At 46.0% G+C, this 70,089-nt stretch overlaps 4 protein-coding genes across 5 annotated transcripts in view; 2 read left to right on the top strand and 2 right to left on the bottom strand.

Moving 5' to 3' along the window:
• Positions 1-28,369: 28,369 nt before the first annotated feature.
• On the bottom strand, positions 28,370-43,359 carry LOC308173169 (RNA-binding protein 5-like). Its single transcript, XM_080548150.1, has 25 exons — positions 43,237-43,359; positions 42,536-42,582; positions 41,838-42,021; positions 41,522-41,668; positions 40,717-40,786; positions 40,144-40,217; positions 39,176-39,259; positions 38,860-38,920; positions 38,496-38,564; positions 37,603-37,763; positions 37,075-37,172; positions 36,719-36,806; positions 36,396-36,464; positions 36,146-36,218; positions 35,417-35,520; positions 35,135-35,264; positions 33,341-33,432; positions 32,842-33,018; positions 32,256-32,396; positions 31,815-31,904; positions 31,277-31,462; positions 30,704-30,778; positions 30,477-30,586; positions 30,014-30,143; positions 28,370-28,968 (listed from the first exon to the last, which is right to left on the bottom strand). Exons 2-25 carry the CDS (start codon positions 42,562-42,564, stop codon positions 28,843-28,845), a joined length of 2,568 nt encoding a protein of 855 aa, XP_080404276.1. The 5' UTR covers positions 42,565-42,582; positions 43,237-43,359; the 3' UTR covers positions 28,370-28,842.
• Positions 43,360-47,154: 3,795 nt separating this feature from the next.
• On the bottom strand, positions 47,155-48,855 carry LOC308173162 (putative protein BRICK1). Its single transcript, XM_080548144.1, has 3 exons — positions 48,729-48,855; positions 47,932-48,014; positions 47,155-47,848 (listed from the first exon to the last, which is right to left on the bottom strand). Exons 1-3 carry the CDS (start codon positions 48,844-48,846, stop codon positions 47,822-47,824), a joined length of 228 nt encoding a protein of 75 aa, XP_080404270.1. The 5' UTR covers positions 48,847-48,855; the 3' UTR covers positions 47,155-47,821.
• A 937-nt stretch (positions 48,856-49,792) lies between these two features.
• emc3 (ER membrane protein complex subunit 3) lies at positions 49,793-55,188 on the top strand. Of its 2 annotated transcripts, none has more exons than XM_080548273.1 (9): positions 49,793-49,928; positions 50,782-50,938; positions 51,038-51,095; positions 51,193-51,286; positions 51,914-52,018; positions 52,440-52,521; positions 52,724-52,803; positions 53,885-53,967; positions 54,625-55,188. In XM_080548273.1, the coding sequence occupies exons 2-9, from the start codon at positions 50,784-50,786 to the stop codon at positions 54,751-54,753; spliced, it is 786 nt and encodes a 261-aa protein (XP_080404399.1). In that variant the 5' UTR covers positions 49,793-49,928; positions 50,782-50,783; the 3' UTR covers positions 54,754-55,188. The 2 variants fall into 2 exon arrangements, with proteins under 2 accessions (XP_080404399.1, XP_080404400.1); XM_080548274.1 differs by lacking the exon at positions 49,793-49,928 and adding an exon at positions 50,615-50,692.
• Positions 55,189-57,715: 2,527 nt separating this feature from the next.
• The window catches only part of usp4 (ubiquitin specific peptidase 4 (proto-oncogene)), a 13,991-nt gene continuing 1,617 nt past the window's right edge, over positions 57,716-70,089 (top strand). Inside the window, exons 1-19 of the mRNA XM_080548410.1 lie at positions 57,716-57,896; positions 59,465-59,592; positions 59,795-59,925; positions 60,020-60,146; positions 60,251-60,396; positions 61,026-61,087; positions 61,272-61,418; positions 61,613-61,730; positions 61,993-62,166; positions 62,330-62,488; positions 62,852-63,076; positions 63,717-63,800; positions 64,064-64,158; positions 65,250-65,432; positions 65,819-66,099; positions 66,756-66,995; positions 67,194-67,264; positions 67,844-67,959; positions 68,281-68,430. Coding sequence (XP_080404536.1) covers positions 57,808-57,896; positions 59,465-59,592; positions 59,795-59,925; positions 60,020-60,146; positions 60,251-60,396; positions 61,026-61,087; positions 61,272-61,418; positions 61,613-61,730; positions 61,993-62,166; positions 62,330-62,488; positions 62,852-63,076; positions 63,717-63,800; positions 64,064-64,158; positions 65,250-65,432; positions 65,819-66,099; positions 66,756-66,995; positions 67,194-67,264; positions 67,844-67,959; positions 68,281-68,430 — 2,726 coding nt within the window. The 5' untranslated portion in view covers positions 57,716-57,807. The remainder of the gene's footprint in view (positions 57,897-59,464; positions 59,593-59,794; positions 59,926-60,019; positions 60,147-60,250; positions 60,397-61,025; positions 61,088-61,271; positions 61,419-61,612; positions 61,731-61,992; positions 62,167-62,329; positions 62,489-62,851; positions 63,077-63,716; positions 63,801-64,063; positions 64,159-65,249; positions 65,433-65,818; positions 66,100-66,755; positions 66,996-67,193; positions 67,265-67,843; positions 67,960-68,280; positions 68,431-70,089) is intronic.

Genomic DNA, 70,089 nt, shown 5'->3' with positions numbered 1-70,089 from the left:
TTTTTCACTCAGCAAGAATGCCTTGGCAGTCAGACAACTCCAAAACAGGGAATGTGGCGGAGTACAATACGCTGGACTATGTCATTGTTCTCCTGGGAGCGCTTAAGCTTCCCAGTGACTAGAAGACGAGATGAGCACGTGCTGTGAGAATAGAGGAGGTTGTAAGGCCGGTACGGTGTCAGAGAGGGACAGTGATCTCCTGGCGTACGACTGAGAAGCTTCCCATCAGGGTATCCATCAGCTATTCACAGACAACAAGGCTGCACCTGAAAACGACACCTCTCGACTTGATATAAGGATATGAGAGACTCTTAAGACCTCATAAGACGAGGTCCATTCACGTCAAGTCGAAGGAATGTCATCATATGCAGATTTGGGAGTCATCTTACACACCTCATATCCTCCACAAACTATTTATTATCATTTTTGCCATGCAATTAACTTGTCAGTCAATTGTTGGAATTTGGTATTTTATGCTGTAGGCACATAGGGTCAGTCATAGACGGCGACCCTGGAGCAATTAGGGGTTCAGTGCCTTGCTCAAGGACACCTTCGACACATGGCCAGCCTGAGCCAATTAACAGCAAAACAAAACAAAAAGGCCTGTTCTGTGCAAATTGACAGGAAGTGCGTCGTTAATGGAACGAGAATGACTCACCCACCTTTAGGGAGGTGTCCATGTTCTCTAGCGTAATTACACAGAGAGTGTTTCATTAAATTCTGCATGCTGTTGTTTTTTTAAAGGCCTCCATATAAATGACTATTAATAGATTTCAGGTTTCTTTTTTCCCCGGCTGTGCGAAGGGTGAGGCAACATGGAAAGGATGACAGAGAGAGGTAGTAGTGTTACTGAAAGGATGACAGAGAGAGAGAGGTAGTAGTGTTACTGCTCTGGAGAGGATGACAGAGAGAGAGAGGTAGTAGTGTTACTGCTCTGGAGAGCTGGAGGAGGAATGTGTTGGAGCTGAAGCTGATGAAGCTGCTGTTTTCTCCGAGCGGGGTGGGACGGGGGGTTCACGTGTGTTGGGTTTGTTCTTTGTGTTGAGACAGAAGGCTGTGTCCCTAGGGAAAAGGAGGTTGTTCAGTGAGGGTGGGCGGAGGAGGGAGGGAGGGTGGGGGGGAGCGGGGGGAAGTTCAGAATTACACAAGAGAACATGTCACATTGTTACACTGAGTGTGGGAGCATGTATCAATCAATGTCCGCCTCGGAGGCTGCTGTTTACCAAAGCCCTGATCCAGACCCTGATCCAGACCCTGATCCAGACCCTGATCCAGACCCTGATCCAGACCCTGATCCAGACCCTGATCCAGGAAGAAAAAAGACATCACCTCTATTTGTCACCCTCAACACGGAATGTGTGTGTGTGTGTGTGTGTGTGTGTGTGTGTGTGTGAGTGTGTGTGCGCTCGATGGAGGCTGGCTGCTCTGGCGGAGATATGTCACGCCACCAGGGGATGCATACACACACACACACACACACACAGAGGAGGGTTTATCACTGGACCACAGTCACGCCAAATCAGTGTTCTGACCCAGAACATCTCTCCTCTGATTACTTTTGTCTTAGTCTTAGTGTGTGTGTGTGTGTGTGTGTGTGTGTGTGTGTCTCCCACACCCTCACAGGCCCTGCGGCTTCCTTCGGTGTTAAGTGTAATCTCAGTGTGACTTGGTCTGCGGAGGCTCATCAACGTTATTAACCGACAGGAGATCTTTGACAGGTTTCCCGCCCTGGTGACTGTCAGGAACCTAACAGCCTGGATAACTAGGCATTTTTTATTCAAAATAGAAACGCAAAGGTCGGCCTTCTAGGGAAAAACCTATTATTCTGTCACTGTCTGAAATATTTCGTTTTCACAGTCTTGAATGAATGGACTTTATTGTCATTGCTACAGTACAGGTACCAAACAACGAAATTTAGGAGGGGTGGCTCCCCTGGTGTTAGGAAAGGGAAAAAAAAAATGCTGACAATATCGAACGAAACCACTTAATTTTTTAAAAGAATCCACAAGAAACCCGCCTCATCCTCATCTCTTTCTAGGATGGAACAGGGGCAGAATTCACAGCAGATTAAAAGATTACTTATATAGATTATACCACTGTTTCTGTGATGGCAGCTAATAGATCGAGGTCTCCCTTCTGTGTCTGTGTTTGTTGAGGTCTGAATCTCGTTGGGGTTTTTTGACAGCCTTTCAACAGAATGACTGGATGAGATTAGTGACGCTAAGCATCACACTCAGGCATGGAAATCAGGATAAACCTCAATCCACATCCACACACATTCCCACTCTGCTCATAAAAATAGACTCGTCAGAGTTTGAAGGACTCCTCCATCCCTCCTTCCTTGGCACACGTACACACACACGTGCAGATGAACGTAGCAGCCAGGCACCTGAAATAAACACGGCTGGTAAACGCTGTGGACGGGTTGAGCAACCATCTGTCTATGTTTCTGGTTCTTCACACACACACACACGCACACATACACACACACACACACACATGCAGACGCACACACACACACACAAACACGTGCACACATACGCACACGCACACACACACACACAGACTCCATATTGTACAAATAAGCAACTTGAGAGAGGCTTGGAAAGGCACCAGCTGCAACTGTAAAGAAAACACACACATTTCTCGACACTTACAAAGAATGTTCACACTAAGCCTATAGCGAGGTCTCCCCACCCTCTTACAGATGAAAGGGTTCTAGAAATGGGGATTTTGTCTGTCATGGAAACTCGCAGATGTGATTGCAACCTTTTCTCTATCCAACATAGGCCTAGGTCTCTTCGAAGTCTGGTTCCTTCGCAGTCTGGTTCCGGACCACTGCACTAAAGGCAGGTTGAAGAAGAATCTCTCAGCCCACCGGGACATTGTGCCTCCGACCGAGACACTCCTGTTGCTTTGACGTCTGTCCTCCTAGGTTACTGCTAATGCTCTGTGCTTGAATGACTCTCGTTTTCATCAACCACTCCCCGAGCTTCATCACTCTGTATTCTTACTCCTTTACACCCTGTCGCTCTCTCTCTCTCTCTCTCTCTCTCTCTCTCTCTCTCTCTCTCTCTCTCTCTCTCTCTCTCTCTCTCTCTCTCTCTCTCTCTCTCGGCTCACTCTCAGATCTTCTGTCCTCTTTTCATCTCTTCGATTTTTGCTCATTTTCTCATTACCTTGCTCCACCCCCCACCACACACACCACCTCTCTCTCTCTCTCTCTCTCTCTCTCTCTCTGAAATCACGAGGTTAATGCATAATCACGGACAGCATTTGACTCGTGAAATTATGTCACATGGGGATTGATTCTAGAAATATGGAAATAGCTCTATCTCTTTCTCTCCCCCCCCACTCTCTCTCTCTCTCCCTGACAGTGTGGGGGAGATTTCCAGGGTCCAGGGTCCCAGTCTGGTGCTAGTTGGATGTATGGGACATTAACTCACTAACTCGTCGATGCGTGTGTGTGTGTGTGTGTGTGTGTGTGTCGGGCTCAGATGCGCCTCATCTTTCTGAGCGTTGATTGAGCTGTTAGGATAGATACACATCAGAGATGAGGCAAGGCAACAGGTCCACACCCAGGAGTCTCTGCCAGACAAACATGTAAGTAAGTAAGTAAGTAGCGTTTCCATGAGGCAGCTTGATGTACAAGTACACCCCCTGGACATGTCGCTGGTATGTTGCAGGGTCTTACCCCCAATCCAACCCTTAATGCTGAGTGCCAAGCAGGGAGGCATCGGGTAGCATTTTTATAGTCTTTTGGTATGACTCTGCCGGGGATCGAACTCACAACCTCCCGATCTCAGGGCGGACACTCTAACCGCAAGGCCACTGAGCTGGTCAGACTGTGATGTAGCCTATCAGGACACACTGACTACTCTTGTGCGTCCTGCATAGAAAAGACACTATCACTAAATCACTAAACGGGCAGGCACCTCCAGTACTTAGCTGATCTCCTACGCTACCATACCCCATCCCGTGGCCCTAAGGTCAGCTGACCAGCTGCTGCTGGAGGTCCCTAGGACCAGGCTAAAAACCAGAGGGGATAGGGCCTTCGCAAAGGCAGCCCCTAGGCTCTGGAATAGTCTCCCCCCTCCACGTCAGATCTGCCCAGAGCGTCGAGGCTTTTAAAACATTAGCTAAGACATGCCTCTTCTCTGCACCTTGTTTTTGTTTTAGTGTATTTTTATTTGTCGTTTTCTTTTAGTGTTTTATCTGTTAAGCACTTTGGGGGCAGCTGTTTTGTCATTGTAAATGTGCTATATAAATAAACATGACTCGACTTGACATGACTCGACTATCGTACTCTTTTGAAGTGGATATAATCCTTCGTATCAAGTCTCCGGAGTTTATCGGACAACGTTTCTCTGAGGGGGGATTTACTGTTCCACGCTCCAAGCAGAACAATGGAACACTGTGGTTTGACCCACTCCAACCCTGTTGTTCCCTGACAATGTGACACATCACACTTGCCCGGACCTGAGGGACTCTGACATATGAACACCACCACAACAACGGCTTGGCACCAGGCCCTTTATCTGGAGCGACACAGCCTTCCAACACCAACCAGCCTCGGATCAGGCTCGCTGACACTCTCCCTGACCTGCTGGAGACAATGCTATATAACGCTATTGTATCCTAACACACAATAGGTGGATTAAGAAAGAAATGTGCCAAAGGATGTACGGTATGCCTCTGGACCCCTCTGCGGGGCTGGGGCATTCCCGGCAGCCGGACCAGATACAGCCCCGGCTGCTCTTCCTGCCTGGCGTGTGTGTGTGTCCACGTGGATTCGGGGAGTGCGGTTGGGGATTGAGCTCTAGCCTAATGCGGCGTGGGAGCCTGGGCGATCGGCGATGAGGGCGGTGAGGGGGATAGTGAGGGAGGTGAGGGTGAGGGAGGTGAGGGTGGTGAGGGTGGTGAGGAAGGTGAGGCTGAGGGGAGGTGAGGGAAGTGAGGAAGGTGAGGGTGGTGAGGGTGAGGGAGGTGAGGGTGAGGGAGGTGAGGGTGGTGAGGGAGGTGAGGGCGGGAGGCAGGAGGAGGAGGAGGAAACAGGAGGAGACAGGAGGAGGAGGAGGAGGAGGCAGGAGGAGGAGGGAGGAGGAGGCAGGAGGAGGAGGCAGGAGGAGGAGGAGGCAGGAGGAGGAGGAGGAGGCAGGAGGAGGAGGAGGAAGGAGGAGGAGGAGGCAGGAGAGGAGGAGGGCAGGAGGAGGGGGAGGAGGAGGTGGAGGAGGAGGAGGCAGGAGGAGGAGGAGGAGGAGGGGGAAGCAGGAGGAGGAGGGAGGAGGAGGAGGAGGAGGGGGAAGCAGGAGGAGGAGGAGGAGGAGGAGGAGGCAGGAGGAGGAGGCAGGAGGAGGAGGAGGAGGAGGAAGGAGGAAGGAGGAGGAGGCAGGAGGAGGAGGAGGAGGGGGAGGCAGGAGGAGGAGGGAGGAGGAGGAGGCAGGAGGAGGGAGGAGGAGGAGGAGGCAGGAGGAGGAGGCAGGAGGAGGAGGAGGAGGAGGAGGCAGGAGGCAGGAGGAGGAGGAGGGAGGAGGCAGGAGGAGGAGGGAGGGAGGAGGAGGGAGGCAGGAGGAGGAGGAGGAGGAGGCAGGAGGAGGAGGAGGAGGGAGGAGGCAGGAGGAGGAGGAGGAGGAGGAGGCAGGAGGAGGAGGCAGGAGGAGGAGGAGGCAGGAGGAGGCAGGAGGAGGAGGAGGAGGCAGGAGGAGGAGGAGGCAGGAGGAGGAGGAGGAGGCAGGAGGAGGAGGAGGAGGAGGCAGGAGGAGGAGGAGGCAGGAAGCAGGAGGAAGCAGGAGGAGGAGGAGGAGGAGGAGGCAGGAGGAGAGGAGGAGGAGGAGGCAGGAGGAGGAGGAGGGGGGGAGGAGGAGGAGGAGGAGGAGGAGGCAGGAGGAGGAGGCAGGAGGAGGAGGAGGGGGAGGAGGAGGAGGAGGAGGCAGGAGGAGGAGGAGGCAGGAGGAGGAGGAGGCAGGAGGAGGCAGGAGGAGGAGGAGGAGGAGGAGGCAGGAGGAGGAGGCAGGAGGAGGAGGCAGGAGGAGGAGTAGGAGGAGGAGGATGAGGAGGAGGGAGGAGGAGGAGGAGGAGGCAGGAGGAGGCAGGAGGAGGAGGAGGAGGAGGGAGGAGGGGGAGGAAGGAGGAGGAGGAGGAGGGAGGAGGGGGAGGAAGGAGGAGGAGGAGGAGGCAGGAGGAGGCAGGAGGAGGAGGAGGAGGCAGGAGGAGGAGGAGGCAGGAGGAGGAGGAGGAGGAGGCAGGAGGAGGAGGAGGAGGAGGAGGAGGAGGAGGAGGAGGAGGAGGCAGGAGGAGGAGGAGGAGGCAGGAGGAGGAGGAGGAGGAGGAGGAGGCAGGAGGAGGAGGAGGAGGCAGGAGGAGGAGGAGGAGGCAGGAGGAGGAGGAGGAGGAGGAGGAGGCATGGAGTGACGCAGGCCTTGCGTGAGAGCTTCAGCCTGGTGGTGACTCATCACACCGCCCGCGTCACGTACTCACGCTGAGACCAGACGCCCCACAGGTAGGAGAGGGAGAGACGGACAGACAGACAGACAAACGGGCAGACAGACAGACAGACACAGTGTAAAACAGGACCACAGACCCCCTGCATCCGTCAGTCTGTCTGTCTTAGGCAGCATGAGTCACTACTCCACAGAGAAAGGGAGGACACAGGAAACAGGAAGTACAGAGCAAGAGGAAGTACATAGTATGAGGATATTACATCATAGCCTAGAACACATGTGGTAGAGAGAGCACACATATCAGAGACAACAAAATACAGGTGGAGAGACAGAGAGAGGAGGGGGGGGGGGGGGCAACCGATTAGAGGTCGTTCACAGAATATTGACAGATGGTGGAGTAATACCAGAGATGCTGTTTCATTAAGGGGGATAAAGCCTCCACATGACTAGTGGGGACACCATTTACAAAGTCAGTAAACAGTAACATGAAATATGCTGAAGAGACGGACGCTCAGGTGACATACATACGGGTAGAGGGATTCAGCAGAGATGTGGGTCAGAAGGACAGTAGGTGTTCGTTCTACGTGTTTATTCGGACAACATTGTGACGGTCATAGAAGTGAGAATGCAGTCACCGATGACACCTGTTACTGCTCTACCTCCTTATCTTAACGTCAGTGATGACAAGGTCAAAGTGAACAGCAACAGTGGCTGAGGGGCCGATCCAAGAACAGGGTTCCATTTCCCATCGTGGAAATATACCTGGTTAGTATCGATGATCTGGTATGGTGGTCTTGTCTTGGCTTCTGATAATCTGCTATGTTTGTTTTGTCATAGTATGTGACACAGTCTGATCATTTTGGTCCGCCTGTCGGCAACCAATCAAAATGTTCAGACTTTATTTTACTTATCTACTTTACATTGTTAGCAGGCTCACAAAACAAGCTGTGTTGGTTGACTAGCGATGTGTCACTGATTTTCAACAACGCGGAAATGTATTTACATTTTTCGAAAGAAAAGTCTGAACATTACATCAGATCCCGATAATGAGGGCCAAAGCAGTAGAACGTGTCACATATCCGTATTTCGTGAACACATGTCTCTTCCAGAGAGAGTGTGACAGCGGACCAGTAGAGAAATCTTTCAGGCCGTGGATGACGGGTTGTAGAGTAGTGGCACGTCAATCGATCCAACACAATGTTGAGTTCTAAATGATGAACGCCGGCTAAGCTCAAAATCACACAAGGATTAACGGTCAAAGGACAGATTGAATTTTTTCTGCTGCTACCAGTGACGTGGATGTTCGTAAAGTCATTCTGTCAGATGTGGACGACCACAAGAAAAAGGAAGACAAAACCTATGCAGTGGCACAAGCTGTCACTTTAATCCTTGCCGGGGCAAAGAAGTTAGGGAATGAGGTTTGATCCTTTAAACCACTGCCTGGAGTAGTCGGGATGAAAAGTTCACCACGCAAGTTGACATAGTTTCCTTCTTTTAGTTGGAGTTTTTTGGCAGTACGGTCGCTTAAGGGAGGGAGAGGGGAGTTCAAGTGTCACAGACTGCTTGGAACTGACGGGCAATTGAAAAGTAGAAAGCAGAACGTTTCTCGTTAAAAGCAGCCTATTTCCCAGCACTGCTTGGAAATGCACTCCAGCTGGCTTCTAAGATTAAGAAATAAATAAAAAATAAATAAACTGGACTGCATCCACAGAAGAGGCTTCTCCTTGACTGTATTTGACTGAGCCTGTGTCCCTACTCCCTATCCTTCCAGAGGGACGTCTGTAGTTTCCACTGTGGTTCCATCCATACCGTAGCACCAGGCAGCTTCTCTGCGGTCAGGAAGCCGGGGCCGTATAAAGGAGAGCATTGACACAGCAGCAGCAGCAGCAGCAGCAGAAGCAGACACGCTGGGCCGCCCATGAGGAAACCTCCATATGCTGGCTGGTTGGTGTGCACTGTAACTGAATGTGTCTCCCCATTGACAACGGGAGAGTTGCATCATCCTTCCAACCGGGCCTACAGTATGGCTGCACCACTCAGTACCAGCACCAGCCTCCTCCTCATCTCAGTCATGTGGCGCCCTCAGACAAAGGAGCATCCTCTCCTGGTGGCCCAGAACCCCCCCACCACCCCCACCACCACCCCCCACCGCCACCACCACCCCTCGTCCTCTCCTCTCCTCTCTCCATCACGAGGAGACGAAGAGATCACCACAGAGAGTCAAACACGACCATCCAGCTGGAAGTAGGCTACAACTCAAAGTCAAGTGGCGAGCTGCCACTACACTGTTTGTGTAGCGTTGAGTTTCTATCACATGCCACGCACCAGCTAGCGAGTGTCAAACCCCCGACTGAAATATGAGCCGTGGAAAACACGACTGGAAAGGATTTTTTAAAGGGTTTCCATAAAAAGAAATCAAGATTCACATCATCGTTCCAAGAACTGGGCAATGTGTGAGCACCACGGTCCTCAGATAAGAACCCCAAAACAGCGCCCTCGGCTCTGCTCTGCCAGAATTCCTATTGCATTCAGAGCGTACGTAGTCACATCCTGCCTACCCGTCCAGGAAATGACTCTCAGCCAATGGCAGGGCAGCGTTCCAAAACAGCTGCTCCTAAATAGATTAGTACCTCTCCTCACCCGGCTGCTGATCTTCACAGTGCACCCATTCAGATAGCACATGGGGCTAGGAGGGCTCATGTCTCTCATCCTACATATATAGCCCCATCCCGTGCCTAAGAACAGATCACCGCTGAGTCAAGTGGCGTGACTCTAAGGCGACCCTCCATCAATGCGCTCCTTTATGCACCTCCTCATCCATATGGTCACTTCCATGAACCCGGGGGAACACAAGAGCACACATTATATCAAATTGAAGAGACGAGTGACTTAACTTGTGATAGACCCATGAAGCTTTACCAATGCAAATGAGAAACTCAAGACAAGCAGTGTTTCTCGTGTCATGTTCATGGTCGTCCATTAGACTTCCAGCTGTTCCAAAAAAAGGTATTATAATCATTAAGAGGTTTGAAGTTTGTGGCAAAGAAAAATAATATTCCCACTCATCAATTAGACACTGACAATACTCATCATTATCATGCACCAAGGCTTAGTGAAAGATAAAGTGTCCTGCATACAGTACCAGTCAAACATTTGGACACACGTTTGACTGGTACTGTACTTGTAACGCTGTTATTTAACGGAGGCCAAACATCTTTGAAACGATGCTCTTACAAAGTTATGCTGAGGTCATGATTCATGTTTCCAGTGAATTCCTCGCTCCATCTGCTTTGAACTGGTCTACTAACCCAGCGACTGTATACCCTCGAGGTGAGACGAAGTCTCTTGATGAAACTTGGCAGAACGCATCTTTCTTGAATGTCTGGTCATCTTATCTCATTACAATGGCTTTGTAGAAAGACCATGAGTGGTTTTGTTCAGTCACCTCTCAGGCCTTAGTAGCAATTAAAGAGATTACGGGGTCATTTCCACCCACAGCACGGATTTACAAAGTACTGCGTGTACGGGCGTACACAACGAGGTGGTGAGGCGATCCAAAAGTGGCTGGCTCTCATAGGAAAGGATTTCTCTGATTCTGGACCCCTGTTCAGAGTAGAGATTGTCTTGTAGGTTAGAGTTATGAAGTGCCCAACACACAGTTTGCGGTGACTGGGGTCAGCCAATGTGAATACAGTATATAGGCCTATCATTATGTATTATGAACATTATTATGAACAAGCTAAAGCTGCTGTAGGGGAAGGGAGTTCACAACACGCTTTGAGGCATTGCACACTCAGTGAGTCTCTTCAATTCACTTCATGATTGACTTGCCATTCCTGCAGAGATGAAACAACACCAGGAGGTAGGAAAGATTGTACATTACAAATGGATCAGATACGTTGATCCAATCCAGTAGGAGCTATGGGAGTCCCTATAGGTAGTTAGCCATCCATTACCTCTCACGCATGGAGCTGATGGGTCAAACCAGTGTGAGACAGGATTCCATTACATGGACAACACAATCAGAATGCACTTTAGGATTGAGGGTCAAATACAGCAGACAAGCTGTCTCGCCACTAAGTCATAATTAGAAAATCATTGAAATATATAATTTTCATGGTGCGTATGTGTGTGTATACCCAACAATTTAGCCCCGTTAGTGTGATTCTGGTCAATTTCGAAGAAATGTGTAACTAGTTTGACATTTTTGGTAGAAAGATATCATGGTTCTCAATTATCTCACAATTATGCCACATGGTGATATTTATTCTCAAAATATGGAAAGGATGATTTCTGTCTCTCAGTCTCTCAGTGTCTAAGTCTCTCTCTCTCTCTCTCTCTCACAAACACACACACACACACACACACACACACACACACACACACACACACACACACACACACAGTGCTCACCCCTGACTGTCTTGACACTTGCCTTCACTCAGCCAATAAAATCCCCAGAACGGTGTGTTCTTACTGTAGCGTTGGTTTATACAAACATACACTGAGACACACACACAGAGAGAGAGAGAGAGAGAGAGAGAGAGAGAGAGAGAGAGAGAGAGAGAGAGAGAGAGAGGTTCGTGCCTAGCCTAATTCACGGTTCAGAGCACACATCTCGGGCTGTGGCTGTGGAGCATCACTGCGTTCCGAATGAAAGCAGTGCTCAGATGGAGAGAGAGAGGGAGGGAGAGACAGAACAGCTGAGCTGACACCGGGCCAGCGCTCATTCACATAATACCAGCAGGCAGCGTTCAGCCTAGTCCTGACAGGCTGACAGCCTCAGTCTCACCTGCCACCCTGCCTACAAATAGCCCACCAGAACAGCCCCCCCGGTGGACAAGGACTTACACAGAACCCAGGTGTTGCATGCATGCTCCAAGTGCATACTGTACCGAGACTACCGACCCACAGTAACTGCATTCGGGGGATGTGTGACATGATTACAACCTCACACACACACACCACCACACAACCAAGACTTGCACTTACAGGCTGGTGTCATTTAGAGTCATTGGGAAAAACCACAGGACATTATTTGGATCCATTTGTCAAAATAGGCCAGGCACAAATAAGGTGAGCCAAGCCAAGGACAAAGTAGGGTACTGTGTATACGTACACATACTGGCTAGTCAGGTTTGTACAACTAATAGCATGATGTGGTATATATATATATGTCTTATTCTAGGTGCACAATGCACGTTTACAGCCACCTGGTGACAGAACAAGTCCCACACGCGTGTCACATAGCCTCGACACATCACCTCCAGAGTTGAGATGATGTCCTCTTTGATTAAACTTGGTGGAATGTATTTTTTTATATTTCTGGTCATCTTATCTCATTACAATTGCTTAGTCGAAAGACCATAGGGGGGGGGAAACTATTTCTATGTTTTCTTTGTCATAATTCCCCTTAGCCTTGTAACCGATACTATCACTAAGGAAACGCACAAGCCATGCAACGATCGATATGACAGTAGCCTTATAGACCGATTGAGCTTTGTCGTGTATCCTTACCGGAGAGAACTAGGAATAACGGGACTCCAAATATCTCCACACGGATCTATCCTCCGCTTCTCCGCTGGTCTTCCCCCTCGTCTCGTGGCCTCTCTTCCCAGTCAGCTCTTAGACGATAATAAATATGTTATGTGATCCGTATGAAGTCCTTCTCAATTGCCGGGTAGATGTCATGTGTTCGCGAATGAAATTGTCCTCATAATCTTTTCAAAGTGTGATGTGTGGAGAGAGGGTGCAGGTTCCGCCTCCTCCGTGGAAAACCTCCAATGAGTTTATTCTATTGTGCGGTTAGCAGAGCGCGCGCGGGTGTTTCACGGGGTGCGTGTTTCACGGGGTGCGTGCGTCTTCGTGCGTGCGTGTTCCACGGGGTGCGTGTTCCACAGGGTGCGTGCGTGTTCCACGGGGTGCGTGCGTGTTCCACGGGGTGCGTGCGTGTTCCACGGGGTGCGTGCGTCTTCCACGGGGTGCGTCTTCCACGGGGTGCGTGCGTGTTCCACGGGGTGCGTGCGTGTTCCACGGGGTGCGCGTTCCACGCGACACGCGCTCTCAGAGTCATACATCCCCTACAAAAATGATATTCAACGTGCCACATTCTTTATGCATTGAGATGTGATAATCAATCGCAATGACTGAACCGAAGGGTCGTTATTATATCGCCTAGAGATGAATGATTATTTGGAAATATTTCCCACTCCCACAGGTCGTTTGTTCATTTTTTCATCGACGTATTAATTAACCCAAAACAAAACCATGGACTATAATATTTGTTTGATATGTGGGGTTTAGATAGATCTGTTTTTCCCCCCGACCATTTACCTAATAGTCCAATGAGAGTGAAATATCACGCGCGTCACAAATGCGCTTTACGTATTACCCGTTATTTATATATTTTTCATTCTTCGGCAAATCCACGGACTTGGTCATTCCTGTTCAAGGCGGAATGAGCCGCCACTTCGTGAGCTTAGAATGATAAGGTTCTATCTCCGTTTAGAATGAGAAGGTTCTATCTCCGTTTAGAATGATAAGGTTCTATCTCCGTTTAGGGCAGTTCAGAGATATTGAGCGTCAACGTTTTTACATTCCATTATGTTCTGTGAGATGGAACCTTTGTATTTTATGAATTACTAACTCAAAAATGTCAACATTTAAACAAAATAACACCACACAGGCATTAATAAACACCTAATGGATCAGATTATGTAAAAAACTAAATGTTGACCAAAAATGGAGATAGAACCTTATAATTCTAACGTCACCACTTGTAGTGACCTGTTTTGAGAACAGCTGCCACAGCGAGAAGCGTGTCTGAAGAAACCCTTCAGTTGTTGACGCACATGCCACCGTTTCTGGGTCATGGGTCGTATTCATGCATGAGAGGCTATCCTACAGTTATGTGATGTAACCTCGTCCGGCCGGGATATCGTTTCTCCTCTTTCTGTTCAGATAAAATATCTCCCCGTTACTATTGGAAGTCATCCATCCATCTTCCACTCTGAATCCCACCCCCGCTTTCCCCTTTTCACACTCTGGTTCCCACTATCTTATGGTTTTACATGAATGAATGTGATTCTGATGAATGATGAATGATGAATGAATGAATGAATGAATGAATTGTCTTTATTGTCATTAATACAGTACAGGTACCATACAACGACATTTAGGAGGGGGGGCTCCCCTGGTGCTTGGAAAAAGACTAAAAACAAGAGGGCCGAGGGTAAAATAAAAAAGGGAAAAGAGCTGGTTTACATAAATAAAGGCTATGTACACTATCTACTATACTATACTACTATACTATACAATAAAACACTGTGCTGTACTCTATGCTATGCTATAAATATCCTAACTTTTCCTATATCTGAACCTTATGTACACAAGGGTTGTCATATTGCACATTGTTGCACATTCATTTAAAGTGTCGCAGTTAGCAGGTTTGAAATTCTATTAACTTGGTCCAATTGTTCCTCCATTGACAATACTTATTTTTGCCCAGATGTATTAAACACAAAGAGAGGCATAGCCTATGTTCAGTCCTCATCATCCAGACGACTACTAACAGTTGAGAGAAAACGCACTTTAAGTTCAATACGGTGACCCGTGAACATCGATTAGCCAATCTATTTCCTTTGAAGCCGTCAGAGGGACCTGGCCTTTAGGGGGACCAGGGAGACATTTCACCTCTGGAATCTATAAGCCCTGCAGCGTCTCAGAGGGGACCCAGTGGGGGACAGGGGCTCCACTGAGGAAGGTCCATAGAGCCACAGGCAGCACCAGGCACAAAGGTCACTAAAGCAGTGGAGCAGATGTATGTACACACAGCTCTGTCTTTCGTTAGTGATCATCAGTTCATTCACGGTACATTCATTGCATGCATTTCCGTACTGTATTTGTTTTTGACCCTGTTTATTATTATTCCATTATAAACTGTTCATGACAACGTTGATGTCTGTTGTTTATTAGGATGATTGTTGAACCCTAATGGGATCTTTAGGTTCTTCTTACCAATTTGTGGTTCTGGACTTATTCAGCTGTGTGTGCTGCAGGTGTCTGCTGTCTGCTGGGCTCAGAAGTCACTTCACAGGAGGACAGAACTGCAGCAGAGATTGCTGAGGATTACAGGGGGGGTATTCCATCAACATTGCTAAAGGAAAATCCAGACTTATTTTTGAGAAATCTTGTGAGATTCACCAAAATAAGCCTGGATGTTTTGATAAATCTCATGAGATTTCTTGGGGGAGGCGGCTGTGGCGCGGGAGATAGAGCTGGCATCTGATGATCGCAAGGTCGGCAGATCGGTGGCTCGAACCCCGGCTGGCCACATGTCGAGGTGTCCTTGGGCAAGACACTGAACCCCAAATTGCTCCCAATGAGCGGGCCAGAACCTTGCATGGTAGCTTGCTGCCATTGGTGTGTGAATGTGTGTGTGAATGGGTGAATGAGACCATTGGAGGCCATTGTAAAGTGCTTTGGGATAAGGCGCTATATAAATCAGTCCATTTACCATTTATTTTATACGAATAAGCCTGGATTTTCCTTTAGCAATGTTGATGGAATATCCCCAAGTATGAAATCTAGGGTAACTATTTGGAAAATCATAAGGGGTTTTCTCCATGGACAAACATTTGAGTAGTCAACCAGTACCTAGCAGGGCTCCATTTATGCGGCTCCATCCAAGCCATAATTTAATTTAGAAAACTGGCACAGTGAATACTGTAGATTGGTCCAGTGTAATGTTTACAAAACATTTACCCCAAAGAGAAAGTGTCGACCTAAATCAAAACAAGGATTATATAAACATAATATTGTTGGTCTAATTAGAGTCATTTATTTGCATATAAAGTGCCACCCTTAATAACAATCAAAACAAATGCCATATGTTGGTATCTGATTAAGTCAAATATTTCAAAAAGCCATATAATCTCATATCGTCACCTTCTTAAAACAATTCACTTTCATAAGTAAATTAAGTAACTTTTGAGGAAAATTATGTTTTGGCCTAAATATCATATATTCTAGATTTGGTTCAGCTTATTCTGAAATCATATTTCAAAATATAAAATATAAAGCCAATTTAAGCTTATTTTAAGAAGGTGACGTATGTATCAGCAGGACCATCATGTAGGATGTCGATGGACAAAATGCCAAAATGCCTTGTCATATATATTGAGGAAAGACATCATCTGATCTGCCCTCATCAGCCTGTTTGTGGAGAAAGTCTCTGTCCAGTGGAGCCTCTGTCCTGGGCAGTGCGGAGGTGGGCATGGGGGCCTAGTAGCTACCTTCAGTCCTACTCCGTGGCCCTGCAGTCCCATCCATGCACATAATGAGGAGAGAATAGAAGAAAGGATTCTCCTCACAGATCACTAAGCCCATTCAGTTTGTTTTGCTGAGTTCTGCTGGAAGATGTTTTGATCAAATTTAATTAAGGTCAGCATTTCGGGCCCCCCCTTGCTTTGTCCAATGTGGTAACGATTCACGTTGTCATCACAAACAAAATGGTTCTCTTTCATATGGGTGAGGAAGCGTCACCATGTTGTGAAGAATATTGGTGGTTATTTTATGTGACATATGTGACACGGTCTGGTGAAAAGTTCCAGATATCGGCAATTCTCAGGTCCATTGGGTATGAGAGTGAATCAAATGCATGGGAGGATATTAAAATCGATGGAAATTCAGCCGATCTTCTTGAAGATTGTACAGACCCATCCTCCCATCAAGTTCAAGTTAATAATAAAAACACCATTGCATAACAGTATGAAATTAGATCCTATTCATATGATGAGAACCACTCTAAAATAAACATTTAATACATACAATCATCTAGAAAGGGTTAGGTTCTTTGTTTGCTTGAAAGTTCAGTTTCTACCTCTGGGCACGTTATACGGTCAAGAATTTAAGAAATGCCCAAAAGTACACTACGGGGTGAGCTGTATGCTCTAGGCAGAAGGGACAATTGGTGCATTTTGGTAGTGTGTGTGTGTGTGTGTGTGTGTGTGTGTGTGTGTGTGTGTGTGTGTGTGTGTGGGGGGGGGGGGGGGGGGGGGGGGGGGGGGGGGGTCGCCTGCATCCGTAGTGAACTCACATCTTGTGACCTTGACTTTAGGCTGGGGGGTGTGCCATAGAGCATTCCAGTGATACTTCCCTAAAGGCTGACGAGTCACTACCAATTGTCCATAAGGGAAAAAACATGACTTCCAAAAGATATGAATAGGACGACAAGCCAGTCTGAACAAAGCTCTTGATGTATTCCCAATCGGATTCTATTCATCCGTTATCTGATCCACTAAGCAATGTCTACGTGTGGCTTCCATTCATTCCCTTTGTTGTTCTCAGGAAGTGCTGGGCAGCCTTGTGTAAACTCCTCAATAAATGCCATTGTGACACTGGCTGGCTTCCCATTCAATTTCCACCCTCTTTGTGATTGTTAACAATCAGGCCAAATTTGGTCTCAAAAGAGGCTCAGTGCGACGACCGCGATATGTAAAGTATGTTTTATCGGCGGCTTAGGATAAACTCCCTCTCCCATCTTAGGTCTTTGATTTTTTTCCAGGAGATAAGAGATGATTAAAACAATCAAACTATGATTAAGATCTTCCATCACTTTTTACACTTCCCCAACAGCATCAGTCAGTTTCGGAATGTTAAGTCAGCTGTGTCATCCCCAGCGATAAAACACATTTAGCACAGCTGCGACCGTCCTTCATTTCAGGAATATCTGCAGGGTGGTTGACTTGTTTGTTGGTTGTTGGTATCATGTTGGTATCATATTCTTAGCCCAACATTTTTTTTGTTGATCTGGATGATTGGAAATGTTGACAGTATTTCAGGCAGGGCATGAAGGTGGTTTTCAACTCATCATAGAGTGTGATGTGTAATGTTCCCCCACACCTCCGGTGTGAATTCACAGCTGTAGCATGACTGACATGACATCACCAGTGGGAGGTCGGCGAGGGCCATGGCATCACTCGGAGACTGATAGGGTGTGAACTCTAGAGACTTCCTCAGTAATTCTCATGCACACACAATTCTCATGCGCTAACAAAGTCGGTGGACTACTCACTGTTGATATTTTCGGCTAGATGCCCTAGAAGCAGACCGAGCACAAAACTCGGTACTCTCTGAATAGCAATGATATCAATCATCACAATTGGGTAAATGAGAGTGGCGCTCGTTGGGGCTGAAAATAATCACTGGCAACGGAATCCTCCCAACAAATCTATTGGAGGGGCATCAATAGAAATCAAAGCGGGGTGAATTGACAGCACCTTGTGTGTGTGTGTGTGTGTGTGTGTGTGTGTGTGTGTGTGTGTGTGTGTGTTACATAATGCTGCAGCAACCAGCCAGTGTAATCACTGAGTCTCTGTAATCAGTGAAGTCTATGAAGCGTTTATCAGCCGGAGACATCTGTCATACCACTGTTGTGTGCTGTTTGTTATTTTCTTGAGACTTCAAACGTCCAGAGAAAGTTTTCACAGGACAAGTTCACAGAGCGCCCCCCTCTCACACACATAAACACACTTGCGAGGACCACCACCTGCCCCCGCCTCCCCCCCTCCCCTCTCAGGCCCATCAGAGAACCTGCTCTGCGGTGCACAAGCACTCAAAAAGGACACAATGAACCCATGAGCATTGTTTCTCTCTGCAGGAGGAACTCCATGTTCCTGGAGGGATCGGCCAGGTGTCTCCCCGGGGGGGGGCACGGAACATACGGACGAGACCCCTAGAGGGAGGAAGGTGGGGGTGGAACTGAAATTAAACATAAATAGACATTTGAAAGAGATGATTGCAGGCAGTAAAGATCAAGGCGCAAAGCCATACCAGAGACTGCAGCCTCAAACCATCCTTAAGATGCTGTATTGGATCTCTGGAGGGAATAGGCTTTGCTACAATGCGAAGAATCTTATGACTTTGTATCTCATATCCTGTACTTGCGTACAGTAAGTGTGTGTCCATACCAGGTTCTCGCCAACGACAACTGACAGAGGCAGCACAGGATAAGACAGTACAGTCCCGGGGACAGGGGATAGAGCACAGACGCCCAGAGAACTGTCAAGCTGTAATCACTGACAATAGAGAGCTCCTTTAGAAGAGAGCTTAGAGAGCTTCTAACATGCTCATTTAGTTTATGTACATATGCTCAAAAATGGAAGTGACACAAAGAGTCTTTGATTCGGGTGTGGACCGCCAAAGGTAATGGAGTTGATGTCCGCAAACAGCGAGAGACAATGTAAAAGTGTTCTCTGATGTTAAATGGAACAACAGCGGCTATAGAGACAGTTGCCGTTTACATAACACAATTATCCTATGCTGCTGTGGCCCTTGGCACTATCCTTTAATCACAAAACTACAGTTTTAAAGTAAGAACATTTTCATAAATTGTGTATAATTAGAATTATGCCTCGCAGAACCTCCAATTAAGGGATTCCTTAAAGACACACCTCCCACAATGTTGTATACAATCCCTGTATTGGGCAGCGTCAAAGACTGTAATTGTCATCTTATTGATATTGACATTTCTTAATTTCTATTGTACCACAATCATTTCACAGGAGATAGTGAACTGGAATGTTGTGCACTCTGCAGTGTTGTCGAGACCACCTAAGTGGCAATATCTCTGCGAGAAAACAACCCCACGTCCTTTTTGTTGATAGGATATAGACGAGGGATAAAGAAGAACATGCCTGGGCATGATATGAATGCTGAAATTCATATAAACCCTTTTAGAAATGGATGTGGTGTCCATCATGTGTTGGTTGGTTTACTACTAGTGATTGACTAATGTCCTCTGTTTGGACAGCTGGCCAGACTATAGAAGGCTAGCCTGCATGAGTCACGTGTATTATGAGTCCCTCAGTTTGTCATCCACGTTGACTTCCCTCTGGACATAATTAGCTGTATTATATTATATATTATTAGGATCCTCTGGGTCGCTCAGGAACAACAGTAAAGACGTTCCAAATGTCTGGTAGAATGAGGACAAGAACCGGTTTGAAAGAAAAAGGTATTTTTAGTGTTTACTGTATCCCTAACAATATTTGATAGGGCCAATATATTCATGTATAATTAGTAGTATGCTAATCACTGGTACTGTATAGACAGTAGGACTTGAACAACCTACTTTTTAAACATCTGTTACTTAACTTATGATACTGTATTAGCCAATGTCAATGTTGAAAGAAAAAAAAAAGTCCACAAAGAACCATCTTGTCGTTGGTGGTCGACACGGTGGAAAATATGTCCAACGGATATGAATCCCATTTTTGTCTTAAAATAGACAGAGGAATAACATACTGGAAGAAATGAACAGTTTGCCTTGTACAAACGATGTTGAAAGACAACTCAGTTATGCACGACCGTAAGTCACAGATGGAAAAGTTCCTCTGACCAGCAGTGGCTCTCTGCCCCAGACCACCAAACCAAAGCCAATCTGTATTTCTCAGTCTTGTGTTTTCCCACTGGAGACGGAGCCAGGGAGAAGCGCCCAGCGGAGTCACCCCAGGACTCTCAGTGGGGTCGACAGAGGACACCAGGGGTTGACGCCTGGGTGATTTATGGGATTTATCAACATTCATTGCCACAAATCAATGCAAAGCCCCCTTGTAATTACAGCTAGGGCTATTTAGGTAACATGTCATCTAGAGTAGGACATTAATTGTGGGGGAACTTGGTCAGATATTGTTTTTTACACGCTCATTTGGTGGGAATGCCTTTCACAGGTCGTCTAAGGCAGTTGATTTAGTGTCATAGGGGAACATTCTTTGGCCATATCATCTCAGAGTCTGACTAAGAGCCTGCAACACTGATATGAAGTTCATGCAAAGTCTCACGGCCTAAAAGTAACCCAAGCTTTCAGTCTTCCACTCCACATCTCCACGTTACAATTACAGATCCAAGAATAGTTAATGTCATGCACATCTGAATGTAAATTTGAATGACAGAAAGTGATTTTTTATTTCTGAATTGGCTCAATCGTTGAGAACTAAACTGTATGGGCGCATAATTATGAGTTCAGAGATGATGGTACGCCTGCTGAGAGAAACTGTGATTGTGGTATGATTCTATCAGCCATATCTACAAGAACGCAGGGCTGCGTACTCTCAGGCATTGAGCTTGAGACACACACAATTGAACCAGCTCATACATACCTATGCAGCACCTTGTATTTGTCAAGCTTTGCTCCTAGAATTCCTTGTTACTTCAGATCATTGGTAGCCTTATATAGGCCTAAACCTCAACTACAGTTATTCAAGTGTCCTGTCTTGGGATTAATTACATATTTTGCCTTTAAAAATGACACATCCTCCAAAGAGCGTCAGTAAACAGCAGGGTTGGTGCAAATTCCTTTTCAATTCCATACATTCTGGTTCATACATTTAATTAGTTCTTTAAAAAAGATATATATATATACATGTACATTCATTCTGTACATTCATTCTGAAATAATAGGGATAACCCTGCCCTTAGATGGACTCAACTCAATCTATTCAGTGAGATGCTGAAGACACCCCGCTGATGGAGCGAACTTCCCACTGCTGTCAGGACTGCAGAGTCACTCCCTATCTTCCGCCGTAGACTGAAGACCTCCATCTCTTCAGGCTACACCCAAAATGTCCCCCCTGAGACCTCTACATCCCCTCTACCCCCCTATACAGTTTCTCTACTGTTAATAAAATAAAAAAGATCTTCTAGCATTATGACTGCCAATGGCCCCTGGTCCGAGCATAGATTACTTTTTCTTGCTATGAATGATGCATAGATGATTCACTCACTTAGACAAATGTATTTGTTAAAGTTAGTAAAACTCCTCTCCTCCCCAAAAAATACTTTGACATTATAGGGTATTTTGTGTAGATCAGTGACCAAAATAATCAATGAAATCTATTTTAAAGTCAGATTGTAACATAACAACATGTGGAAAAAGTCCAGGGGGTGAATACTTACTGAAGGCACTTCGCATGTAAATGCCACGAGTGCCCCTATGCAGTATTAAGACACACATCTTAGATGACAGGCGTATTCATCTGTGGAGTGTGACCATACTCTAACTGGATCAGACAGTTGTGTAGATGCTGCTATTTCAAGAGGCCTCCATGTTATAGGCAGACAACTGTAGAGAGGTCTACAGTAAGTAAATTATTCTCTTATAGAAATTATAGATTATTATTAAAAATATATATAAAATACAGTAAGAGTGGGTTCCTTAATAGTATCCCTTCAATTTGACTCCAATTCTGCCCCCTATCTGGTTCACAACAAGCACAACATAATAGTTCCTGGGACCAGGCCAGGCAACTGTGAATGTTGTGTTATGTAAAAGGCCTTGTAAACTGACATAGATTCTAGTAAGTTGATCCATCGCCAAGACCCCAACTGTCAGCGCGTTCAAACGCACCCTGCAAATGAGGGAGTCGACGCTTCTCATTTTGTGCTGTGTGACATTAATCAACAAGGCGACGAAAGCCGGGTCGTCAATTTGTTGTTTTTAATGTTTTAACGTCACAGGGCAGGAAATCTGGCCTGGCCTGGCCGTCACTCAACCAATCAGAAAGGCGACTCGGGTCAGCTTGGCTCCCTGCCAATCCGGTCACACGCCACCTGATGTGATTGTAAAAGCCGGGGGTGATTTGTCTGAGCTTTTTTTCTTTTTTTTTTCTTTGATAACTAAATGAAACAGACTCTCAAATAAATCACTCTGCTCTACAAAAGCTACAGTTACCAGAGAGAAAAAAGAGAAACACTGGTGATGTCACAACCCACCACAGCTTTACTCTAATCTACTCAGCCTGGCTGTGCCTGGGGCAGAGGGGGGGGGGACTCCAACCAGGTAGCCAGAGGATCGGGGGGGGGGGGGCATTGTGGTTATGTTTACACAGGTGCCATAGTAGTGATTTTTTTCTGTGAATGACAGAGGCAGCAGGCTGGTGTGACGATGGCGTTGGTCTATGTATAATGTAATGTAATGTATAATGTAATGCGTCTGTGCTTTGTGTGACAATCGGGGGAGGCAGTTGCTTCATTTGAGCGTCAGTCTACTCTAATTAACCTCAGCATCTATAGCCTCCTACCACGTTATGGCAGGCTGATGTTCTACCACCTCTTCATTGTAGAAGGATGGATAGAAGGATGGATAGAAGGATGGATAGAAGGATGGATAGAAGGATGGATAGTGATGTGCATACTTTGCAAGAAGGGTCGGCATCCTTTCTGTATATATTTAGGTCCTTTCAGATAGTACAGCAATGAGCAATGTCTTTATTGCAAAATAACATGCAAGGCATACAGTAATAGAAAAAGATAGAGTCTAGAATAACGGAACGGCATTAAACTGTACATAAAGCAGTTATAAAGACAATTTAAAGGTATAATTAATATTTGTTATATTAATATTTACATATTACCATAGAATGAATTCTTGTTCTTTTTTTGCTCCTTTTTTTACAAACATGAGAGTGTTACAGGGCAACTAGTACTGATACTGCCCCCTGGTGTTATACAGTGAACACAGCCTCCCCCAGTACATCCTACTGTACTGTACATCCATGGTTTCCCCTCAGAGATATCACGTTATTATATCAGGCAACTACATGAATCACCACAGACCACAGAGTGAAAAAAGATACCACTTAAAGCTATTGTTCGGTAAATAATTGTGACATTATACAAAAAAACATGACACAGTTCATTTAAACAAGGTAAAAGAAAATGGCATCCAGTTGTCCACAGGTTCTTCACTCTCATACCTCAGAGACAGGCTGTGACAGCGTCGTAGTGAGAGCCGGGGTGTGACAGCAGGGACTGAGTCACCCTGTCCTGTGCCCCCCCCTTCCCGGGGGCGAACATGGAGGACGAGGGAGAGAGTGGGACTAGGCCCTCCCCTCCCCCTCGCCCTCCCCCTCCCCTCCACCACCAGGCCTCCCTGCGGAGCCCCAGACGCCCCCCCCTCACCCTGCCCACCAGCTGCCTCCTCAGCACGCACAGGTTCCACACCAGGAAGTGGCAGAGGGGCAGGCAGACCAGAGCGAACCCCACCGCGCACGCGGACGCCACCAGGGGGCGTCCTCCGAAGTCCAGGACCTTGTAGATGTACGGCTGCCCGCTGAGGTTGGTGCAGCCGGCCAGCCAGTAGGCCACGGCGAACAGGATGTAGAGGCAGCCAATGGGGAGCTGGTAGAGGTAGTGGGCCAGGTGGACGGGCGTGGCCGAGAGGAGGAGATCCAGCAGGGTCTGGGCAGAGTTCCCCACGTGCATGTTGACATTGAAGAGGGACAGAGGGTGGCGCTCGATGGGGTAGTCGATGGTCCAGTAGAGGAAGGAGACGGTGAGGGAGAAGGCACACGTCAGGCTGTGGAGGAACCACTGCAGCCTCAGGGAGCAGGCGAAGAGAGAGGGGAGGGGGGGCATGGGGAAGGGACCTGGGGACTCTGCTGATCCACGCTCTCTACCGCCCCCTGTGAGTTAAGAGCAGAGAGCTGGCCGTTTAAAACAGAGATAATGATGGAGTTATCAATCAATCTTTTTTTAAGTGATATTTCTATTGTTTTCTACATTGTAGATGAATACTGAAGACATCAAAATGATGAAAGAACATTAACTATGACCAAGAACATGGAATTATGTAGTAAAGCAAAAAGTAATAACAAACCAGGATATGTTTTATATTTTTAGATTCTTCAAAGTAGCCACCTTTAGCTTTGATGACAGCTTTGCACACGCTTGGCATTCTCTCAATCAGCTTGGTGTGTGTGTGTGTGTGTGTGTGTGTGTGTGTGTGTGTGTGTGTGTGTGTGTGTGTGTGTGTGTGTGTGTGTGTGTGTGTCAGTGGAAAAGGAAACTGTGAACACCTCCCAGCATTCTCTTCTCTAGAATACGTGGGAGAAAACCACCCAAAAAACAAAATGGTGCCTACTTTGAAGAATCTAAAATATAAAACATATTCTGGCTTGTTTAACACTTTTTTGGGTTTACTACATAATCCCATATGTGTTCTTTCATAGTTTTGATGTCTTCAGTATTAATCTACAATGTAGAAAATAATATAGAAATAAAGAAAAACCACTGAATGAGAAGGTGTGTCCAAACTTTTGACTGGTACTGGATCATTAACCGACTTCCTGTGAGTACCTCACCTCCACTAGTGACCTTCCTGTGCTCCCTGCAGCAGCGCCTGGCCAGGAGGGTGGCACACAGCAGGTTAGACAGCGCCACCAGGTGGTAGACCCCCATGAGGCAGTAGGTGAGGTGGCTGAAGAAGATGAGCCACTTCGGGGAGGAGAACAGCAGGCCGGAGTACACGCACCAGACCAGGGTGTACAGCAACATGGAGAGCCTGTACAGCTGCCAGGCCCAGGGGGGAATGTCCCACTGTGGGGAGAGAGGAGGGTGGGGGGGGGGGGGGGGGGAGAGAGAAAGAGAGAGAGAGACAGAGGAGCGCTGTGTTTTAGTGACAATGAATTTGAGAAGAGCATGATTGATGTCAGTTAATCAATCTATCTAACAGTAAGTGTTGTGTCTTATTAAGTTACTTGTTGGATATGAATCAAGAATATACTTCTGAGTTTTTAAGACTATTTATTTCAACAAAAGACAGAGTTACAAGTTGAATGATGCTGATTGCTGGTGGTCAAGGTGCTGTGGTGATCAGAGAGACTGAGCCCTTCGCTCACTCAGTATTTATAAGCCATAATATGTAAATACAGTTTCAAACAACGGTCCTCCTATCACATTCACTGTATTTGGTGTCCCAGGTGTGAAAGAGGGGTTGTTCCCCAGTTAGGTTCCATTTTGAAATACAGTCACTCTAGGCTCCATCTTGTATTGACCATTTGGCTTCTTGAGAACAAAGAGCCATAAATTACAGTCAGGAGTATAGTAAAAGACAAACATACAGCTTATACATTCTATACAGGTTAATAGGGCCGAAGAACATAACCTCCTATCTGAAAAATTCACTTTTTTGGTTATATCTGCGCGTGCAACTTTTGACATAAACGTGACACCCTCCTCTCCTCCCTCTCTCCTCCCTCTCCTCCCCCCCCTCTCCTCCCTCTCTCCTCCCTCTCCTCCCTCCCTCTCCTCCCTCTCTCCTCCCTCTCCTCCCTCCCTCTCCTCCCTCTCTCCTCCCTCTCCTCCCTCCCTCTCCTCCCTCTCTCCCCCCTCTCCCCTCTCTCCTCCCTCCTCCCTCTCCTCCCTCCCTCTCTCCCCCCTCTCCCCTCTCTCCTCCCTCCTCCCTACATAAGCATTTTTAGTGTTTAGCCTATTATACAATTGCAATAACAATAAGTTCATTAAGTACATTCAGTTTGCTTTCAGTCTTGCTCTAAACCGCTGTATGTTCTGGCAAACAGGAATCGGGTGACACTTGTGACATGCTACACCTTAGCCGGCCGGCAACCAGCTAACTAGAGGTTTGACTCTGCTGGCACGCGGCCAGATAAATATAACGTCAGGGTGACATAGAAGATGTCTGTCTGTCTGTCTGTCTATCTGTTTGTCTGCCTGTCTGCCTGCCTGCCTGTCTGTCTGCCTGTCTGACTGTCTGTCTGCCTGTCTGCCTGTCTGTCTGTCTGCCTGTCTGTCTGCCTGTCTGTCTGTCTGTCTGTCTGCCTGTCTGTCTGTCTGTCGGTCTCTGTCTGTCTCTGTCTGCCTGCCTGTCTGTCTGTCTGTCTGCCTGCCTGTCTGTCTGTCTGTCTGTCCGTCTGCCTGCCTGTCTGTCTGACTGTCTGTCTGTCCACACCTGAGGTTGGATCAGGAGCTCAGGCGTGGGGAGCGCGACGCGGAGCTTCTTCAAGGTCAGCTCATCCTTGAACTCCTCCTTCCAGCGCTGGGTCCAGCTCCAGCCCATGTGGATCGATGTAATAAAGGGACAACCTGTGCAAAAAAAGAGAAATGTTTTTTGGCACGCAAGAATCCAGAATCCTTCACCCTAAATAGCCAACCACAGGCCTCATCTTAACCAAATGAGCTATCATTCAATCAGGACTCCTGACTTGCTTGGCCCAAGTTGAGACAGGATACATTGTTGGGGCGACCTGACATTCCTGCTTGCTTGGGTTATTTCTGTGCCACTTTAACAAGGTAACTGAATTACCCTGATCTGTCAAACACTCCCTTGTACATGGTTCAGGTTCACACAGCACAGATGTTGTGTGTGACTGACACTTTGATGATATGAGTAAAGGATGTATAATACTTCTTATCAATCAAGAGAAAGCTGGGTGTGTGTTATACTGTGTTCTAATTGAATATCAAGCATCTTTGTTCCCTTACCAGGAGCTGGTTAAAGACACAGAGCTCTACTGTACAGTATGCAGTATGTAACCGACAGGACACTCCCCGCAAGTCTCAATAGAGTTACCATTCACGTGTTCCAAAGCTGTGTCCATTCAACAGAGCCTCTGAGTCTATAGTATACAGTATGTAAGCTCGCCCCTGATCGAGATAGTAGCAACAGACTGCTCCGTATGAAGTCAAACAATAACTATTCAGTTAAAACAATTACACAATGTAATTACAGAATTGTATGCTTGGTGGTCCAGTGGTCTAGCACCGCAGTCTACAGTGCACACATGTGCCCATGTCGGCATGGGTTAGAATCCAGGCCCATGCCCTGCTGACATGCCCTCTCTCCCTTCTTCTCCTTACTTTCCTGTCTGTCTTCACTATGTCTGTCCAATAAAATGAAAAATATGAGTGGGACTGCCCAAACACCCAAAAATTACTTTAAAAAAAGAAAAGAATTGTCTGCTCGCTTTGTCAAGGACTAATGACAGGATCTTACCTGTTCTGTCGGGCTATAGCTCCAAGCCAGGTCCAGGAAGAGAGCAGAGAGGAAAGGGACCAGCTCACTGCCCAAGTAGCAACAAGGCCTTGTGCCTAAGATGCAGCACGGGGAGGGGCAGTCGACAAGTACTCCTCCTTGACACTTCTTCATCAAATCAGAGGATCGGGTTTGTTGCTACACAGGGTAACTAAATAGTCTCCCCGTTTCCCAGTGTTAATCCTATGGTGTTATCAACATGATCACTCTCACAAGACCAGTACAAACCAAGATGTTTGTATTAGTCATGTGTACAAACACATGGCTTTCCCCTGTTTAGGATTAGGGTATATTTTGTCTTGAGTATTGTCGTGTTGTCGTCTTGTTGTTGTATGTACTGCAGCTTGTTTAGTATGGTAGAACACCAAATCATGTTCCTAGTGCACTGCACATGGCGAATAAAGTTGAATTGAATTGATTTATGGCTCCTTTCAACAAGTACAGTATATTGAATTGGGACAAGTACAGTATATTGAATTAGGACTTAGGACACTTAAGGGGCGAACAGCGCAGCTGATTCATACAGTACCAGTCAACAGTTTGGACACACTTCCCTGTTCAATTGAATGCTAAACATCCATCACATGTTCAGGTAGGAGGCTTGAAAGCAGCCGTGTTATGCAACACTCCACCAAGGTTAAAAAGTGTGACGCCACCTGGCGATGAGTAATACTTGTTGGTCGTCCCACCCCCACCCCACCCTCCACCCACTCTGTCACTCTGTATTTAACCTACCAACAGGGGGCGTTCATGAGTTACAGTCTCCCTGCCCAAAAGGTATTTTGTATTTTATGTTGTTACAATTCTTGCAGGGTGCTATAGAGCAGAGGCCTCCAATTACAACTTTAATTTATTTCACTTTGTTAAACAATGATTAAACCAACCTACATGTTGTGACTTTGCTACACATTTACGTATATCTGGTGTGCTTACTTACTGCAATTTCTCTCAGGTTATGAGAGTATCGTGGACATTAGTATGCTATAACCTGTATCCTCTCTTCCGGGTTATTGATCTGATTCTGTGTGTTTAAACAGTGCTGGAACATTCTCAACACCACAAAACAAAAAAACTGCAATCCACAAACGCACATGAATAATGGTCAAGTTTAATTGTGATTTTGCTCTCGTTTGTCCAAAGAGAGGTGGCCAAGCACGACCATTATTGTATTCTGTACATCATAAAACTATACAAACTGTACATCTTCACTTAAATGCTACTGACAGCATTTGAAAGAAAAAAAATAATAGCGTTCTTTTATCGAATTCAAATATATACACACTGGTACATTAAATAATGAATGACTTGGTTTGGCCAGTGAATAGTAGTACACATACTTGTATGTAATATCTTCACATTATCAGTGATCTCCAAGTCCACAAAGAGGATTCAGAAACAAAAAAAACGCATTACAACCACAAACTCCGAAACAATTTCAAATCAAACAAAAAATCAACAGTAAATTGATATTTCACTTTTGCTCATTTACATTTTCACAGTACCAGGTTAATGGGGGCGGGGTGGGGGGGGGGGTAAAAGTGAGGATGGAGTGGGTAAATGTTATGTCCTATTTCACTCTATCTCAGTGAAGCGTGCGAACATGGCCTTGCGGACCGCGTCCTTGTAGGTGTCGGAGGCCGACAGCTCGTAGGCACTTCCCTTGATGCCCAGGCCTGTACCCTTGGTCCTTAATGAGGCCTGGCGGACAGAGGGAGGAGAGGGTTAGGTAGAGAGACAGACTGGGCAGACTGCACAGCCATACCCGCCTGATGGAGGTTGATGGAGAGAGAGAGAGAGGAAGAGAGAGGAAGAGAGAGAGTGGAATGGAGAGAGAGAGGGTGGGGAGCAGAGGGGGAGAGGGAGAGAGGGAAGAGAGGTGGAAGGGGGGGAGAGAGTGCGTGGTGAGCAGAGGGACACCCCCTCAGGTATCTCTGCTAATTGGGCACTCACTCCAAACCAAACACAGAGCCACACACTACCTCTCCATCTGTCAGGGGAACCGCCGAGGGGGATGAAACTAGTGCTGTCCCAAACGACTATTTTTCTAACGATTAATCTAGCGACTATTTTATCGATTATTCGATTAGTCGAACGAGTAATTTATCGATAAGTCTAACGATAATTTTTGTACTGTAAAAAAAAAAAAAAAAAAAATTGTATTTGGCTCCACCTCACTGCTATGTTTAGCCAACTTGAATGCCAACATGGCCATTTAGAAGTCTGTCCATCACCACAACACATAGCTAGCTAACGTTACTCTCGCTGCTATGCTATGATTAGCTAAATTGATGCTAACGTAGCATGCGAGCTACGAGCTAGATAACGTACAGTAGGTGCTCGCACCACAATGACAATAGGCTACCGTAGCTAGACAGCTACATAGCTAACGTTACTAACACCAGAAGACAAGACATACGAACTGTGGTGAGCTACATTGCTTGTGTAACATTAGCTAGTAGCTATCCATTTTTCACTCATACACTTAATTGTCTCGCCTGGTAAAATAAAGGTAAAAAAAAAAAAAAAAATCGCCATTTTTTTATTTACGACTAACCGACGCATATTACGCTAACCGACGTATTGACGTAGTCGATGCCGTCGACGACGTCGAATAATCGTAACAGCCCTAGATGAAACCACCGTCCGGTTTGAGCGATGCACTATTTTTAACTTTACAGTTTTTATTTTATTTTATATATATATATATATATATATATTCTATTCGTGCTCGTGGCTGACTCACCGCGATGGGCGCTGTGATGCCCTGCTGGTTGCGGCCCAGGCCCTTGCCCTCCTGCCAGCCCATGGCCTGGAGCATCTTGTTACCGATGTTGTCGCTGGTCAAACCGTCTTTGGTGGGCTGCTCGTAGTTCCTGTGTGGGAGGTGGACAGAAGTCTCACTAAACCTTTTTAAAGCTAGGATAAAAAGTTGTGGAGTAAAATGAAATCCAGGTCTGTAAATGTTTCTGACTGGTGGAAACATTGCTGAAATAATCTTGCCTGCCTTCAATGTGAATACTTTTTTTATACTGCTTTCTTGGTCTCTCGTCAAATATTGTGATCTTTTGAATGAGACTTAACCTGGCTAAATAAAGGATTAAATAAATCAAACAAAGGAGAGTGGTGGCTGGTTAAACAACTGATCTTCCTGGAGGACTATCACCACTCCCTGCTGTGTTGAGTTGCTATGCTTCTATGGGCCTTACACTGTGGTGGCGGGGGTAGGAGGCTGGAAGAACTTCTTCTTTTTGGGCACCGGCGGTTCAGGGATGCCGTACTTCTCCCTCCGTTCGGCGGCTCGGTCTCTGTATTTCAGCTACGGAGGGAGAGGGAGGGAGAGGGTCAGAGAACATGATAAGCACGACTTCTGCTTTCTAACACGCTGTGACTGAGCGGCGGAAATCGCCGAAAGATCGTCAAAGTTGGTAAATACCTCGATCTCTCTTCGCTCCATCTCCTCCAGCTCGGCCTCGGACAGTTTGGATCTTTTATGGATTTCCAGGTTTTGCTGGAGAAAAGAAAAAAAGACACAGAACGATTCCGTTCACACACACGACAAAAACGGCTAAACGAGTCTTAAGCGTGACGACGCTATAGGACGGTACTCTGTCTATAGGATGGTACTCTCTCTGTCTCTCTGTGCTGCTATAGGACAGGTCACGACCCTGAGCAGATGGCAGCGCCTAAAATATCCACGCTGAGTCACAGAGCAGAGTGCCTGCTGTTCTGTTCAAAACCTACCCGTTCTCCCACGCATACAACCTTCCCTACCCATAACCATCTCCCCTAACCTTGCCACCCTCACCTCCTTTTCCCCCCCTCCCCTGGACATTGCTGTGTTAATTGTTTCCTGTTCCCGTTCGTTAACACTGTGTTCTATGTACTCGTGTTATCTGTTGCTTGTTGTTTTGTTGTGTTTTTGTGTACCCGTACTGTCAGCGTCTTTGAGTCCCTGGAAAGCACTTTAGAAATATAATGAATTCTTATTCTTATTCTGCTGCCCTACCTTGTGCAGGTCTGAGAGCTGCTGGTGGCGCAGCAGAGCGTCCTTGTTGGGGAACTGCCTTCGGCAGAGCAGGCAGGCCATCTTCCTCCAGTCCGTCAGCCCCTCCGCCCCCTCTGCGTCGCAGGCCTCCTCGGGGTCGCTGTCCCCGCTGTACGCTGCCACCAGGCCGCTGGGGGGCTGCTGGGGCTGTCACACACACACGCACACGCACGCACACAGACGCACACACACACACACGGATGCACACACACACAGACGCGCGCATGCACACACACACACACACACACACACACACAGCTATTTTACAACTCAAGGACAACTACAAGGACCTTTGGTTTTTGTTAAAGTAGTCTTTAAAAAAAAAAAAAATAACAGCATTGATATAACATAAATATATATACATTTCGTTCTTTGGTACAAATTTGGTCCAGGATTATCCCTGCCCCATCTAGAGCCCTGCCAGCCCCAGCTAGTTGGTGTGTTTGGTCGTAACCCCCCCCCATGCTTTTCCGTGTCTAAGCCGTGTCCACGTCCTCACCTTGGGGGCTGGGGCCTCCTGCTCTCCGTTCTTCACCAGCTGATCGTTCATCATCATCAGGGGAGACTGCATCTCGAACGCCCCGGCCTGCTGTGGAACACCACGTAGAGAGGACGTCAGTTAACGGGCAACCCAACATCGCCTGGGTGTGACAGGGTCACACCCTACTGAATGTAAGCTTCGGTAACGTGAGGCGGCTTGATGTACACCCCCTGGACATGACGCTGGTATGTCGCAGGGTCCCAAGCAGGGAGGCACCGGGTACCATTTTTATAGTCTTTGGTATGACTCGGCTGGGGATCAAACTCACGACCTCCCGATCTCAGGGCGGACACTCTAACCACTGAGGTGGCCACTGAGCTGGTGGAACTGTTGTAAGTCAAACGGAGGGTAGTTGGTGGTGGTAGTACCTGGGTGGAGGGTAAACGGGTGGTGTCGTACCTTCTTCTCGAAGAGGGTGAAGCCCGCGTCGGCCGCCGCGGCCTCCTTCCTCTCCTCCTGGCTGACCGGCTGGAAGCCGCCCTTGAAGCCCTCCTTCTGTTTGTTCAGACTCTTGGCCCAGCGCTCCATGTCCTTCGCGATCTGAGGCCGGTAGAGAACAGCAGTGAGAAGAGGGGAAAAGAGAGAGAGTGGAATGGAGAGAGAGAGGGTGGGGAGCAGAGGGAGCTCATCTCTTAGAATCATTATGTTCTGATGAATATGTGACATCTTCTAGTCTTTTCGGTCCTCATATCGGCAACCAGTCAGTCGTTGATTTTCAACGCAGAAATGTAGTCACATTTTTCGTAAGAAAAGTCCGATCGTTACATCAGATCTCGATACGAGGACCGAAGCATTAGATCGTGTCACATATGTGCACACACACACACACCCACACCCCCGACTTGGTCATCTCGCACTCAGGTTAACACATAACATTACTGGAGGTCCCCTATGCTAAGAAGGCCTTCCTCTCTGCCTGGCGGAGGGGGTGGTGGGGGAGGGGGTGGTGGGGGAGGGGGTGGTGGGGGAGGGGGGTGGCGGTCACCTGCTGGGCAGACTTGCTCTTGGGCTTCTCCTTCTTGTCCTTGGGCTCCTTGCCGGGCGTGCCTGCAGTAGAGCCGGGCGGCGGTTCTGAGCCGGCCTCAGCTGCCGGGGCGGGGACGTAGGTCTGCTTCTCCCCGTCCCAGTACAAATACTGCTGCGTCTGGGAGTTGAAGTAGTACTACAAGAGGACCACCACACGTCACCAAACAAACACATCCTCGGACAAGATAGAGGCAAGGCCAAATGTATTTGTATACCATACATTCATACAACTTCATGTGGACTAGAAGCCGAACAAACAAAGTTAAGATACGGTAAGAATTTTTGAATGTTCAGGTTTAAACAAACAAACAAACAAAAAGCCTAGCCTAAGTCTTTAAGACAGAGCAGAGTAGGGGGGGTGGCAGTATGTACAGAGTGTGTGGGGGGGTGGCAGTATGTACAGAGTGTGTGGGGGGGTGGCAGTATGTACAGAGTGTGTGGGGGGGGTATGTACACACCTGGCTGGTAGCATCGTAGTACAGGCCAGTCAGAGGGTCGTAGTAGTAGCCAGACGACTCATCGTACTGGTAGGTAGAGGTGTCAGGAACCACTGGGCCGCAAAAGAAACACAGAGGTCCAGTCTCAGTGTTCAGTCTCAGTGTCCAGTCTCACTGTTCAGTCTCACTGTTCAGTCTCACTGTTCAGTCTCACTGTCCAGTCTCACTGTTCAGTCTCAGTGTCCAGTCTCAGTGTCCAGTCTCAGTGTCCCGTCTCACTGTTCAGTCTCAGTGTCCAGTCTCAGTGTCCAGTCTCAGTGTCCAGTCTCAGTGTCCAGTCTCAGTGTCCAGTCTCAGTGTCCAGTCTCAGTGTCCAGTCTCAGTGTTCAGTCTCAGTGTTCAGTCTCAGTGTTCAGTCTCAGTGTCCAGTCTCACTGTTCAGTCTCACTGTTCAGTCTCAGTGTCCAGTCTCAGTGTCCAGTCTCAGTGTCCAGTCTCAGTGTCCAGTCTCACTGTTCAGTCTCACTGTTCAGTCTCAGTGTCCAGTCTCACTGTTCAGTCTCACTGTTCAGTCTCACTGTTCAGTCTCAGTGTCCAGTCTCACTGTTCAGTCTCAGTGTTCAGTCTCAGTGTCCAGTCTCACTGTTCAGTCTCACTGTTCAGTCTCAGTGTCCAGTCTCAGTGTCCAGTCTCAGTGTTCAGTCTCAGTGTCCAGTCTCACTGTTCAGTCTCACTGTTCAGTCTCACTGTTCAGTCTCAGTGTCCAGTCTCACTGTTCAGTCTCAGTGTCCAGTCTCACTGTTCAGTCTCACTGTTCAGTCTCAGTGTCCAGTCTCAGTGTCCAGTCTCAGTGTTCAGTCTCAGTGTCCAGTCTCACTGTTCAGTCTCAGTGTCCAGTCTCAGTGTCCAGTCTCAGTGTCCAGTCTCAGTGTTCAGTCTCAGTGTCCAGTCTCACTGTTCAGTCTCACTGTTCAGTCTCACTGTTCAGTCTCAGTGTCCAGTCTCAGTGTTCAGTCTCACTGTTCAGTCTCAGTGTCCAGTCTCAGTGTCCAGTCTCAGTGTCCAGTCTCAGTGTCCAGTCTCAGTGTTCAGTCTCAGTGTTCAGTCTCAGTGTTCAGTCTCACTGTTCAGTCTCAGTGTTCAGTCTCACTGTTCAGTCTCAGTGTCCAGTCTCACTGTTCAGTCTCAGTGTTCAGTCTCAGTGTTCAGTCTCACTGTTCAGTCTCACTGTCCAGTCTCACTGTTCAGTCTCACTGTTCAGTCTCACTGTTCAGTCTCAGTGTCCAGTCTCAGTGTCCAGTCTCAGTGTTCAGTCTCAGTGTTCAGTCTCAGTGTTCAGTCTCAGTGTCCAGTCTCAGTGTTCAGTCTCAGTGTCCAGTCTCAGTGTTCAGTCTCAGTGTTCAGTCTCAGTGTCCAGTCTCACTGTTCAGTCTCACTGTTCAGTCTCACTGTTCAGTCTCACTGTTCAGTCTCAGTGTCCAGTCTCAGTGTCCAGTCTCAGTGTCCAGTCTCAGTGTCCAGTCTCAGTGTCCAGTCTCAGTGTTCAGTCTCAGTGTTCAGTCTCACTGTTCAGTCTCAGTGTTCAGTCTCACTGTTCAGTCTCAGTGTCCAGTCTCAGTGTCCAGTCTCAGTGTCCAGTCTCAGTGTCCAGTCTCAGTGTTCAGTCTCAGTGTCCAGTCTCACTGTTCAGTCTCACTGTTCAGTCTCAGTGTTCAGTCTCACTGTTCAGTCTCAGTGTTCAGTGCACATCAAACTACTTACCAGCTCAACAGAGAACGGTTTATAGTGCCAGTGAGCCCTGTCTGTCTGTCTTACCAGTCATGCCCGCGGCGGTGGCAGCCGCAGAAACAGTGGCAGTCGCGGCGGGGGGCGTTCCTCTCAGTGCAGGGGGGGCGACGTTAGCCGGATGTGGCGCCCCGTCAATCTGCCCAACTAACTGTTGCGTCTGTGGAGAAAAATCCCCCCGAAAATCAAAGAAAAATCGAAAAATACAATAAAATGCTTTAAAATGTTAAACTACTGCACTTGCTAATAGTGTCACAATGTGTGATCGACTGAGCGGAAGGTTTCTATAGGAGCAGGTTGGTTGATGCCTACCTGTAAGCCAGGCTGATGGATGAGGTGAGGCGGGTAGACTTGTGGAGCCTGGGAGAGGAGCACGCTCGTGGCTGCAGGGATCAAGCTCTTTATTCCCGGGGCCACTGACATAAGAAGGAGATATATAAACCGGGATGATTAACCGCCGGTTAGTCCGTCACAATGCGTTACGAATACGGGTGAGTGGCTTAAAAATCACACAGCCACACAACGTTTTCAAAATCACTCCTATCCTAATATGTGCAGAATTCATGTTTCATTTATGATTTATCATGTTTAAAAATGATAAATCATTGTTTGTTTTTTGATACTGTTCCAAATCTCAAGGTGCAATCCTATGTTTCTTATATCATATGTTATACATAATGAAGACACCTAAATATAATTCTATTTGTTTACGATACTGTGCAAAATCTCAAGATACAATCTTGTATTTTCTGTAGCATTTGTTATATATGTGAAGATTCATAAATATATTTATTATATAAAATGTATTATTTCTTTTTGATACTGTTCCAAATCTTAAGATACAATGCTATATTTTTTGGTATCGTCTGTTGTGTATACGTGAATATCATTTTAATAATTGTTTTATTTAAATGAAAACCAGCGTTGACACAACAATATACTGTATGTATACGATTGTTTGTTCAATTTTGGCTCAATAAAAACAAATTGAAATAAAAATGATAAATCATGAGTTGGAGGGGTGGTAAGTAGGATTCCCACCTCCTAGTATCCCGTCTCCGATAGCAGGATCCTGAGGCGGCTGCTGAGGCCATGACTGGTAATCCTGCCCGTACTGACAGACAAACAACAACAACAACAACAACAACACATCAGTCAATACATGCTGCTTCCATACATTCGTCTGATAAGACTTTCTTATTTCTCATATGAAGTTTCAGCTTTTAAGAGCGTGCCCCGACTAAGTGTGAGTCTGTGAGTCGGCCAGTGTCAGTGCCTGTAGACTACCCACCTGCGCGTACTGTCCATAGCCCTCCTGCTGGGAGCTGTAGTCTGAGGCAGCACCCAAACCCTGCTGCATCTGAAACACAGAGACAGGCATAAGGAGAGGGGGGGGGGAGAGACAGAGACAGAGACAGAGAGAGAGACAGAGACAGAGAGAGAGCGAAAGACAGAGACAGAGACAGAGAGAGAGAGAGACAGACAGAGAGAGAGAGAGAAAGAGAGACAGAGAGAGAGAGACAGAGAGAGAGACAGAGAGAGAGACAGAGAGAGACAGAGAGAGAGACAGAGAGAGAGAGAGAAGGAACAGAGGGAGTAGGGGTGTAGTGGTACCTGGCTGGAAGACCACTGAGCAGCAGCTATCGCTGTGCTGGCGACAGAGAAGGCGTTGACTCTACTGCTGTCTGGCATCAGGGAGTCTCTGTGAGGGGGGGGGGGGGGACAAGACATGAGATGAGTTATGGGGATCATATGGATTATGGAACGAGGTTGAGAGAAAACTGTGTATTTTCCTGGTTCCTATGAAGCTATAGAGGCCTCTTTGTCCTACTGAGGAGAGAGAGAGAGAGAGAGAGAGAGAGAGAGAGAGAGAGAGAGAGAGAGAGAGAGAGAGAGAGAGAGAGAGAGAGAGAGAGAGAGAGAGAGAGAGAGAGAGAGAGGGGAGGAGGATAATAATAATGATGACTCACTTCCTGGCACTCTTGGCGAAATCCACACCGATGGTCTTCCCGTCGAGCTTCAGAGGCGGCTGCAGGCCCTGGAGGATCGTGAGAAGCTGGGAAGCCTCCTACACGTGAAGAACACACAGTCACACCACCACCACCACCATCATCATCATCATCAAGGTAAGTAGCCTTGAGAACCGATGGTTCTCGAGCCTAATGGCCCATAGGAGCAGGAGCCTATCTCCTGTTTCCGTAGCGTGAGGCGGCTTGATGTACAAGTACACCCCCTGGACATGACGCTGGTATGTCGCAGGGTCTTACCCCACCATTCCAACCCTTAATGCTGAGTGCCAAGCAGGGAGGCATCAGGTAATAGTTTTTGATACGACTCAGCCAGGGATCGAACTCACAACCTCCCAATGTCAGTGACGGACACTCTAACCGCAAGGGCACTGAGCTGGTATCATCATCATCATCACAAACCCCAATAAGTTGGGTGTTCGTGACATAATGACAAAAAATAAACTACAGTCCCGACGACCGACGACTTACCAAGGGAGAGGAGAGTTGTACGAAGGCGAAGCCTCTGTTCTGTCCTGTCTGCTTGTCCTTGATGAGGCGGATGTTGCCCACGGAGAGATGGGCGTAGGGTGCCAGCGTCCCCATGATGGCCTCAACGGAGGAGAGGGGGGCGATGTTTCTCAAAATGATCGCTGTCGACAGAAAAAAGGTTATAGAACGGTCTTTCAGTACGGTTTCAGAAGGTCATGAGTTCCCAAATCCCACCTGGGAACACCACCACTAGTGTGCCCTTGAGTAAGGCACTTAGTCCTAAGTTACTCCAGGGAGACTGATATGATGGTTTCCTGATGATGGGTGGTGGCCGAGATCGTTGGTACTCAAACGTAATTAAGACTATCTCACTGTAGACAATTAAGATTATTACGACGTCGGGTATGCTCAGTCACAGGGAGACAGAACGCACACAGTATGTTGTTCACAGTGCCTCTTATAGGCGATAGTTGATGATCAAGCAAACATACAAATCATAACCATTGACAAGGCTCCGTTGAGTCTACCTTGACCGGAAGGGTCCTCCCAACTTTCTAACTCCTCTCCATAAGGAGATGACCTATTGACCCATGTTCTATACTGGTCACTAGTCAAGTTACATGCTGCAAGGTAGACTGGCAGAGCATGAGACAGAGAGGGTGGACCAGTGTCTAGCAGAGTGTCAACAGTCCAGATGTCACGTCTTGATTATGATTACAGATAAGTTCATACAGAGTATTCAAAGTTTACAAGTGCACAATGAAAAACGCATCCTATCAGAGACTGACCCTGTAATCTAATTGTAAGTAGCTTTGGATAAAAGCATCTGTGCTAAATGGTTAAACAAACACACTCAAAAAACATATGAAATGATGATGAAAAGGGGTCCTCACTGTCTCCACAGTAATCTCCAGGTTGTTGAGGCTCTGCGTTCATACCGCTGGGACCAGCGCAGTCTCCGTCTGTTATAAAAACACAAACAGCCGAGCAGTTCCGTCAGATCGTCGTCGACGGCTTTGTGACCGATCATCTCACCAGGGAAGAGCCACTGGACTTTCATACCCAAGTGCCTGGAACACGCTAATGCAATACGCGGTTCTCTTGGGGGGGGGGGGGGAGCTGGAGGGAGGGGGGTAATCGTTTTTCAACACAAGGTGGCCTGTTGGGCAAGTGGGGGTTTGAGGCATCGTTTGTCTCTCTGCTTGTGGAGGCATCCACATTTGGGGGGGGGTGCAAGTCTAGGCAGGGGCGACTCACCAACTTTGACTGCTCCACATCTGAAGCACTTCAGCCTCTTCCGGAAATTGTACAGGCCGCACTGCAAGCAACCGGGTTACACAGTGTTTTCGATCAGTCGCATGAAACGTAAAAATGGCAAAACTGCAACCTGTATAAAGCTGCCAGTGAGACACTTACCTACAGGGACCATATTTCTAAAAGCAGATGGGACACTTGGTGTGTCCGTATATATACACGACACAGGACTTTCACGAGTGAGACTTGTGTTTAGGAAAATAAAGTAGCGAGGTATTTGGGTGGAGGAGGGGCAGGGTTCTTCGGAGGGGATACTTACAGCGTTGCAGAGCCAGTTCTCAAACTTGCAGCGGCGGTTGCTGTAGTGCATGCACACATTCTTCCCCTGGATCACCAGCTGGTTCTGCAAGACCAAAGGCCACCAGTTATTCCGGCTTCCCAGAGCGACGAGCCACACAGGAAGGTGAGGTCCTGATTACTATCCCACCCCCATGAGCCAGCACAGCCAGGAAGGGAAAACAGAGTGGCTAGAGTCACACTCATTTAGGCAGAGGCCCCTTAAGGAATACAGGGTAGTCAGTAGACCAGAGGGAGAGAGAGAGAGAGAGAGCGAGAGAGCTGTAGGGTGTGTGTGTGCATTTGGGAGTGAGTGTGTAAAATGCCCTTTAGAAGGATTTCTAAAAAGTGTGTCGGACCGGGTGCTGCAAGCCCGTCCTTGGCCCATTCCCATTGGTCGTCGGGTTCTAAAGGTGGAGGTGCGGAATGGGCCAAGAGACCGAGCAGGAGCGGAGTGCGCTATGGAACCCTGGGGGCAGCCACGCCGTAAACACAGGACTATGTCAAAGACACTCAAAACCAAAGAGAGCCTACACTCTGAAAGTAAAAGTAAAAGTGAAATCGCTCTACTCAAATAAAAAGAAAACAACAAACAGGAACACTCAAGAGGCTAAACCTGTGCTCAGTTAACTGTTGACTGCTTAGGTACTTAAAAAATCGAGTTAAAAAGGTTTTAGTTGATACTTTGTGTGTGTCCAATGCTCGTCATTCAACTAACAAAATAAAACTTAAGCAGTGGATCTAGAACACTCTTGTCAGAGTAAGTTGTTTAATTCTTGGCAGGATAACAGTATCTAGTTCATGATATTAGAGGTGTTAGAAACAGCCTTTATTATCACAGATTATATAAACCCTCAGCTCAAATTTCATGAAGGATCAGTCTCTCAATGCATTATGGGGGCCCTGATATCTTCAGACAAAATTTAGGCTTTTGGCGATTGTTGAAGCAACCTGATTGGTCTCCATCCATCGGGTAGCATCTTGCAAGTGATAAAACTCCACGAAGGCGAAACCTCTGCTTATACCTAGAGACAGCATTCAAATATAGACGGGAGGCGTGTTAGTCAGAGTCCATGGGCACAACATTCAATCTCTGTCACAGTGTGCTCTGTCACAACCCATTCTAAGTGAAACAGTGGGAGGCAGGGGGGGTTCTTTTTGAAGAAGGTTGAGGGGAACCTTCGCCATAGCATGAACTCCCTCATGAAAAGATGATAATGCCTTGACACACTTCATTGATTGCTATGCAAAGATGTTTCATGTCGAAGTTATTTATAATTATTTATTTATTTTACCAAAAAAGCGACAGGTTTTTCATTCCTTACCTGATCTCGTCTAAATTCCCTCAAATAAAAACAACCCACAACATAAATGATTCCCTGATACGGTGGGCGATGGGAGGTCCTTTGCTATGGCAATAATGATCGATATTGATTGATAATGACTGATCTAGGATGCAGGGTGGCTTGTATAAAGTGTGAAGCTGAGTGGGAGAGGCTCCTCTAGACAACCAACAACTCTCACCTGTCCTCTTCTTCATCAGACGGATGTCGACAGGCTGAGGTCCCTGCAGGTGGTCGACTACAGCCCGGATCTGGACCACAGAGGGGGAGGTTAAGGCTGCGTTTACACTGCCAGGTCATTTAAAATTGTTTTGCTCACATGTGGCACAGATCGGATATGTAACATGTAGGTGTAAGCAGTAAAAAAAAAGCACATTGAATCTGATAGTCTCAGATCCGATGTCATATGTGGAAATAAATCTGATACGAATTGGATATCTGTCATTTCGACTGTGGTCTAAACGGACCGGTCAGATATTCCTGGTAATCTAAAAAAAAAGCATGTCATTGAAAATGCAACGGTCTTCGCATTTTGATGACGTCTGACGTTAGTTTCACTCACAACAAGTCCTCTTTCTTCTCCACGTTAAAATGTGCGCAATATTTTGCGGACCTCTAAACATACTTCTGAAAGCAAAGGCTTGGATTATAATTTCTGTGCAAGTGCCGGCTGTCTGTTAACTTTTGTTTCCAGTAACCAAACCCTCATGTACGCATGAGGGTTGTTTCAAGTGTTACACACGTAAGCAAATGTAAGCACAGGTATCAGATATGGGTCATTTTAAAAAGTAGATACAAGTAAAAATCGGATATAGGCAAAAAAACTGAACTAGGCATTACGGCCTGCAGTGTAAATGCAGCCTAACTGTGCTACAGCTCACCGTAGGGAAGAAAGGTCATAGAAAGGTCATAGTCTTTTAGCCATGCACGTAAAGTCGACCTAAGTGGCCTAAACGATGTCACTGAGGCAACGGCGGAGGACCTACATCTTCCTCTGTGACGTTGAACGACAAGCCCCTGAGCATGATGGTCTTGCTCTCCTCCTCGTCCTGCTCCATCTTGTAGTCCTGGTAATCTCCGTCAGAGTTATAGCCGTCCTCAGACCTGTCACTGTTGTGTCGCTTTCGGCCTCTCTGTAGAGGAGGAACAACAAGAGTCAACTCAGGAAGACCGTGTAGTATTATTATTATTATTATTATTATTATTATTATTATTATTATCAACATTTTGATTGACATTCAACACCTGCCCTATTGAAAAGGCCACGTCATCTGTAACATGATGATTGGTTGAAACTCAAACCTCGTGGCTGTCTCTGTGCTCCTCATAGCGATCACTGTGTCTCTCGTCCCCCCTGCGCCGGTCATAATCCCACTCCGGGTCTCTCTCCCGTCTCTCACGCCACTCAGAGTCATCTCGCCCACGGTCTGACCCAGGTCTGACCCGGTCTGACCCGTACCTCCCGCTGCGGTCGCTGCGACCCAACCTGGGAACAAAAAGACACGCCAAAAGCACTACATAATCGTCCGAACAAATATCCAGCCAGCACAAACGAATCAATGTAAAAAAATAAATCATTGATACATCTAAAAGACACGAGTTAGACAGAACATTTTCAGTAGGGTACGTTCGATTACATTGCACTCATCAGTTTTAGTCAAATAGTGTTGCTCAGTAGCTTGATCGTCCAAGAACTACAGCGTTTGTGTTGACTTAAGTAAGGCCACAGATCAGATCTAGGACTGGGCAAGGATCACTGTTATTTCCATGTTAAAAAGGTTGTGTTGGTGGGCCCTGCATGCAGAAATCACTGGGCTGCGTTCGTAAATTCGCTCTGAGAGCGCCGAAGCGCACACTGGGTTCAACGTCATAAAGGAATCGAGTAATTTGATTGGACAAGAGCCGTTCCATGAGTGCTGATCAGATTGACAGAGGGATTCTACGAACGCAGCCAGAGTGAATGCTTTTCAAGGGAGAATCAACAATCAGGGAAAACTCACCTTTTATCCGCTCCCATGTTCCCCTGCATACAGATGGTCACAGATGTCTAAAGAAGACACAAAAGATTACAAAAAAACTCAAAACGTGTTTCAAGACTTGCAGAAGCGCCCCTGGCTAGGCTACATAACTAGCTAGCTACCCAATGAATAAACAACACAGCTAGATGACGATTACATAAATAACAGCTAACGACGAATCGTGAGATTAGAATGAGAAGGTTCTATCTCCGTTTAGAATGATAAGGTTCTATCTCCGTTTAGAATGATAAGGTTCTATCTCCGTTTAGAATGAGAAGGTTCTATCTCCGTTTAGAATGATAAGGTTCTATCTCCGTTTAGGGTAGTTCAGAGATATTGAGCGTCAAAGTTTTTACATTCCATTATGTTTTGTGAGATGGAACCTTTGTATTTTATGAATTACTAACTCAAAAATGTCAACATTTTAAAAATAACACCACACAGGCATTAATAAACACCTAATGGATCAGATTATGTAAAAAAACTCAATTTTGACAAAAATGGAGATAGAACCTTATAATTCTAAACTCACGAACTTGTGTTATTCATGGTAACATGTGTTGTTGCATTGTAGCCTACATTACGTTAGCTACCTAGCTAGCTACCTGGACCTAGCTAAATGTAGTCTTATTTTAAAAGGGTTTCACTAACTAGTCAGCAGGGAACGACAGTTGAGAACTTACCACCGAAAGACAACGTAGTTAGTTGAGTATTTCCGAGAAACAACGGTCGTTAGGAGTCGTTTAATAGTGTCAATATCTCCTCTGTCTCTCCCTCTGGGTGATCCTTCATGTGTTCATGCTAACGCTGCTAGGCTAGCGAGTAGTTCGTAAATTCGCTCTGAGAACGCCGGAGCGCACACTGGCTTCAACGTCAAAAAGGGACTGAGTCATTTCATTGGACGAGAGGCATTCCGTGAGTGCTGGTCAGATTTCCAGAGCGAATTGACGAACGCAGCCAAAAGATGGCGTCCAACAAGACCCCGCCCTCCCTGACTGGCTGGTTGTTGTGACCGTCTTTACTGAACTCCTTATTTGGTGACCGGAAGTGTTTGATCTCTGTGATAACCTCCATTATTTGGAAGACAATAATGAATATAATTTTTTTAAATTCTAGCTAACCCTTAATATAAGCTTTGAAATTGGGCCGAAATTGCTAGACAAGACACATGACTATTATCTGGGATGTGAGGCTGAAGCCAGCTTCCAACACTGCATGACCACTGTTCTGCCTGTTCCATGTTCTGACCTTTAGGGTGTTTATCTTAAGCATACAGTGAACCGATTATTCATATTATATTATCATAAGTATACAGTGAGCCTATTATTCCTATCATATGATCATAAGTCCTTCCTGTATGCAGGGAGCATGGGGGAGTAGCCTACTGGAATAGTGTCTGGAGTGAAGGGAGCTGCCAAAGAGATATTAGACTTTGAAGTCTATAAAATATAGTAAACATGCACCAACATTTTCATGGTCACATGAAGGGTATTGAGATCATGTACCATGTTCATTTTCTACAGCGTTTCCTCTTATCCATCCTGCTTGCCAGAGCAGGATGTCCAACAGGATGTGTACAGTCCAACAGGATGTCTACAGTCCAACAGCTCTCTGTCTGTGGAGGAGAGGGGGCGAGGCGGTACTGCTTCCACTCAGAGCAGGAGGAATATGCTAAGTGGGTCCACTCCAAAGAGCGTGAAGTCTAGTGGGGGGTAGTGGTGGTCTAGTGGATAGTGTGTTGGACTTCCGATCGGAAGGTTGTGAGTTCAAATCCCGCCTGAAACCACACCACTACTAGTGTGCCCTTGAGTAAGGCACTTAGCCCTCAGTTACTCCAGGGGGACTGTCCCTGTAATTCGTAATTGTAAGTCGCTTTGGATTAAAAGCGTCTGCTAAATGGCAAAATTATTATTATTAAAATTAATTAATTATTAAATTAAGTCTACGAGCAGTGACTGAAAAAAGCTGAAGAGAAAGGCCTGGAGAGAGAGAAGACAGCAAGAGATAGCACAGCCTCCCTCCGCAAGAGAGACAGTGTGAAGAGGTGGTGGAGTCTTCACAAGAGAGAGGCAGTGTGAAGAGGTGGTGGAGTCTTCACAAGAGAGAGACAGTGTGAAGAGGTGGTGGAGTCTTCACAAGAGAGAGACAGTGTGAAGAGGTGGTGGAGTCTTCACAAGAGAGAGGCAGTGTGAAGAGGTGGTGGAGTCTTCACAAGAGAGAGACAGTATGAAGAGGTGGTGGAGTCTTCACAAGAGAGAGGCAGTGTGAAGAGGTGGTGGAGTCTTCACAAGAGAGAGGCAGTGTGAAGAGGTGGTGGAGTCTTCACAAGAGAGACAGTATGAAGAGGTGGTGGAGTCTTCACAAGAGAGACAGTATGAAGAGGTGGTGGAGTCTTCACAAGAGAGAGACAGTATGAAGAGGTGGTGGAGTCTTCACAAGAGAGAGGCAGTGTGAAGAGGTGGTGGAGTCTTCACAAGAGAGAGACAGTGTGAAGAGGTGGTGGAGTCTTCACAAGAGAGAGGCAGTGTGAAGAGGTGGTGGAGTCTTCACAAGAGAGACAGTGTGAAGAGGTGGTGGAGTCTTCACAAGAGAGACAGTGTGAAGAGGTGGTGGAGTCTTCACAAGAGAGAGGCAGTGTGAAGAGGTGGTGGAGTCTTCACAAGAGAGAGACAGTGTGAAGAGGTGGTGGAGTCTTCACAAGAGAGAGACAGTATGAAGAGGTGGTGGAGTCTTCACAAGAGAGAGACAGTATGAAGAGGTGGTGGAGTCTTCACAAGAGAGACAGTATGAAGAGGTGGTGGAGTCTTCACAAGAGAGACAGTATGAAGAGGTGGTGGAGTCTTCACAAGAGAGAGACAGTGTGAAGAGGTGGTGGAGTCTTCACAAGAGAGAGACAGTATGAAGAGGTGGTGGAGTCTTCACAAGAGAGAGACAGTGTGAAGAGGTGGTGGAGTCTTCACAAGAGAGAGGCAGTGTGAAGAGGTGGTGGAGTCTTCACAAGAGAGAGACAGTATGAAGAGGTGGTGGAGTCTTCACAAGAGAGAGACAGTATGAAGAGGTGGTGGAGTCTTCACAAGAGAGAGGCAGTGTGAAGAGGTGGTGGAGTCTTCACAAGAGAGAGACAGTATGAAGAGGTGGTGGAGTCTTCACAAGAGAGAGACAGTGTGAAGAGGTGGTGGAGTCTTCACAAGAGAGAGGCAGTGTGAAGAGGTGGTGGAGTCTTCACAAGAGAGACAGTGTGAAGAGGTGGTGGAGTCTTCACAAGAGAGACAGTGTGAAGAGGTGGTGGAGTCTTCACAAGAGAGACAGTATGAAGAGGTGGTGGAGTCTTCACAAGAGAGAGACAGTGTGAAGAGGTGGTGGAGTCTTCACAAGAGAGAGACAGTATGAAGAGGTGGTGGAGTCTTCACAAGAGAGAGACAGTATGAAGAGGTGGTGGAGTCTTCACAAGAGAGAGACAGTGTGAAGAGGTGGTGGAGTCTTCACAAGAGAGAGACAGTGTGAAGAGGTGGTGGAGTCTTCACAAGAGAGAGACAGTGTGAAGAGGTGGTGGAGTCTTCACAAGAGAGAGGCAGTGTGAAGAGGTGGTGGAGTCTTCACAAGAGAGAGGCAGTGTGAAGAGGTGGTGGAGTCTTCACAAGAGAGAGGCAGTGTGAGCTCCGACTCAGAGGGGGCGATAGAACTGGAGACCATCCTAGGGACGTCCAGTTCTTACTGACCGAATGGACTGTGACCATGTGTTTACTCAATATTGAATGATTTTGTTTAAGTAGTAGTAGTAGTACGAAAGTAATAACAGGATAAGATAAAAGTAATAATAATAAGCTAAATATGAAAAATAAAGAGATTTCACTACGGGAAAGTAATCAAACACTGTCTATGCTTTTAATTTGGTGTGTGTATGTGCCATACCCTTGTTTGGTGATGGATGTCTGAAGTGTGTGTGTGTGTATCTTCCCTACCTTGCACATTGATGCATCCCTGGTGTGTGTCACAGAGGCATACTCACACTCATACAATCCCTCGTCATCGAAGCCTAGGTCAGGCAGGGTGAGGATGGGACCCTCCGCACTCGCTCTGGCCTTAGACGGCAACAAGCCGTCCACCTTCCTCCAGGTGAGAGGGGGGTGGAGGAGAGAGACTGAACTTCTCCACCACCTGCACCTGAACCCCTTTTCCTCTCCTTTGTCCTTGCCCTCTGCCTTACTTGGTCCATTCTTGCAAATAGCAACTCCCTTTGACCTCCTTTATGCATGAATAAGGACTGATTGCTGATTGAACGATTGTGCATACATTTTGCACATGTGCTGAAGAGGTTCACATTCAAGAGTAATTTGCATAAGATGTGACCAAATGTTTTAATTTAGTTTGACATGACTTACTCAACTCAGTTTTGCATCTTTTGTGAGAGTAGTTTAGCAAAAAAGTGCTTAGCATTTGCATTATGTGTGAAAGCAATGAGAAATGACTTACTGTTTTGCAAAACAAGAATACTGTTGCTCTCATTAGGATATTATGGAGATCAAGTGGTTCCCAGTTTCATTAAAAGTGCCTTAGGAATCGACAAAAAACATAATACTGTACATGACACTTATTTTGAAACAGTTTATTACATTTCAACACAAACACAAACAGTTATGTTACAGTACAAGTGAAAGAGACCTATAAGCATTAAGACCACAGTAAGAGCTGACAATTCATTTTGGCACTTCCTCTTCCTGTGGCTTACACCATTGCTACACTACTCCAAAGAGGAAGGGTATTCATTGATTTTGCACAGAACAAAAAGCTTAAAATATCCTCTAATAAGGGTGGAAAATGTGATGTTGTGATAATGAATGAATCTAGTCACACAAAAAAATACGTAACACTTTCAGAAAAAAGTTATTGTACCAAAATCAGAATGACAAGTTATTAACATCATTACATTATTAACTCACTAAATTGTAACACTGGTAAAATGTTGCAATGAATGCAATGAAACAACTGCATGTTATCTAGGTTATTCCGTTATGACATGTTGTAATATGTTCGATTTAGTGAAGGAGACAATGAAACAGTGTATAGTAATTATATTCATCACCCAGTGGCCATGGTCCTGAAAGTACACATACGAATGTGGGGTAGCTTTCTGGTGGTCCCAAAGACCAAATACAAAACTGTAAAAATACAAAGTTAAAAAAAAGAATATTATGGAAATGAACAACACGTTTGTCAACCCTCCACCGAGCCCCAGCACTCCTCGCGAGTCCAGTGTGCCATCTGACTTCAGGTCAACGTCTCCCCCTTTGTGACCTAAACAGAGAAACAGAGTTTACAAGCACAGTCATGATATCCAAGTAGGGCAAAACTGGATACACTGACTTGATCACACTTACCCTGGCCTCGATGTATTCAATTCTCCTCTCTAACGCCGTCAGCTTTTCATTCAGAGTGGCCAAACGGGACCGACAGGACATATCTATCACACAGGGGGGGGAAAAGTGCAAGTTTTGCATTTCAGGTCATACTGTAAATCAGCTACAACACCAATACAAAATACAGAGCAGTCGTTAGTGGACATAAATCATGGGCATTATCTCCAAATTGTAATAACAGTGTAAGAATGATCAATGTTACTAACTCTACCAGAAATGTAATACTGTTAGTTACAACATTGCACTGATATCAGAATGTACTGACTGCCACTGTTGTTATCCAACTAAGCCCCTCCCAATTCTATTATTCTAAGTTTATCTGAATAGCACATTTTCATACAACAGGGGCAATTCAAAGTGCTTTACATACATACATACACAATGCAGAAAGAGGAGCATAGTATAGTAAGAACATTAAAAATGACAATGAATAAAAGCAAATATATAATAAGTAAATAGATCAAACATTCAATAAGACAATAGTTACATTGACAATGGCTCTGATGAACCAGCTGAACTGGCAAGTCCAGCAGCAACTACAACCATGTGGAACCAGCTGATATATTTGATTTGATTTCCAACACAATTATTAATTGGAATAATGTAAGCTCCACTCATCCCTGTCTTGTCATCCATCTCTGTAGATGCACATAGCTGCATGTATGGCATCCAGGCCTGACTGAGCTTAGCTCTCCAGCACGGACAGGCCTTTGACAGCTGACAGGCACGTTAAGCGATCTAGCCCAGCTGACACTTACCGAACGAATTAAGGAAATCTGCTATTTTCTTGATGCTGCTCGTGATCACTTCGATATATTCTCGATTTGCCCAATCTTGGTGGATCTCCCTCTGCACCGGGTCCTCCTGGCCGGCCATTTTCTCTGTGTTTAGTTAGGGAAGCTGCGTTTCAGCTCCGCTGCCAGTCAGTTGTTTTCTCCTGCATTTCCCCTGCTGACCTGCAGGTGGCAGCACAGTTCACTTCCCCTGCTGACCTGCAGATGGCAGCACAGTTCATTTCCCCTGCTGACCTGCAGGTGGCAGCACGGCAAGGTTTCTAAATATTTCCTTTAAATTACTGTATTATTTTCTAAATGTATCTTTTAATGTTAGTTGATGGATCTATAAAATAGACATAAGACATGTTCATAAATGTTTATCTTCAGGGGGAAAAGTGCAATAGAAATGTGCAATAACTCTATTCTAAGTGCCTATTTATACATGTTTACAGTATTATTATAGTATTATAACGCCACTGACCTCATATCTTTTAGCTTGCTTTTATAGTTGTTTTTATTTTCTTAAGATTGTTGTCTTTATTTGCACTTGACACCATGGACCTCATCGTCTCTTAGCTTGTTTTATAGCATGTTCGCTTTTTAATTGTCTAGTGTGTAATATTTGTGATATGTTATATGTGTATGTTTGTGAATATGTGAATATGTTTTTGCACCTTCAGAAGAACCACTACAATTTCATTGTATAGGCAACTGTAAAACGACAATAAAGTATATTCTATTCTATAACGTTATTATTATTATTAATAGTAATAGTAATAATAATAAGGTGAGTGCGCGAGGTGCAACAAACAGAAATCCCAACACGCTTAACATTTAGCCATAACTTTGTCAGATAGTTCGATAATTTTGTACCTAACAAATGATATGCATATCTCAATGGTCAGCACTCATACAGTCTAACTGTAACAATTTTAGTAGGTGTTTTGGGGGAAGCTGCTCTTTCTAACCATCACCGCTGGAGGGCGCTGTGTTTTCCTTTACATGTCCTTTTGCTTTGGCTTGGATGGATTTGCATTGTGTTCCTAGTAACCACCATGGCTGCTGCTGATGCAGCCAGAACAAGCGAGTAATCATCAGCAGTATCTGGGCGTCATCTCCTGATTCGCATCGACCTGAGTGGAGCATCGCTTTCACGACGCAACGTCCGCTGTCAGATTCGTGGTAAGAGACACATGTCCAAACAGAACTGGACCTGAGGAACTGAACCGTGTAGCTAGAACCAAAGACCATCCCTACAACCACCAGACCTGTCTGCATCTTCCCTGTTTGTGTGGTAGCTAGCTCTATCTCTGGGCTGCGTTCGTAAACTCGCTCTGGAAATCCGATCCGCACTCACGGAACGCCTCCGGTCCAATCAAATGACTCGGTCCCTTTATGACGTCGAACCCAGTGTGCGCTCCGGCGCTCTCAGAGGGAGTTTACGAACGCACCCACTGTGTCATTCCTTATGGGGTAGCTAGCTCTCTCTAGCTTAGTTGCGCTTATCTCAGTTCTTCTATCTATCAACAACATTTTAGTAGCTCGGCTCAGTAGTGTAACATTTCCTAATTTCTTCCACCGACCTAATTACAGTGAACGTTGTCTGCGTGTGGTTTGATAATGAATTAAGCCTAGTTTGCTAAAAGAATCACGTTAACGGGATTAACCCAGAGGGATAACGCGACCTAGTAGTAGTCTAGTCTCGCGAGACAAAATAGCCTGGCCAAGCAAGTGTATTCTCGCGAGATTAAATAGCCTGGCCAAGCAAGTGTAGTCTCGTGCACCTGCCGTCACATAATTGCCCCCAAGCCCGTGGGGTGGGGGGGTGGGGACCCCAAGCCCGTGGGGTGGGGGCCCCAAGTATAGCCGAGCGAGCTAGATACAGTTATTCACAAACAACCATTGATGCCCGGGACTTGAGGCTCTCTCTGAGCTGTGTTGCCTTGGTGTGTAGACTGAGAGCCATCCAACTTGTACAGGGGGTTTGAATTGGTTCTGAGTTCTTGACTGCCTGTTTTCATTGTGACCTTTCTAGCCATGGCTGAACCGGAGCTTCTGCTGGACTCGAATATTCGACTTTGGGTGGTCTTGCCCATCGTCTTCATCACCTTCCTCGTTGGGATTATTCGCCACTACGTGTCCATCCTGCTTCAGAGTGATAAGAAGCTGTCGTTGGAGCAGGTGTCAGACAGGTAAGTTCTGCAAACATCCTGGGTCTAGGATCATAATGACCATACAGCCTTGTCATTGACATATCTGACAATGATACCCCGTCCCTCTCTGATATCCAGCCAGGTTCTTATCAGGAGCAGAATACTCAGGGAGAATGGGAAATACATTCCAAAACAGGTGAGTTCAACTTGGGATGCACCGTCAAAAGTTACATAGGCTATTGCATTTTTTTTGCAACTCTCTCTCTCTGACTCATCTTTTATTTTCTTCAAAGTCATTCTTGATGAGGAAATTCTACTTCAATAATCAAGAAGATGGATTCTTCAAAAAGACAAAAAGAAAGGTTATTCCTCCCTCCCCAATGACCGGTGAGCTAAACAGAAGCCCTGAGTGTTTATTTTTTATTTTTTTAGCTACGTATATTTCTCATACTTATTCAACTCTTTCAAATGGACATGAGTGCCTTGAGGCAAGGTTTTGTTTCTGGACCACGACCACTACTCACACATCATGCTCTTCTCTGGTTTTCACACTATAACAGGCAGGTGTTTGGTCATATTTATCTGCATGCGTAATCTCCTCTTAGAAATGATGAAAACCTAATGAATTAAACCTAGTTATAATGCAGTAATGAATAGCATATTATTATGTATTGTGTTGCTACTATGTAGTAAGTAAGTAACCAATGGTTCTCGAGCCTAATGGCCCTTAGGCGGCAGGAGCCTATCTCCTGTTTCCGTAGCGTGAGGCGGCTTGATGTACGAGCACACCCCCTGGACATGACGCTGGTATGTCGCAGGGTCTTACCCCAAATCCAACCCTTAATGCTGAGTGCCAAGCAGGGAGGCATCGGTACCGTTTATATAGTCTTTGGTATGACTCGGCCGGGGATCGAACTCACGACCTCCCGATCTCACGGCGGACACTCTAACCACTGAGGCCACTGAGCTGGTCGTGCTGCTGTGTAGAGCTACACTCATTGTTTGTTTGCCCAGACCCCAGCATGCTGACAGACATGATGAAAGGCAACGTGACAAACGTGCTTCCCATGATCCTCATCGGAGGGTGGATCAACTGGACCTTTTCAGGATTTGTCACAAGTAAGTAATTTATATATTTTTACAGTATTATTACAGTATTATAATGCCACTGACCTCATGTCTTTTAGCTTGCTTTTATAGTTGTTTTTATTTTCTTAAGATTGTTGTCTTTATTTGCACTTATGACACCACGGACTTCATTGTCTCTTAGCTTGTTTTACAGCATTTTCGCTTTTTAATTTGACTAGTGTGTAATATTTCAGAAGAACCACTACAATTTCATTGTATAGGCAACTGTACAAGGACAATAAAGTCTATTATATTCTATTCTCTATTCTAATGCACTTGGCTCTCACTTGTGAGACATGGATCCCTACAATTATTGGTTCGTTAGTTACTACTGCTGACTGACTCTTAAGATTATTTACCTATTAAATGTGGGTTTAATGATGTGTTCAATAACACATATTTTTCCACACAGCCAAGGTTCCCTTTCCTCTCACCCTACGCTTCAAGCCCATGTTGCAACAAGGGATCGAGCTGCTCTCACTGGATGCCTCTTGGTTAGTTGATATAATGGATACTTGCAGGAATATCTGTAAATGCAGTCATCCTATATTTGTTATTTGGGGGCTAGTCATTAACTCTATGACCAAAGACTGCAGTTATCTATGTGCTGCTTTGTTACAATGCTACCTCCAAATCCTATTGCTAGTGTATGAATTGATCGGTTTTGTGACATCACCCTCATTTGTGTTTCCTTAGGGTGAGCTCCGCATCGTGGTACTTCCTGAACGTCTTTGGGCTGCGAAGCATGTACTCCTTAATTCTAGGACAAGATAATGGTAATCTTTTATCTTCCTATGCAACTGGGCCCTGTTCCTACAACGCTGATTAAATCCGATCCAGGTTTCAATCAGATCCGGGTGACGTTTAGCAATTTCCGGGTCCAAATAAAGAATTCCCCGCACCAGAGTACCAGCGTACTAAAGCGGTAGAATGTCAGTTCAATCGTTTTTTAGACTCGGATCTATTCATACAACAATAGCTATACAAATATAATGAATTATTATTATTACTGCGGCATTTCGAAGAGAGCGCCTCAGCCAACGTTGGACCCGGAAACACGTCACGACTTAACAACCAAATAGAGTGACACATCGTCAAATTAGAACTGCAGGACAGTTGGATTAATGCTTACGGAAGTACATGTCTCAAGTATTATCTCGGCGGTTAGTCGAGTGAAAGAAAAACAACATACGGATGATAATTCACACAATATAATACCACGAAAGCGTACGGCACTAAACAATAACATTCATTTGGGTAGCATCATACTCAAATTCAGGCAGAAGGGCAGGGTCCGGGCAGGTGCACACACTGTCACAGACTGCCAATGCAGTATAGGTACATAATTCAGCATGGTTATAGCTGTTTCTTTTTCTATTCTCGAGAAGTGACAGGAGCACAAAATCATCCTCAAGAATGAGGAAGGTTTGTTTTCTCAACCGATTTTATTCATGGCAAATTAGTTGTCGGCCATGGTTAATTTCCAAAGCGTTAAAGCTATTTTCTTCACAACTGGGGACAGTTGAAAGGGGTTCTTCCCCCTGATGTAGTCTACCATTTGGTTTTAGTCATATTGCTCTCACTTGTTTGTACCTTTTGTTAAATCAAGCATTTAGAATATAGAGTGCATATTGAAAAAGTTTGCAACGTCAATAAAAAAAAAACGCATCGGACTCTAATAAAACGCATCGGAGATCAGTGTGGAAGGTCTCTGTGCGTAACGTTTCTTTTCGGATTACGGATTTTAAAATACGCAGTGTGTAAAAGACCTTAACACGCTATAAATGTTCAACTTTTATGGCGAGGTTATAAGAAAAATACTTGATTGTTTATGCTGGTGTAATGTGACCCCCACAGGTGCAGATCAGTCAAGGATTATGCAGGAGCAGATGAGTGGCGCTGCCATGGCCATGCCTGCGGACACAAACAAAGCCTTCAAGGTATAAAGACAAGTGTGTTTTCCATTGTAATTTACTTACCAGGGCGAACCACTGGTTCATGTGGTTCATCCTCTCCAGAAATGATTCCTATATAGGTAGCCATCACTACCTATATACTGGAGGTGATCTATACCCCTTAAAACACACCGCAAGCGTCAACCTCAGCGGCGGAACTGCTGCGGCTCTCACTGTTGCGGCTTCCACACTGGCTGCGTGTCTTCTGTGGCTCTAACTGCCAGCCCTATCTTTGTACATTGAGTTTTGCCTGCAACGGCGCGTGGCACGTGGGAAAAATAAGCGAGAGTCCTAATCTATAGATGGTGTGCCGCGGTAGCCAGTGTGAGACACGCTTGAGACGTATGGCTGCTCTAACCCGTTAACATGGGCGCCGAAATTAAACGCACACGTACTGCTGAGGTTGACACTTGCCGTGTGTTTTAAGGGTAAGGCTGGGATATGTATTAGTGAGATGGGGAAAATTCCACCTAGCCTATCAGAGGGCAAGGTGGAGGGCAAGGTGGAGCTACTACTATCTTGCTTATACTAATATAATTCTCCTTCATTCTACACAAGTGCCTAGGGTCAATGACCCAGGAGTTGTTTTTGGGCTGTACCATGGAGTTGTTTGAGAGAAGTGTATGTTTTTCCCTTTTTTAGGCAGAGTGGGAGGCACTTGAGCTAACTGACCACCAGTGGGCGCTGGAGAGTGTTGAGGAGGAGCTAATGGACAGAGAACTGGACCTGGATGGAATGTTCAGCAAGGAGTTGCCAACAGGCATCTTCTGATTACCTGTCGATCGCCACCACAGGGAACCTTCTACTGGGCGGAATTTAACTTTTATTTAACAAAGGAGGCTTGTAGTTTCTTGAGTCAATTGTATAGTCCATTGAGCTTTTGCAAGGTCGTTATTCATTTCAGAGCAGGCATTGTCCCCTCACGTTTCATAGTAGATTAACACTAGTTCATCTTCAATTGATTTAGTCTCTCAAGAAATATTTGAAATGCAACGGTTCACCTTCAGCTATCACACAATCGTAGTGGACAAGCTCTGAAAATAAACAAAAAGTCAATGAATTAACATGTACTTTATCACTCCTTTTGCTTAGACTATTATTATTATTGTTATTATTGTTATTATGACCTTTCGTAGATCCTACCCAAGTGTCTTTTTTTTTAATGGTTTTTAAATAGCCAAATGATAGATGTTTTTTATTTGAGTCATGAATAATGTGCAACCTTAACCTCATTTTTGAGCCAAGTGACAATTTAGTACTAAACAGTTGAGGTAGAACAATAAGTCTCATTCCATGGGGTTTTAATTCCACTCTTACAATTGATCATTTTTGCAGCATCAGCGACTGTCTCTTGCTGGAGCCCTGGTTAACTAGTGTATAGTGTTAGTTTAACCAAAGCCTCTTTGGTTTAGCTAACTTCAGTGAGTTATTTTTGAATATTTATTTCGCCAATTTATTTTGTAACATTTCCCTGTGTTTTGTATAAAGACCGTTTTGACTAAATCAACGTTGCATTGTCTTACCTCCTCAACTTTTGACACCTTTCACCACACCACAGTAGCACCACTCTGGTTATTTCTAGAAAAATGCTAGTGAGTTGTCATGGTAACGTTGCTCTTCAGACTCACCTCCAGTCCAAAGTACATCTTTAATTTGTAGTTTAGACTCGAGGTCAAGGTTGAGACATGTGTTTTGTAATGCTACTTTATATGTGACAACTGTCAGGGGGTCGGCTGTGGCACAGGAGGTAGAGCTAATCACCTAATGAGTCTAATGATCGCAAGGTCAGCTGGCCACAAGTCGAGGTGTCCTTGGGCAAGACACTGAACCCCTAATTGCTCCCAATGAGCAGGCTGGTGCCTTGCATGGTAGCTTGATGCTGTTGGTGTGTGAATGTGTGGGTGAATGAGAAGCCACTGTAATGAGCTTTGGAATAAGGCTCTATATAAGTCAGTCAGTCCTACATAAGTCAGTCTACATAAGTCAGTCTATATAAGTCAGTCTATATACGTCAGTCAGTCAATTTTCCGTTTGCAGGAAAAGTGCTATATCCTATAGATCCTATATAGAAATAAATTATTACTTGTGGTGTTTGACAGCAGAGGATGCTAAACATATTTAATGTAAAGTTATCTATCTAACATTAGGCTGATTTGTGACTTTTGGCTAAAAGCTAAGGCTAATGCTAATATAGCTCTTATGACTGCTTTACCTGATTCTGTCAGATGGGGGTGGCATACTATGCTAGGCTTGCAGAATATAGTGTAAGCACATTATAAGTAGTGAAATTCTTGACATAAACGATACAGCATGGTCATTAACCGAGGAAGGTTAATCCACAATGCATTTTCGTATAGCATAGTATGAATATCAGGCCATAATTAGGTGACTGGTACCTTACAGGCCCATGGTCCTAGGGTACTTCATAATATCATAGCTTAGTATATCAAGTTCAACTTGGCCCATATTAGGTGAGTGGTCTACCCCCCTGTCTGTAGGTCTACCCCCCTGTCTGTCAATCTCACCCCATTTATGGTTATGAGAGTATATCTGTAGGAACACGCCCCATTGCCGCTTGCGGTTATATTTATTATTATTATTATTATTATTATTATTTAGCTCTGACTAACAGTTGGCTTCCTTAGTGTCATTGTGAAGAGTTGGTCATGTAGTGTAGGTGGCATCTTGGCTTGAAGCTGACAGCAAAAAAAATACTCCAAATCATAATCCTATGAAGTAGGCAAGCTTGTTTAAATTATGTTGTTTACAAAACGACTTGTTTCTTGTTGTTCGCTCGACTAGAAAACAGGGAACATAGACATAGTAGGGAACATTAAAATGTTTAGCAAAGCAGAGGGCTATGGAGGACCAAGTCTGTCAAAATTAACAATAAATATATAGACACATAAATGAATGTAGTATGAACAAATAAACGAATGAATACACCACAGTATAACGAAATACATTTCTATATTTATTTATTTATGGTTCATTTTGACAGACTTGATGGTCCTCCATAGAGGGGCGCCCCCTACTGTTCTGCATCTGCAACTGTTTTAACCGATAACGGAAATTAACAATACATATATAGATACATAAATGAATGTAGTATGAACAAATAAACGAATGAATACACACAGTATAACGAAAAATACATTTCTATATTTATTTATATATTGTTCATTTTGACAGACTTTGGTCCTCCATAGAGGGCGCCCCCTACTGTTCTGCACCTGCAACTGTTCTAACCGATAACGGAAACCGAAAGTCAACAAATATATTAGACACACAAATGAATGTATGAACAAATAAACGAATGAATACACACACAGTATAACGAAAAAATACATTTCTATATTTATTTATTTATTGTTAATTTTGACAGACTTGTTGGTCCTCCATAGAGGGCGCCCCCTACTGTTCTGCACCCGCAACTGTGTTTTAACCGATAACGGAAACCGAAAGTCAAAAAATATATAGACACATAAATGAATGTAGTATGAACAAATAAATGAATGAATACACACAGTATAACGAAATACATTTCTATATGTATTTATTTAGTGTTAATTTTGACAGACTTCTTGGTCCTCCACAGAGGGCGCCCCCTACTGTTCTGCATCTGCAACTGTTTTAACCGATAACGGAAACTGAAAGTCTCGGAAACGAATGTGAATGCTTCAGCCTCGCACCACCGTAACATCCGATCCCGGCTCACTCAGACTCTGCATGATGGCCGAGGGAGGCGGACCCGAGGCGGGGAGGCACACGGCGACAGACCCCGGCGCCGGTCCGGAGACACCGGTAGATACCACCGTATCTCAGATGACACCGACACAGACCCCCAGCACCGAATGTCAGAAGCAGGGGATCGGAACTCTGCTGAAAACCACCCTACGGAAGGGCGACGAATGGTGAGAGAGACGGCGGAAGTGTGTGTGTTCAGGCCGGCAGGTTGTTGGTGTGACCGGGGGGTCCAGAGGCCTGTCAGAGAGGCTAACACTAACACGGGGTTTCCCGATAGAAATAGCAGGACACGGGTTTGATTCCGTGAGTTTAGAATGATAAGGTTCTATCTTCAGAGATATTGAGCGTCAAAGTTTTTACATTCCATTATGTTCTGTGAGACGGAACCTTTGTATTTGATGAATTACTCAACTCAAAAATGTCAACATTTTAAAAAATAACACCACACAGGCATTAATAAACACCTAATGGATCAGATTATGTAAAAAACTCAATTTTGACCAAAAATGGAGATAGAACCTTATTGTAAAAGCTTTCCAGTAGTTTACCTCAGAGTTAGCTTAGCAGCGAGACGGCTAAAAGCTAAAGCCATGTAAAGGCCCCATGTTGTTCATGTGAGAGACTGAGCTAGCCCAGCGAGCTAATGCTTTGTCATTGGAACTGGATAGCACCCAGCGAGTGGCTATATTCACTATATTCACTCACTTTATGGGGTGATACCTTCTCAGATAAGGTTGCTAACTTCGTAACTCAATCAGTGTATTCGTTGAAACGAGCTGGCTAAAAGGTAGTTTAAATCCAGACTGTTGAATAGATCAATAAGGGGGAAGTAGTATGCTAAGCTAAGCTAGCAGCTGGCATGGGGAGTCAGTGCATTGACAGCTAGCTGTTGGTGTCTTCTATATATGGTGCTAAGCTAATGTGTTGATCAATGCTGTTATAAGCCTAATACAGTCCCTACTGTATAATACATGTTTAGCCAACCTAACCAAGTGTCTATACCACTGTGTAGCCACATAGCTGAGGTTTTCTGGTGGGGTCTGGTGTCAAAAGGTGTTTGCCAACTTGCATTGTTTTGCCATCTCAGCCCTAAGTCTACCTACAACCATGTCAGCTGGCCAACTCACTGTGGACCTGATTACTAGTGATCAGTACTACCTATATGATGAAAGACTCTTGACCTGGTTTCCCCTGCTTTAGATAAGGCCTAATAAAGAAGTTGCAGCACCTTGAAGCTTTGAAATGAAGTTGAACTTACTGTAGCTAGTGTCTTAAGTCAGTCAAGGGTGTTCTTAAGAAAGAAAGTGGTTCCCTTACTAATAACGTGTTACCCCATGGACTCTGAACCCATGTGAAATCCTTGCTAACAAGCTTACGCGGTGGGAAAGATTCTTATTCGAGATGAGATTAAGACATCCTAGTTTGCTGTTACTCTCTTTATCTGAAAGTGTGACCCAGTGCACAAGGCGCTTTGTTTTGGAGTTGCATAATGTGTCGACGGATGGATGAATTCTCCCTCCAGTGATGTGTTAAGACATCAGACAATCTTACGTTTTAAAGAGGCACAACAGGGTGTCGAAACCAGTGGCACAAGGTCACTTCATCTAGGTCCGTTGACACATTTATGTTCTAAGGGATCATGCCATAACATTTATTTTTTGCTGTCGCCCATGTCCATTTTAACCACGATTCCTCCCCTGTAAAAGGAATCAAACTCATGTCCCTCTTTTTGCAGGTTTCTCATTGACAGTCGGTGGTTCAAGCAGTGGAAGAAATATGTGGGATTTGACAGCTGGGATATGTACAATGTCGGAGAGCACAGTCTCTATCCAGGACCTGTTGACAACTCTGGGCTGTTCTCAGGTAAAACCAAAAAAAGGACTTGGTTTGGAAAGTTGTCTTTCTCACGGTGGCACACGGCACAGCATGTCATTGTGTTGTCTTTCGTTTACCCTGCTCTGATTCTACCACAACTGGCTGTGGTCAAGCGTTGCAAATACTTGATGACGTGATGTCATCACATATCACTTACTTCATTTGACACCCTTTCCCTGTTCTTCCGCAGACCATGAGACCCAGATCCTAAAAGATCACCTTATAGACGAGCTAGACTATGTCCTCGTGCCCACCGAGGCGTGGAACAAGCTTGTCAGCTGGTATGGTTGCCTCGAGGGCCAGCGACCCATCGTTCGAAAGGTGATGCTGCTCAAAAGACATTTCTGTTTCCGCAGTCGCCTTTTCGCTGCATTCTCCCTTTCTCACTGTAGTCTTTTTGGTTTTGTTTCCGTAGGTGGTTGAACACGGCATGTTTGTCAAGCACTGTAAAGTCGAGGTTTATCTGTTGGAGCTCAATTTGTGCGAGAACGACAACATGGACAATGTCGTCACACGTCATTTCAGCAAAGCTGACACTATAGGTAAGTGTACTGTGGGTGTCTGGCAGCGAGCGAACTCATTCTCAATACAATTTCTGTGACGTTTGACTGATGCTGAGTGTTGTTGTCTGTGCCCTGACCCACAGACACCATAGAGAAGGAGATGAGGTCGATGTTTGAGATCCCAACGGGGAAGGAGACGCGGCTCTGGAACAAGTACATGAGCAACACGTACGAGCAGCTGAACAAGCCTGACAGCACCGTGCAGGACGCTGGGCTCTTCCAGGGCCAGGTAGAGGTGCCGCCGCTGCATCCCAACGCCCACCTCAGCTCACTCTGTCCTGGGGGGTATTCCATCAACGTCACTAAAGGAAAATCCAGGCTTATTTCGATAAGTCTTGCGAGAGTTATCTGGATTTTTTATAAGTCTTGCGAGAGTTATCTGGATTTTTTTGGGGTAAATCTTGCGTGATTCATCAAAATAAGCCTGGATTTCCCTTTAGCGACATTGATGGAATACCCCCTTGGGTCAGGCAGGGCTAGACATACTCCTTTGACCGCTGGCTATTCTTAAACCCCTCAACATGAAGATATACAGCTCTTCTCTTGAACTGTTTTATAGAGAAAATCCACCTATGGATTTTGTTGGTACAAGTCCCCACTTAAGTGGCCTGTTTGTCTTTTCTCACAGACAGTCTGAAACGGCACACTTATTTGGGTTGTTTTGCCTTCTTATTACAGTTAACTAGCAGGGATTTACTCTGATGCTTGTGTTCCTCCTAACTGAGGAAGCTGTAACAGTTGGCGCTGAGGTCAGCGGAGGTCAGGTCAGTGGTAATGGCAGCGTTCTCACTGGCTTGTTGTTGTTGTTGTTGTTGTTGTTGTTGTTGTCGTCGTCGTCGTCGTGGCGGCGACCCACAGGTGCTGGTGATCGAACGCAAGAACGAGGACGGCACATGGCCCAGACAAGCCTCCCATCCAAAGTAAGTTAACACCGTCCTGGCGGCCCCGTGGCAAGATGATGACGACGGCTCTCAACTGTTTTCATCACCTTAGCTGCATGCTGTGTTTTATGGTTTCAGTTATACAACACAATGCACCGGTATGTCCGCAATGTTTTTTTATTCCTTTATTTTTTTTAATCACGTCTGTTCTCTTGTTGTTAAGATCCAGTACGGCCACATCCAGGAACTTCACTACCTCCCCAAAGCTGTCTTCCAACGCGTCGGCGACCATATCGTCAACCGTAACCAATGGAGACAGCAGCAGCAACTCTGGCTATACACTGAACAACAGCGCCGCCTCTGGCAACAGGCAGGAACACTTCTGATTTCTTCATAATAATGCCCCGATGCAATGTCTAGTCTACAGTGTCCATTCCATAGTCAGACAAACCAAGTCCATCGCTTTGAAACGGTGTCCCGTTTTGCTCAGTTAATCCAGTACAATGCTATTGTCTCCATCGTACTGTTCTATCCCTGTGTCTGATAATCCCTCTGTTCCTCCAGATTGGGAGGCTACAATTCGTACAGCTCCTCCTACAACTACAGAGAGTCACCTTCCCAACCTGGCCTGTGTGGCCTCAGTAACCTTGGCAACACCTGCTTCATGAACTCTGCCCTCCAGGTACCACACACACACACACACACACACACACACACACACACACACACACGGATGCATTCTATAAGAGAATGTGTTCTAAATGACTTACCTGGTTAAATAGTAGAAATAAATACACACACACACATGCACGTGAGCATTGCATAAGAGAATGACTTACCTGGTTAAATAGAAGAAATAAACACATACACACATGCGCGCGCACGTGCAACATTTGATCTGTATTTGGTGTGTTTCTCACCAACCTCACCGCTTTTACCCACAGTGCCTGAGCAACGCGTCCCCCCTAACGGAGTACTTCCTGGATGACGAGTACGAGGTGGAGATCAACCGGGAGAACCCCCTGGGGATGCGGGGGGAGATCGCCGAGGCCTACGCCGACCTGGTCAAGCAGATGTGGCTGAGCCGCAGCAGCTACGTGGCCCCCCGCACCTTCAAAGTGAGCAGTGCCGCGGAGTTGACATGTCATCGCTGACCGAACCAACCCGCTTTAAATTCTGTCTTGATCTCGGTAACTCCGGTCTTTGAAAGGAGACCGGACACACCGGACAGCGGACAGTCTCCTTCACCCACCACTCTGGTCTCTCTCACGTCTCTCTCAGACCCAGGTGGGCCGCTTCGCCCCCCAGTTCTCGGGCTACCAGCAGCAGGACTCCCAGGAGCTGCTGGCCTTCCTCCTGGACGGGCTGCACGAAGACCTGAACCGGGTCAAAAAGAAGCCTTACCTGGACTTGAAGGATGCAGAGGGACGGGCGGACGAGGTAACCCCTCGTCTCATTTGAGATGAGATCAGACGTCCTAGTTTGACCTAGCGCACGAGGCGCTTTGTTTTGGAGTTGCATAATATGTTGACGGAGGGAGGAATTCTCCCAATACCCCCCCCCCCCACACACACACACACACACACACCTAAGAATGTGTTCACATTCTTACACACTGGAATTGCTCTGTAACAGGAAGTGATCTTGATTCTAGTGAAGATACTATGCAATGGTATCTTGCATAGTGAAGATACTAGACTCTAGTGAAGATACTATACAACGGTATCTGTTCAAAAAGAGAACATCTTCCATGTTTAATTATAGGCATCTATTTCTTCTTCTTCTTCTGATTTGCGATGACAGATTGTAGCTAAGGAAGCCTGGATAAACCACCGGCTGCGCAACGACTCCATCATCGTGGACATCTTCCACGGCCTCTTCAAGTCCACTCTGGTGTGCCCGGAGTGCTCCAAGGTCTCCGTGACCTTCGACCCCTTCTGCTACCTCACACTGCCTCTGCCCATGAAGAAGGACCGCACCATGGAGGTGTTCATGGTCCGCACAGACCCCCAGTCTAGACCCACGCAGGTAAGAGAGAACCCCCCCCAGTTTTTCGTCCTGTGATATGTAGCTCTATACTTTCATATCTTCATGGAGTTTTAAGCCCCACCCCGAGACAGGAATGCCATTACACCTGGGCTGCAATAGAACTTCTGACATGTGTATTGTATCTACAGTACCAGTCCAAAGTTTGGACACACTTTCCAAATGGTAAAGTGCATCCAAATCTTTGACTGGTACTGTATATATCATATGTGCAAATGACTAGTATTGTCATGTCAATGACTAGTATTGTCTATGAGATGAGTGTTGTGTTTTGTTTTGTAAATGTGTGATGATTTGCATGACGGTCAGCAGCCATTTGGAGACACAGCGGTCCTTGTGTGCTGCTGCTCTGTGTCTTGGATGTCGGAGCGGTCCAGTTAACGACACGGTTCATTGGCTGAGTGAGGTCATAGTGTCCTGACTGCATCAGGTAGTCAATCTCTCTCTCTCTCCCTCTCCTTCTCTTTCTCTCTCCCCTCTCTCTCTCCCCCTACCTCTCTCTCTCTCCCTCTCTCTCTCCCTCCCTCTCTCTCTCCCCCTACCTCTCTCTCTCCCTCTCCCTCTCCCTCCCTCTCTCCCTCCCTCTCTTTCTCTCTCTCTCCCCCCCCTCCCTCTGTGCCAGTACCGAGTGGTGGTTCCCAAGCTTGGCTCCGTGACAGACCTGTGCAGCGCCTTGTCCCGGCTCTCTGGTGTCCCTGCAGAGAACGTGAGAGCTTTACCCTTTTATGCCTCTGAATGAAAACCGTTGTACCCTGTTGTTAGGCCTCGGCCGGAGCGCCCCACGTTCCTTCTGAATGTCTTCATAGACAAGACTATCATAGACAAGTCTAAATTCACTGTTTAATGCTTTGTATCGAGACGACAATTACTTAAAAATCCTAAGGCTATTGAATGGTGGAGTGGTGATGATGATGGTCCATGGGTAGGTCAAAGGTCGCAAACCATAAACGTCCCCCGCTGTCTCCCCAGATGGTGGTGGCCGACGTTTACAATCACCGGTTCCATAAGATCTACCGGCGAGACGACGGCCTCAACCAGATCATGGAGAAAGACGACATATTTGTGTAAGCTTGCAATGCATATCCCCTTTTGCACGACAGCTGTACGATTTAGGCTGTTGAGAAACAGGCATATTGGGCCAACCACTTGAAACTGGTTTTCACCACACCCAGTGACGGTGTGTTAAATCAAGTGCTTGTTGTGACATGAAGATGACATTGGTATGACTCTTCTCATCTGAGCCTCGCCTTTGGAATGCTCTCCACCACGTACTGACTCTATAAAAAAGAAAAGAAAAAAGAAGCCTCACCTGTTCTTTTTTTTTGCTATTAAGATTTTTTTTTTTTTTTTTTTTTTTTTTTTTTTACATTTGAACAAGACAAACAGTACCAGTCAAACGTGATCCTCCAATCACTTTTGACTGGTACTGTATGTCTTGTTTAAATGTCACTGTGCATTTAACAAGGACATTAAAAAGACAGTACTACAAAACAGAAATACAGATAGCACAGGGATACGTTATTATACTTTCATCATATAATATGCATTCAAGCCCTCAGATGAGAGCAAAAAATTACAGGATTCAAAATGAGGTCATAATGAAATAATCAGCTTGCGGACAGCGTCCCAGTGGTCTGCCAGGCCCGTATCAAAGTCTGTTAGCAGGCAGTCTGCCCGTTCCGTATTCAGCAAGTCACCATGAATCCCTGGAAAAGCAGGCTGGTTTTTGTCTTCTCGAATTTGTCTTTTAGGAGATAAGCAACACAATGTCCAGAGCCGGGCAACAATCACTCCCATACTGTCGTCTGGTTTCGTTGTCAGAAGGCATGTTATGGGACATACCGGGAAATTAACATTACAAAAGGTTGACATTAGAGATATTACTTCTGTCCAGAGTGTTCTGACAGCTGAAGATTCTGACAGAATCTTATATTGTATAATCCCCAAATGTCACACATTTAGAAGAACTCAGAGCCCACCTCCAGATTTCATTCCACTGGGAAGAACACAGTCAAAGAAATATTAAAGTCACGCATGCTCCAAAGTCACCTGAGCAGAAGAGTATGCATCAGGAGCAGCTTAAGCCGTTAAAGGGATCGGTCCCGGTCCGACCACGAGGCCTGGGGAACTGAGCTGCTGTGTTGTGTCGGCGCAGGTACGAGGTGCTGGAGGAGGACGGCGAGAGGATGAACCTGCCCGTGTACTTCAGGGAGCGCCACTCCAAGCACACGGGCGGCTCCACGGGCACCATGCTGTTCGGCCAGCCGCTGCTCATCACCGTGCCCAGACACAACCTGGGGGCCGACACGCTCTACGAGAAGGTGCTGGAGAGGATCGGGTGAGCACATCCTCTCTGTCTGTCTGTCTCTGTCTGTCTCTGTCTCTCTGTCTGTCTCTCTCTGTCTCTGTCTCTATCTGTCTGTCTCTGTCTGTCTGTCTCTGTCTGTCTCTGTCTGTCTGTCTCTGTCTGTCTGTCTCTGTCTGTCTCTGTCTGTCTCTGTCTGTCTGTCTGTCTCTCTGTTTCTCTCTCTGTCTGTGTGTGAGTGCGTGCGTGCTTGATGTTAATGTCCATATATGTACAGTGTGCACCATGTGGACTTTGAAATATTTGCCATCTAGTTAGGGCGTGTGCTGCCTGTCTGCTGTGTGTTCAGCGCCTGTAGAGGTGTAACCTGGTTTAACCTGGTTTAGTGACTGTCTGTCTGTCTGCCGTGTGCGTTCCAGGCGCTACGTGAAGCGCTCTACGTCCTCCGGTGACGGGAGGGCCACGTCTTCGGCCTCGGCCTCCGCCTCCGCTTCATCCTCAGCCTCCACCTCCGCCTCAGCCTCCGCCAGCTGCAGCCAGGCCGCCGAATGCGCGTCGTCGTCGTCCTCCTCCTCCAATCACAAGGCAGGCCGGAGCGGATGCGTGAGCCCCCGGTCCGAGGGCGCGTCCTGCAGCGCCAGCTCCAGCAACGGCAGCAGCAGCAACCACTCAGTGAACGGGCCTAACGGAGTCTGTGAAGGTAAGCTCCGGCCAGGAGAGGTTAGGAGAGAGGTCTTAGAAATAGGAATGGGCTATATATAAATAGGTCATTTTTTGTTTTTGCTTAGGTCTTAGTTTATAATGTGTGTAATACAGAGGTCAAAAACACTTTTTTCTTTTGTTATTTGTAGTGGGTCTCAGTTTTTTGTATTCCATTTGCCCTATGTCAACATTAGCTTCAGGTCCAAGAAAAAAGTGTGCAGGGCACAAATCCAAGATGATCGCCGTTTTCCCTGATCTAAATTTAATTTGATTAAAATGTTTTGCCATAACTTCTTTTGTGACCGGAAATGTTGTCATTTCAGTTTGAGATGGATGTCAAATGAAATACAAAAAAACTGAGACCTAATACAAATAACAAAAAATATATGTTTTTGACATCTGTATAGCCCACTCCTATTAAAAAGGTCTTCAAAAGTCTTACATTTGACTTGAAACCTGCAGGAACCCTGGTTAGTTACTTGTGAAGACGCCTTGTGTTCTATATACTCCTATATATTCCTTGATCTACTAACACCAAGCATTCTAATTGCTCGTGTGTGAAAATGAGCTATTTCATACTGGTTTGAAATCCTGGTTTAGACGTCTTTAGTGTGAATCAGATTTAGTTGACTGGAGCCTTTTGAACGTCCCCAGGTGAGGAGGAGGCCATGGATCACCAGGTGAGCCCGGAGCCAGAGAACGGCCAGCTGGAGGAGGGCGAGGGGGAGGAGGAGGGTGCCTCGGACCTGGAGAACGGCCCGAAAGGCCCGAAAGGCAGCAAGGCCAAGCAGTGCTCCGCCCCTCCCAGACTCTTCTCCTTCAGCATGGTCAACTCCTACGGGACAGCCAACATCAGCCCACTGCCTTGCGACGGAAACGTCCTCAAACTCAATAGTTAGTATTAGCGTCAATGTCTTGAACTGGTTTTTGAATTATTTTTGGTTTTTTACTGCTGAATAAGTATTTGTGGGCTGGGAATGAACGATGGAACTAGATTTATATTAGTCTGAAGGACTTACGTTATTAATGTACATTAATAACGTGAAACGGCTTCAGATGTTGAGAGCTGACCGATGCCCCTTGTCTCTGCAGCACATTCCACAGTGGCGATCGACTGGGACTCAGACACAAAGAAAGTGTGTTACGACGACCAGGAAGCAGAGGTCAGTAGAGTTGACCTTCCATCAGGTTGACCCAAACCCTTCTTTAAACCGAACCCCTTCTGGGGACGCTTGGTGGTGTAATGCAGTGTTTCTCAACCCTCTCCTCGGGGCGCCCCAGCCGCACCACATATTTGATCTGTTCCACCACCAGCTCACCTGATTCAACTAATCAAGTACAAAGCAAGTATGGTTTGTACTTGATTAGTTGAATCAGGTGTGCTGGTGGTGGAACAGATCAAATATGTGGAGCGGCTGGGGCACCCCGAGTAGAGGGTTGAGAAACACTGGTGTAACGCACTAAGTGTCAACCATGTAACCGCAGGATTCCTGGTTCAATTGCCGGCCGCAACATATCCTGCATGTTATCCCTTCTCTCACCCGTCCTTCCTGTCAAAACTCGACTGTCTCTATCGCAATAAAAAAAAGGAGGTTGACCCAAACCCTTCTTTAAATGTCAAATCTTAAAAGCTTTGTGATTACCATGAGTGTTTGTTTGTGTGTGTGACTCAACTCTGTTTCCTCTCTTTCTCTCTCTCTGTGTGTGTGTGTGTGTGCGCGCACGTGTGTGTGTGTGTGTAGGCCTATGAGAAACACGAGAGCATGCTCCAGGCCCAGAAGAAGAAGGCCACGGTGGCTCTGAGGGAATGCATTGAGCTCTTCACCACCATGGAGACGTTAGGAGAGCACGACCCCTGGTGAGGTTCACCACACTACCGCCGCCTGGATGGGCTCCACCTGCACTTCTCTGTTTTTGCTTTGATTTGCTTTGAGTTAAAGTGGCAGTAGGCACATTTCCATCATTCAAATAATGCCAAATGACCCTGGTGTATTTGTAGTGATTTGGCAGTGAAATTGGTTGGCAGACGATCACTGAGACCACCTCCATCCCATCAAAATCCCTTTTTCCTCATATCCTGCTTACCGCCACTTTTAAACCTCTCCGCCTTGTGTTACTATTTCTAAGTGTGTTTGTGTTTCGGTCCTGGTACCAGTGATGCCCCCTCTTGTTCACCCAGGTATTGCCCCACCTGCAAGAAGCATCAACAAGCCACTAAGAAGTTTGACTTGTGGTCGCTGCCTCGCGTTCTGGTCGTCCACCTCAAGCGTTTCTCGTATAACCGCTGCTGGAGGGACAAGCTGGACACGGTGGTGGACTTCCCCTGCAGGTACACGACTACACACAAAAGAGGAAGGACACTTAGTACTGAAAGAATAGAACACCCATCGACACTTACACTTCTTTTCATCTTTACCTTTCTGATAAAAACCATGAGTCACTTCAACACGGTGTACTAACTCTCCGTTTGTTGAAAAATGCATTGTTGATTTTTACAGTCAACTTTCTGCATTTGAGATGTTGATCAGACGTACACCAGAGGGCGCTGTTTTGTTAGATATTTCAGAGAATGTCGGTCAGAGAACTGGTTTGTCTGATAGGAAGTCCTGTGTTTATATTAGGGAAGTGGGCAGTTGTAATGTTGTTTCAGTAAACTGTTAACCTCCAAAAGGCAGACAGAGAACCGGTTGGTGTAGTTTCGTCACATAGGATCTGATTTCTACGGGGTCATTTTGCCAGACACAGACAGTCATTTCAACTAAGCCAGAGTAACCTAAATGCCGTTTCCATTAGCAGACTACTCTGGGGTTCCCCCCAAATTGTGTCTTAAGCCCCTTTCACACATACAAGCCTTCCCAGTAGATTCCATGCAGATTCCAGGGTCGACGTAAGTGTGAATGGGACTGACCAGGGAAATCCGCTCTGGCAATTACCCTGATCGAGACCATGTATAATTTCATGCAATTTACAGGGTCACTGCTGATTATTGCCTGGTCAATCTCCTTTCACAGCTGTCCTGCATCGCGCAACCAGCAGGGCAGAGCGCATAAGAACTGCCCCAATATCGCTACTGCTAAATATAATTCCACAACTGGACACTACTTAATTTCCAATCATAGTGGAGGTATGATTGGAGGTATGATATATGGCAGATATAGATCTTCTATAATTCTAACTGGATAGTACTTCGTTTCCAATCATAGTTAGCTAGATTACTTACTTAGCTAGTTTACTTTTACTTATCAAATTTACATTTTGTGATATAAACGCAGTGCACACACACCGTCTCCTCTCAGCTGTCTTGCATTGCGCATAGCCCGCAGCGCAGAGCGCATATGTCTAATTGAGTCAACTCATATTATGCTTATCACCAAGTTCTCCCATACTGTGCTTATGGACTAGTATAGTGTGTTTATATCAACGGTAATCAAGTGCTTTAGTTGGCCAGCGTACTTGGTGATGGTATGCACTCGTAATAGGAGTTGAATCGCTGGAACGAGACAGGCGCCCGAGACCACCACACATCTGCCATATCATACCTCCGTCCCACTTGTATTTATAATCATATTTTTCTATATAAAATGCAGGTATGATATGGTAGATATATATATATGGTACATGGCGGTCCCGTGCGCCCGTCCCGCTCCAGTTCTAGTAGATCGCGCAACCAGGGAATCGCCGACGTGTGTGAAAGGGAGCAACCCGGGATTCTACTGGCATTTGGCTCGTGTGAACGGCGAAAATGCCTGGTCGGCACAGCTTGGGATTCCATGGGAATGACTGGGAACTATGTGTGAAAGAGGCTGAAGCCTAAAGAGATGTATCAAGGCCTAGCCTAAAGAGGCTGAAGTTGCCTATTTCCTGGTTGTCAGCCTGTGATGCTCACTGAGCCATGATGAGTCAATGATTACCCACCAGCAACCAGGAAGCAGAATTGAATTTGTTACTGACACACGTACTCACAAGCCCTGCTTTCCAAGAAGCTGAG

The sequence above is a fragment of the Nansenia antarctica genome (genome assembly GCF_963989245.1).
Source record: "Nansenia antarctica genome assembly, chromosome: 18".
In the NCBI taxonomy this organism is placed as follows: domain Eukaryota; kingdom Metazoa; phylum Chordata; class Actinopteri; order Argentiniformes; family Microstomatidae; genus Nansenia; species Nansenia antarctica.
This window is presented reverse-complemented; position numbering and strand designations above follow the sequence as displayed.

What these genes read in the sequence shown, in the direction of transcription:
- emc3 (XM_080548273.1), top strand. Translation starts at nt 50,784, where the DNA reads ATGGCTGAACCGGAGCTTCTGCTGGACTCGAATATTCGACTTTGGGTG. An exon ending in TTGGAGCAGGTGTCAGACAG is followed by an intron (nt 50,939 to 51,037) that starts GTAAGTTCTGCA and finishes TCTGATATCCAG; the next exon opens with CCAGGTTCTTATCAGGAGCA. An exon ending in TCCTCCCTCCCCAATGACCG is followed by an intron (nt 51,287 to 51,913) that starts GTGAGCTAAACA and finishes TTGTTTGCCCAG; the next exon opens with ACCCCAGCATGCTGACAGAC.
- LOC308173169 (XM_080548150.1), bottom strand. Translation starts at nt 42,564, where the DNA reads ATGCAGGGGAACATGGGAGCGGATAAAAG. An exon ending in TTCGCCAAGAGTGCCAGGAA is followed by an intron (nt 36,807 to 37,074) that starts GTGAGTCATCAT and finishes CCCCCCTCACAG; the next exon opens with AGACTCCCTGATGCCAGACA. An exon ending in CCTACCCCCGCCACCACAGT is followed by an intron (nt 30,144 to 30,476) that starts GTAAGGCCCATA and finishes CCTCCCACACAG; the next exon opens with GAACTACGAGCAGCCCACCA.
- LOC308173162 (XM_080548144.1), bottom strand. Translation starts at nt 48,846, where the DNA reads ATGGCCGGCCAGGAGGACCCGGTGCAGAGGGAGATCCACCAAGATTGG. An exon ending in AGATTTCCTTAATTCGTTCG is followed by an intron (nt 48,015 to 48,728) that starts GTAAGTGTCAGC and finishes CCTGTGTGATAG; the next exon opens with ATATGTCCTGTCGGTCCCGT. An exon ending in TTGAATACATCGAGGCCAGG is followed by an intron (nt 47,849 to 47,931) that starts GTAAGTGTGATC and finishes TTCTCTGTTTAG; the next exon opens with GTCACAAAGGGGGAGACGTT.